Raw genomic sequence first — 72,089 nt, forward strand, 5'->3', positions numbered from 1 at the left:
ATTCCCATATTTTTGTGTGCTATCGCCCACGCCTTCCGAGTGGGTCGGGCCCCCCGGAGCCGGATCGCCTAAAAATTTTCTGGACTATCAAATACGACCTAAGGAACCATAGTCACCGCCCCGCCATGATCGTTCCTCATTTTTTGCATTTTTTGGCCAAAAAACTAGAATTCCGCCCGATTCCCATATTTTTGTGTGCTATCGCCCACGCCTTCCGAGTGGGTCAGGGCCCCCCGGAGCCAGATAGCCTAAAAATTTTCCGGACTATCAAATATGACCTAAGGAACCATAGTCACCGCCCTGCCATGATCGTTCCTAGTCTTTTGCATTATTCAGCCAAAAAACTAGAATTCCGCGCGATTTCCATATTTTCGTGTGCTTTAGCCCACGCCTTCCAAGGGGTCCCGGCAACCCCGATCGCCTAAAAATTTTCCGGGCCATCAAATACGACCTAAGGAACTAGAGTAAAAACCCCGCCATGATCGTTCCTCATTTTATGCATTTTTCGGCCAAACAACTAGAATTCCGCGCGATTCCCATATTTTTGTGTGCTATCGCCCACGCCTTATGAGTGGGTCAGGCCCCCCGGAGCCAGATAGCCTAAAAATTTTCCGGACTATCAAATACGACCTAAGGAACCATAGTCACCGCCCCGCCATGATCATTCCTAGTCTTTTGCATTATTCAGCCAAAAAACTAGAATTCCGCGCGATTTCCATATTTTCGTGTGCTTTAGCCCACGCCTTCCAAGGGGTCCCGGGTACCCTGATCGCCTAAAAATTTTTCGGGCCATCAAATACGACCTAAGGAACTATAGTAACCACCCCTCCATGATCGTTCCTCATTTTATGCATTTTTCGGCCAAACAACTAGAATTCCGCGCGATTCCCATATTTTTGTGTGTTATAGCCCACGCCTTACGAGTGGTCCCGGGACCTCCTGACCCCTATCGCCTAAAATTTTCCGGACTATCAAATATGACCTAAGGAACCATAGTATCTGCCCTGCCATGATCGTTCCTCATTTTTTGCGTTTTTCGGCCAAACAACTAGAATTCCGCGCGATTCCCATGTTTTTGTGTGTTATAGCCCACGCCTTCCGAGTGGTCCCGGGACCTCCGGACCCCTATCGCCTAATATTTTTTCGGACTATCAAATAAGACCAAAGGAACCATAGTCACCGCCCTGCCAAGATCTTTCCACATTTTTTCCATGTTACTGAAAAAGACCTAGAATTTCGCCCGATTCCCATATTTTCGTGTGCTATACCCACGCATTCCGAGTGGTCCCAAGAGCCGCGGACCGCGATCGCCTAAACTTTTTCCGGGAAATCAAATACGACCTAAGGAACCATAGTATCCGCCCCGCCATGATCGTTCCTTATTTTTTGCGTTTTTAGGCCAAACAACTAGAATTCCGCGCGATTCCCATATTTTTGTGTGTTATAGCCCACACCTTCCGAGTGGTCCCGGGACCTCCGGACCCCTATCGCCTAAAATTTTTTCGGACTATCAAATACGACCTAAGGAACCATAGTATCCGCCCCGCCATGATCATTCCTCATTTTTTGTGTTTTTCGGCCAAACAACTAGAATTCCGCGCGATCCCATATTTTTGTGTGTTATAGCCCACGCCTTCCGAGTGGTCCCGGGTCTCCAGAACCCTATCGCCTAATATTTTCCCGGACTATCAAATAAGACCAAAGGAACCATAGTCACCGCCCTGCCAAGATCTTTCCACATTTTTTGCATGTTACTAAAAAAGACCTAGAATTTCGCCCGATTCCCATATTTTCGTGTGCTATACCCACGCATTCCGAGTGGTCCCAAGAGCCGCGGACCCCGATCGCCTAAAATTTTTCCGGACTATCAAATAAGACCTAAGGAACCATAGTCACCGCCTAGCCATGATCGTTCCTAGTTTTTTCCGTTTTTCGGCCAAAAATCTAGAATTCCGCGCGATTCCCATATTTTTGTGTGTTATAGCCCACACCTTCCGAGTGGTCCCGGGACCTCCGGACCCCTATCGCCTAAAATTTTTCAAGACTATGAAATACGACCTAAGGAACCATAGTATCCGCCCAGCCATGATCGTTCCTAGTTTTTTCCGTTTTTCGTGCAAAAAACTAGAATTCCGCGCGATTCCCATATTTTTGTGTGTTATAGCCCACACCTTCCGAGTGGTCCCGGGACCTCCGGACCCCCATCGCCTAATATTTTTCCGGACTATCAAATAAGACCAAAGGAACCATAGTCAACTCCCAGCCATGATCTTTCCACATTTTTTGCGTTTTTCGGCCAAACAACTAGAATTCCGCGCGATCCCATATTTTTGTGTGTTATAGCCCACACCTTCCGAGTAGTCCCGGGTCTCCGGACCCCTATCGCCTAAAATTTTTCCGGACTATCAAATAAGACCTAAGGATCCATAGTCACCGCCCAGCCATGATCGTTCCTAGTTTTTTCCGTTTTTCGGCCAAAAAACTAGAATTCCGCGCGATTCCCATATTTTCGTGTCCTATAGCCCACGCCTTTCAAGTGAACCCGGGAACTCCGGACCCCTATCGCCTAAAAATTTCCGGACTATCAAATACGACCTAAGGAACCATAGTCACCGCCCAGCCATGATCGTTCCTCATTTTTTGCGTTTTTCGGCCAAACAACTAGAATTCCACGCGATTCCCATATTTTTGTGTGTTATAGCCCACGCCTTCCGAGTGGTCCCGGGACCTCCGGACCCCCATCGCCTAATATTTTTCCGGACAATCAAATAAGACCAGAGGAACCATAGTCACCGCCCTGCCAAGATCTTTTCACATTTTTTGCATGTTACTGAAAAAGACCTAGAATTTCGCCCGATTCACATATTTTCGTGTGCTATACCCACGCATTCCGAGTGGTCCCAAGAGCCGCGGACCCCGATTGCCTAAAATATTTTCGGGCAATCAAATATGACCTAAGGAACCATAGTATCCGCCCCGCCATGATCGTTCCTTATTTTTTGCGTTTTTCGGCCAAACAACTAGAATTCCGCGTGATTCCCATATTTTTGTGTGTTATAGCCCACACCTTCCGAGTGGTCCCGGGACCTCCGGACCCCTATCGCCTAAAATTTTTCCGGACTATGAAATACGACCAAAGGAACCATAGTATCCGCCCAGCCATGATCGTTCCTAGTTTTTTCCATTTTTCGGCCAAAAAACTAGAATTCCGCGCGATTCCCATATTTTCGTGTCCAATAGCCCACGCCTTCCAAGTGAACCCGGGAACTCCGGACCCCTGTCGCCTAAAATTTTTACGGACTATCAAATACGACCTAAGGAACCATAGTCACCGCCCAGCCATGATCATTCCTCATTTGTTGCATTTTTCGTCAAAAAAACTAGAATTCCGCCCGATTACAATATTTTTGTGTGCTATTGCCCACCCTTCCAAGTGGTTCCGGGACCCCCGGACCCCGATCGCCTAAAATTTTTCCGGACTATCAAATAAGACCTAAGGATCCATAGTCACCACCTAGCCATGATCGTTCCTAGTTTTTTTCGTTTTTCGGCCAAAAAACTAGAATTCCGCGCGATTCCCATATTTTTGTGTCCTATAGCCCACACCTTCCAAGTAAACCCGGGAACTCCAGACCCCTATCGCCTAAAAATTTCTGGACTATCAAATACGACCTAAGGAACCATAGTCACCGCCCAGCCATGATCGTTCCTCATTTTTTGCGTTTTTCGGCCAAACAACTAGAATTCCACGCGATTCTCATATTTTTGTGTGTTATAGCCCACGCCTTCCGAGTGGTCCCGGGACCTCCGGACCCCCATCGCCTAATATTTTTTCGGACAATCAAATAAGACCAAAGGAACCATAGTCACCGCCCTGCCAAGATCTTTCCACATTTTTTGCATGTTACTGAAACAGACCTAGAATTTCGCCTGATTCCCATATTTTCGTGTGCTATACCCACGCATTCCGAGTGGTCCCAAGAGCCGCGGACCCCGATCGCCTAAAATTTTTTTCGGGCAATCAAATAGGACCTAAGGAACCATAGTATCCGCCCCGCCATGATCGTTTCTTATTTTTTGCATTTTTCGGCCAAACAACTAGAATTCCGCGCGATTCCCATATTTTTGTGTGTCATAGCCCACACCTTCCGAGTGGTCCCGGGACCTCCGGACCCCTATCGCCTAAAATTTTTCCGGACTATGAAATACGACCTAAGGAACCATAGTATCCGCCCCGCCATGATCGTTCCTCATTTTTTGCATTTTTCGGCCAAACAACTAGAATTCCGCGCGATTCCCATATTTTTGTGTGTTATAGCCCACACCTTCCGAGTGATCCCGGGACCTCCGGACCCCTATTGCCTAAAATTTTTCCGGACTATCAAATACGACCTAAGGAACCATAGTATCCGCCCCGCCATGATCGTTCCTCATTTTTTGTGTTTTTCGGCCAAACAACTAGAATTTCGCGCGATCCCATATTTTTGTGTGTTATAGCCCACGCTTTCCGAGTGGTCCCGGGTCTCCGGACCCCTATCGCCTAAAATTTTTCTGGACTATCAAATAAGACCTAAGGAACCATAGTCACCGCCCAGCCATGATCGTTCCTAGTTTTTTCCGTTTTTCGGCCAAAAAACTAGAATTCCGCGCGATTCCCATATTTTCGTGTCCTATAGCCCACGCCTTCCAAGTGAACCCGGGAACTCCGGACCCCTATCGCGTAAAATTTTTCCGGACTATCAAATATGACCTAAGGAACCATAGTCACCGCCCAACCATGATCATTCCTCATTTGTTGCGTTTTTCGGCCAAAAAACTAGAATTCCGCCCGATTACAATATTTTTGTGTGCTATTGCCCACCCTTCCAAGTGGTTCCGGAACCCCCGGATCCCGATCGCCTAAAATTTTTCCGGGCCATCAAATACGACCTAAGGAACCATAGTAACAGCCCCGCGATCATCGTTTCTCATTTTTTGCATTTTTCGGCCAAAAAACTAGAATTCCGCGCGATTCCCATATTTTCGTGTCCTATAGCCCACGCCTTCCAAGTGAACCCGGGAACTCCAGACCCCTATCGCCTAAAATTTTCCGGACTATCAAATACGACCTAAGGAACCATAGTCACCGCCCAGCCATGATCGTTCCTCATTTTTTGCGTTTTTCGGCCAAACAACTAGAATTCCACGCGATTCCCATATTTTTGTGTGTTATAGCCCACGCCTTCCGAGTGGTCCCGGGACCTCCGGACCCCCATCACCTAATATTTTTCTGGACAATCAAATAAGACCAAAGGAGCCATAGTCACCGCCCTGCCAAGATCTTTCCACATTTTTTGCATGTTACTGAAAAAGATATAGAATTTTGCCCGATTCCCACATTTTCGTGTGCTATACCCACGTATTCCGAGTGGTCCCAAGAGCCGCGGACCCCGTTCGCCTAAAAATTTTCCGGGCAATCAAATACGACCTAAGGAACCATAGTATCCGCCCCGCCATGATCGTTCCTTATTTTTTTGCGTTTTTCAGCCAAAGAACTAGAATTCCGCGCGATCCCATATTTTTGTGTGTTATAGCCCACGCCTTTCGAGTGGTCCCGGGTCTCCAGACCCCTATTGCCTAAAATTTTTCCGGACTATCAAATAAGAACTAAGGAACCATAGTCACCGCCCAGCCATGATCGTTCCTAGTTTTTCCGTTTTTCGGCCAAAACACTAGAATTCCGCGCGATTCCCATATTTTCGTGTCCTATAGCCCACGCCTTCCAAGTGAACCCGGGAACTCCGGACCCCTATCGCCTAAAATTTTTACGGACTATCAAATACGACCTAAGGAACCATAGTCACCGCCCAGCCATGGTCATTCCTCATTTGTTGCGTTTTTCGGCAAAAAAACTAGAATTTCGCCCGATTACAATATTTTTGTGTGCTATTGCCCACCCTTCCAAGTGGTTCCGGGACCCCCGGACCCCGATCGCCTAAAATTTTTCCGGGCCATCAAATACGACCTAAGGAACCATAGTAACAGCCCTGCCATCATCGTTTCTCATTTTTTGTATTTTTCGGCATAAAAAACTAGAATTACGCCCGATTCCCATATTTTCGTGTGCTATACCCACGCCTTCCAAGTGGTCCGGGGAGCCGCGGACCCCGATCGCCTAAAAATGTTTTGGACTATCAAATACGACCTAAGGTACCATAGTCACCGCCCCACCATGATCGTACCAAATGCTTTGCATTTTTCGGCCAAAAAATTAGAACTCCGCGCGATTTGCATATTATACTGTGCTATAGCTTACGCCTTCCGAGTGGTCCCGGGAGCCGTGGACCCCGATCGCCTAAAATTTTCCGGGCCATCAAATACGACCTAAGGAACCATAGTCACCGCCCCGCCATGATCGTTCCTCATTTATTGCATTTTTTGGCCAAAAAACTAGAATTCCGCTCGATTACCATATTTTTGTGTGCTATTGCCCACGCCTTCCGAGTGGGCAGGGCCGCCGGACTCGGATCGCCTAAAAACATTTCGGGCCATCAATTAGGACCTAAGGAACCATAGTCACCACCTCGCCATGATCGTTCCTCATTTTTGCATTTTTGGCCAAAAAAATAGAATTCCGCTCGATTACCATATTTTTGTGTGCTATTGCCCACGCCTTCCGAGTGGGTCGGGCCGCCGGACTCGGATCGCCTAAAAAATTTTCGGCCAATCAATTAGGACCTAAGGAACCATAGTCACCGCCTCGCCATGATCGTTCCTCATTTTTTGCATTTTTTGGCCAAAAAACTAGAATTCTGCCCGATTCTCATATTTTTGTGTGCTATCGCCCACGCCTTCTGAGTGGGTCGGGCCCCCCGGAGCCGGATCGCCTAAAAATTTTCCGGACTATCAAATACGACCTAAAGAACCATAGTCACCGCCCCGCCATGATCGTTCCTAGTCTTTTGCGTTATTCAGCCAAAAAATTAGAATTCCGCGCGATTTCCATATTTTCGTGTGCTTTAGCCCACGCCTTCCAAGGGGTCCCGGGAACCCCGATCACCTAAAAATTTTCCGGGCCATCAAATACGACCTAAGGAACTATAGTAACCACCTCGCCAAGCTCGTTCCTCATTTTATGCATTTTTGGCCAAACAACTAGAATTCCGCGCAATTCCCATATTTTTGTGTGTTATAGCCCACGGCTTACGAGTGTTCCCGGGACCTCCTGACCCCTATCGCCTAAATTTTTTCCAGACTATCAAATATGACCTAAGGAACCATAGTATCTGCCCCGCCATGATCGTTCCTCATTATTTGCATTTTTCGGCCAAACAACTAGAATTCTGCGCGATTCCCATGTTTTGTGTGTTATAGCCCACGCCTTCCGAGTGGTCCCGGGACCTCCGGACCCCTATCGCCTAATATTTTTCCGGACTATCAAATAAGACCAAAGGAACCATAGTCACCGCCCAACCAAGATCTTTCCACATTTTTTGCATGTTACCGAAAAAGACCTAGAATTTCGCCCGATTCCCATATTTTTGTGTGCTATACCCACGCATTCCGAGTGGTCCCAAGAGCCGCGGACCCCGATCGCCTAAAATTTTCCTGGAAATCAAATATGACCTAAGGAACCATAGTATCCGCCCCGCCATGATCATTCCTTATTTTTTGCATTTTTCGGCCAAACAACTAGAATTTCGCGCGATTCCCTTATTTTTGTGTGTCATAGCCCACACCTTCCGAGTGGTCCCGGGACCTCCGGACACCTATCGCCTAAAATTTTTCCGGACTATCAAATACGACCTAAGGAACCATAGTATCCGTCCCGCCATGATCATTCCTCATTTTTTGCATTTTTCAGCCAAACGACTAGAATTCCGCGCGATCCCATATTTTTGTGTGTTATAGCCCACGCCTTCCGAGTGGTCCCGGGTCTTCGGACCCCTATCGCCTAAAATATTTCTGGACTATCAAATAAGACTTAAGGAACCATAGTCACCGCCCAGCCATGATCGTTCCTAGTTTTTTCCATTTTTCGGCCAAAAAACTAGAATTCCGCACGATTCCCATATTTTCGTGTACTATAGCCCACGCCTTCCAAGTGAACCCGGGAACTCCGGACCCCTATCGCCTAAAATTTTTCCGGACTATCAAATACGACCAGAGGAACCATAGTCACCGCACAGCCATGATCATTCCTCATTTGTAGCGTTTTTCGGCAAAAAAACTAGAATTTCGCCCGATTATAATATTTTTGTGTGCTATTACCCACCCTTCCAAGTGGTTCCCGGACCCCCGGACCCCGATCGCCTAAATTTTTTCCGGGCCATCAAATACGACCTATGGAACCAAAGTAACCGCCCCACCATCATCGTTTCTCATTTTTTGCATTTTTCGGCCAAAAAACTAGAATTACGCCCGATTCCCATATTTTCGTGTGCTATACCCGATCGCCTAAAATTTTTCCGAACTATCAAATACGACCTAAGGTACCATAGTCACCACCCCACCATGATCGTTCCAAATGCTTTGCATTTTTCGGCCAAAAAACTAGAACTCCGCGTGATTTGCATATTTTCGTGTGCTATAGCTTACGCCTTCCGAGTGGTCCCGGGAGCCGTGGACCCCGATCGCCTAAAATATTCCGGGCCATCAAATACGAGCTAAGAAATCATAGTCACCGCCCCGCCATGATCGTTCCTCATTTATTGCGTTTTTCGGCCAAAAAACTAGAATTCCGCTCGATTACCATATTTTTATGTGCTATTGCCCACGCCTTCCGAGTGGGCCGGGCCGCCGGACTCGAATCGCGTAAAAAAATTTCGGGCCTCCAATTAGGACCTAAGGAACCATAGTCACCGCCTCGCCATGATTGTTCCTCATTTTTTGCATTTTTTGGCCAAAAAACTAGAATTTCGCCTGATTCCCATATTTTTGTGTGCTATCGCCCACGCCTTCCGAGTGGGTCGGGCCCCCCGGAGCCGGATCGCCTAAAAATTTTCTGGACTATCAAATACGACCTAAGGAACCATAGTCACCGCCCCGCCATGATCATTCCTAGTCTTTTGCGTTTTTCAGCCAAAAAACTAGAATTCCGCGAGATTTCCATATTTTCGTGTGCTTTAGCCCACGCCTTCCAAGGGGTCCCGGGAACCCCGATCGCCTAAAAAATTTTCGGGCCATCAAATATGACCTAAGCAACCATAGTAACCACCCCGCCATGATTGTTCCTCATTTTTTGCGTTTTTCGGCCAAACAACTAGAATTCCGCGCGATTCCCATATTTTTGTGTGCCCACACCTTCCGAGTGGTCCCGGGACCTCCGGACCCCTATCGCCTAAAATTTTTCCGGACTATCAAATACGACCTAAGGAACCATAGTATCCGCCCCGCCATGATTGTTCCTCATTTTTTGCGTTTTTCGGCCAAACAACTAGAATTCCGCGCGATCCCATATTTTTGTGTGTTACCTTCCGAGTGGTCCCGGGTCTCCAGACCCCTATCGCCTAAAATTTTTCCGAACTATTAAATAAGACCTAAGGAACCATAGTCACCGCCCATCCATGATCGTTCCTAGTTTTTTCCGTTTTTCGGCCAAAAAACAAGAATTCCGCGCAATTCCCATATTTTCGTGTCCTATAGCCCACGCCTTCCAAGTGAACCCGGGAACTCCGGACCCCTATCGCCTAAAGTTTTTCCGGACTATCAAATACGACCTAAGGAATCATAGTCACCGCCCAGCCATGATTATTCCTCATTTGTTGCATTTTTCGGCCAAAAAACTAGAATTCCGCCCGATTACAATATTTTTGTGTGCTATTGCCCACCCTTCCAAGTGGTTCCGGGACCCCCGGACCCCGATCGCCTAAAATTTTTCCGGGCCGTCAAATACGACCTAAGGAACCATAGTAACAGCCCTGCCATCATCGTTTCTCATTTTTTGCATTTTTCGGCCAAAAAACTAGAATTACGCCCGATTCCCATATTTTCGTGTGCTATACCCACGCCTTCCAAGTGGTCCGGGGAGCCGCAGACCCCGATCGCCTAAAAATTTTCTGGACTATCAAATACGACCTAAGGTACCATAGTCACCGCCCCACCATGATCGTTCCAAATGCTTTGCATTTTTCGGCCAAAACACTAGAACTCCGCGCGATTTGCATATTTTCGTGTGCTATAGCTTACGCCTTCCGAGTGGTCCTGGGAACCGTGGACCCCGATCGCCTAAAATTTTCCGGGCCATCAAATACGAGCTAAGGAACCATAGTCACCGCCCCGCCATGATCGTTCCTCATTTATTGCGTTTTTCGGCCAAAAAACTAGAATTCCGCTCGATTACTATATTTTTGTGTGCTATTGCCCACGCAACCTGAGAACTCCGGACCCCTATCGCCTAAAATTTTTTCGGACTATCAAATTCGACCTAAGGAACCATAGTCACCGCCCAGCCATGATCATTCCTCATTTGTTGCGTTTTTCAGCCAAAAAACTAGAATTCCGCCCTCTTACAATATTTTTGTGTGTTATTGCCCACCCTTCCAAGTGGTTCCGGGACCCCCGAACCCCGATCGCCTAAATTTTTTCTGGGCCGTCAAATACGACCTAAGGAACCATAGTAACCGCCCCGCGATCATCGTTTCTCATGTTTTGCATTTTTCGGCCCAAAAACTAGAATTACGCCCGATTCCCATATTTTCGTGTGCTATACCCACGCCTTCCAAGTGGTCCGGGGAGCCGCGGACCCCGATCGCCTAAAATTTTCCGAGCCATCAAATACGACCTAAGGAACCATAGTCACCGCCCCGCCATGATCATTCCTCATTTATTGCGTTTTTCGGCGAAAAAGCTAGAATTTCGCTCGATTACCATATTTTTGTGTGCCCCACGCCTTCCGAGTGGGCCGGGCCGCCGGACTCGGATCGCCTAAAATATTTTCGGGCCATCAATTAGGACCTAAGGAACCATAGTCACCGCCTTGCCATGATCGTTCCTCATGTTTTGCATTTTTTGCATTTTTGGCCAAAAAACTAGAATTCTGCTCGATTACCATATTTTTGTGTGCTATTGCCCACGCCTTCCGAGTGGGCCGGGCCGCCGGACTCGGATCGCCTAAAAAATTTCGGGCCATCAATTAGGACCTAAGGAACCATAGTCACCGCCTCGCCATGATCGTTTCTCATTTTTTGCATTTTTGGCCAAAAAACTAGAATTCCGCCCGATTCCCATATTTTTGTGTGCTATCGCCCACGCCTTCCGAGTGGGTCGGGCCCCTAGGAGCCGGATCGCCTAAAATTTTTCCGGACTATCAAATATGACCTAACGAACCATAGTCACCGCCCCGCCATGATCATTCCTAGTCTTTTGCGTTTTACAGCCAAAAAACTAGAATTCCGCACGATTTCCATATCTTTGTGTGCTTTAGCCCACGCCTTCCAAGGGGTCCCGGGAACCCCGAACCCCGATCGCCTAAAAATTTTCCGGGCCATCAAATACGACCTAAGGAACCATAGTAACCACCCCGCCATGATCGTTCCTCATGTTTTGCTTTTTTCGGCCAAACAACTAGAATTCCGCGCTATTCCCATATTTTTGTGTGTTATAGCCCACGCCTTCCGAGTGGTCCCGGGACCTCCTGACCCCTATCGCCTAAAATGTTTCCGGACTATCAAATACGACCTAAGGAACCATAGTATCCGCCTCGCCATGATCGTTCCTCATTTTTTGCGTTTTTCGGCCAAACAACTAGAATTCCGCGCGATTCCCATATTTTTGTGTGTTATAGCCCACGCCTTCCGAGTGGTCCCAGGACCTCCGGACCCCTATCGCCTAATATTTTTCCGGACTATCAAATAAGACCAAAGGAACCATAGTCACCGCCCTGCCAAGATCTTTCCACATTTTTTGCATGTTACTGAAAAAGATTTAGAATTTCGCCCGATTCCCATATTTTCGTGTGCTATACCCACGTATTCTGAGTGGTCCTAAGAGCCGCGGACCCCGATCGCCTAAAAGTTTTCCGGGCAATCAAATACGACCTAAGGAACCATATTATCCGCCCTTCCATGATCGTTCCTTATTTTTTGCGTTTTTCGGCCAAACAACTAGAATTCCGCGCGATTCCCATATTTTTGTGTGTTATATAGCCCACGCCTTCCGAGGGGTCCCGGGACCTACGGACCCCGATCGCCTAAAAATTTTTCGGACTATCAAATACGACCTAAGGAACCAGAGTATCCGCCCCGCCATGATCGTTCCTCATTTTTTGCGTTTTTCGGCCAAACAACTAGAATTTCGCCCGATTCCCATATTTTTGTGCGCTATACCCACGCATTCCGAGTGGTCCCAAGAGATGCGGACCCCTATCGCCTAAAATTTTTTCGGACTATCAAATAAGACCTAAGGAACCATAGTCACCGCCCAGCCATGATCGTTTCTAGTTTTTTCCGTTTTTCGGCCAAAAAACTAGAATTCCGCACGATTCCCATATTTTCGTGTCCTATAGCCCACGCCTGCCAAGTAAACCCGGGAACTCCGGACCCCTATCGCCTAAAATTTTTCTGGGCTGTCAAATATGACCTAAGGAATCATAGTAACCGCCCCGCGATCATCGTTCATGTTTTGCATTTTTCGGCCAAAAAACTAGAATTACGCCCGATTCCCATATTTTCGTGTGGTATACCCACGCCTTCCAAGTGGTCCGGGGAGCCGCGGACCCCGATCGCCTAAAATTTTTCCGGACTATCAAATACGACCTAAGGTACCATAGTCACCGCCCCACCATGATCGTTCCAAATGCTTTGCATTTTTCGGCAAAAATTAGAACTTCGCGCGATTTGCATATTTTCGTGTGCTATAGCTTACGCCTTCCGAGTGGTCCCGGGAGCCGTCGACCATGATCGCCTAAAATTTTCTGGGCCATCAAATACGACCTAAGGAACCATAGTCACTGTCCCGCCATGATCATTCCTCATTTATTGCGTTTTTCGGCCAAAAAGCTAGAATTCCACTTGATTACCATATTTTTGTGTGCCCCACGCCTTCCGAGTGGGCCGGGCCGCCGGACTCGGATCGCCTAATATATTTTCTGGCCATAAATTAGGACCTAAGGAACCATAGTCACCGCCTCGCCATGATCGTTCCTCATGTTTTGCATTTTTGGCCAAAAAACTACAATTCTGCTCGATTACCATATTTTTCTGTGCTATTGCCCACGCCTTCCGACTGGGCCGGGCTGCCGGACTCGGATCGCTAAAAATTTTTCGGGCCATCAATTTGGACCTAAGGAACCATAGTCACCGCTCGTTTCTCATTTTTTGCATTTTTGGCCAAAAAACTTGAATTCCGCCCGATTCCCATATTTTTGTGTGCTATCGCCCACGCCTTCAGAGTGGGTCGGGCCCCCCCGGAGCTGGATCTCCTAAAAATTTTCCGGACTATCAAATACGACCTAAGGAACCATAGTCACCGCCCTGCCATAATCGTTCCTAGTCTTTTGCGTTTTCCAGCCAAAAAACTAGAATTCCGCGCGATTTCCATATTTTCGTGTGCTTCAGCCCACGCCTTCCAAGGGGTCCCGGGAACCCCGATCGCCTAAAAATTTTCCGGGCCATCAAATACGACCTAAGGAACCATAGTAACCACCCCGCCATGATCGTTCATCATTTTTTTCGTTTTTCGGCCAAACAACTAGAATTCTGCGCGATTCCCATATTTTTGTGCGTTATAGCCCACGCCTTCCGAGTGGTCCCGGGACCTCCTGACCCCTATTGCCTAAAATTTTTCCAAACTATCAAATACGACCTAAGGAACCATAGTATCCGCCCCGCCATGATCGTTCCTCATTTTTTGTGTTTTTCGGCCAGACAACTAGAATTCCGCGCGATTCCCATATTTTTGTGTGTTATAGCCCACGCCTTCCGAGTGGTCCCGGGACCTCCGGACCCCTATCGCCTAATATTTTTCCGGACTATCAAATAAGACCAAAGGAACCATAGTCACTGCCCTGCCAAGATCTTTCCACATTTTTTGCATGTTACTGAAAAAGACCTAGAATTTCGCCCGATTCCCATATTTTCGTGTGCTATACCCACGCATTCCGAGTGGTCCCAAGAGCCGCGGACCCCGATCGCCTAATATTTTTTCGGGCAATCAAATACGACCTAAGGAACCATATTATCTGCCCTGCCATGATCGATCCTTATTTTTTGCGTTTTTCGGCCAAAAAACTAGAATTTCGCGTGATTCCCATCTTTTTGTGTGTTATAGCCCACGCCTTACGAGGGGTCCCGGGAACTCCGGACCCCGATCGCCTAAAAATTTTCCGGACTATCAAATACGACCTAAGGAATCATAGTATCCGCCCCACCATGATCGTTCCTCATTTTTTGCATTTTTCGGCCAAACAACTAGAATTTCGCCCGATTCCCATATTTTCGTGCGCTATACCCACGCATTCCGAGTGGTCCCAAGAGACGCAGACCTCTATCGCCTAAAATTTTTCTGGACTATCAAATAAGACCTAAGGAACCATAGTCACTGCCCAGCCATGATCGTTCCTAGTTTTTTCCGTTTTTCGGCCAAAAAACTAGAATTCCGCGCGATTCCCATATTTTCGTATCCTATAGCCCACGCCTTCCAAGTGAACCCGGGAACTACGGACCCCTATCGCCTAAAATTTTTCCGGACTATCAAATACGACCTAAGGAACCATAATCACCGCCCAGCCATGATCATTCCTCATTTGTAGCATTTTTCGGCCAAAAAACTAGAATTCCGCCCGATTACAATATTTTTGTGTGCTATTGCCCACCCTTCCAAGTGGTTCCGGGACCCCCGAACCCCGATCGCCTAAATTTTTTCTGGGCCGTCAAATACGACCTAAGGAACCATAGTAACCGCCCCGCGATCATCGTTTCTCATGTTTTGCATTTTTCGGCCCAAAAACTAGAATTACGCCCGATTCCCATATTTTCGTGTGCTATACCCACGCCTTCCAAGTGGTCCGGGGAGCCGCGGACCCCGATCGCCTAAAATTTTTCCGGACTATCAAATATGACCTAAGGTACCATAGTCACCGCCCCACCATCATCGTTTCAAATGCTTTGCATTTTTCGGCCAAAAAACTAGAACTCCGCGCGATTTGCATATTTTCGTGTGCTATAGATTACGCCTTCCGAGTGGTCCCGGGAGCCGTGGACCTCGATCGCCTAAAATTTTCCGGGCCATCAAATACGACCTAAGGAACCATAGTCACCGCCCCGCCATGATCGTTCCTCATTTATTGTGTTTTTCGGCCAAAAAACTAGAATTCCGCTCGATTACCATATTTTTGTGTGCCCCACGCCTTCTGAGTGGGCCGAGCCGCCGGACTCGGATCGCATAAAAAATTTTCGGGCTATCAATTAGGACCTAAGGAACCATATTCACCGCCTCGCTATGATCGTTCCACATGTTTTGCATTTTTTGCATTTTTTAGCCAAAAACTAGAATTCTGCTCGATTACCATATTTTTGTGTGCTGTTGCCCACGCCTTTCGAGTGGGCCGGCCCGCCGGACTCGGATCGGCTAAAAAATTTTTGGGCCAGAAATTAGGACCTATGGAACCATAGTCACCGCCTCGCCCTGATCGTTTCTCATTTTTTGCATTTTTGGCCAAAAAACTAGAATTCCGCCCGATTCCCATATTTTTGTGTGCTATCGCCCACGCCTTCCGAGTGGGTCGGCCCCCCGGAGCCGGATCGCCTAAAAATTTTCCGGACTATCAAATACGACCTAAGGAACCATAGTCACCGCCCCACCATGATTGTTCCTTGTCTTTTGCGTTTTCCAGCCAAAAAACTAAAATTCCGCGCGATTTCCATATTTTTGTGTGCTTCCCACGCCTTCCAAGGGGTCCCGGGAACCCCGAACCCTGATCGCCTAAAAATTTTCCGGGCCATCAAATACGACCTAAGGAACCATAGTAACCACCCCGCCATGATTGTTCCTCATTTTTTGCATTTTTCGGCCAAACAACTAGAATTCCGCGCGATTCCCATATTTTTGTGTGTTATAGCCCACGCCTTCCGAGTGGTCCCGGGACCTCCTGACCCCTATCGCCTAAAACTTTTTCAGACTATCAAATACGACCTAAGGAACCATAGTATCCGCCCCGCCATGTTCGTTCCTCATTTTTTGTGTTTTTCGGCCAGACAACTAGAATTCCGCGCGATTCCCATATTTTTGTGTGTTATAGCCCACGCCTTACGAGTGGTCCCGGGACCTCCGGACCCCTATCGCCTAATATTTTTCCGGACTATCAAATAAGACCAAAGGAACCATAGTCACCGCCCTGCCAAGATCTTTCCACATTTTTTGCATGTTACTGAAAAAGACCTAGAATTTCGCCCGATTCCCATATTTTCGTGTGCTAAACCCACGCATTCCGAGTGGTCCCAAGAGCCGCGGACCCCGATCGCCTAAAATTTTTCCGGGCAATCAAATACGACCTAAGGAACCATATTATCCGCCCTGCCATGATCGTTCCTTATTTTTTGCGTTTTTCGGCCAAACAACTAGAATTCCGCGCGATTCCCATATTTTTGTAGCCCACGCCTTCCGAGTGGTCCCGGGACCTCCTGACCCCTATCGCCTAAAACTTTTCCGGACTATCAAATACGACCTAAGGAACCATAGTATCCGCCCCGCCATGTTCGTTCCTCATTTTTTGTGTTTTTCGGCCAGACAACTAGAATTCGGCGCGATTCCCATATTTTTGTGTGTTATAGCCCACGCCTTACGAGTGGTCCCGGGACCTCCGGACCCCTATCGCCTAATATTTTTCCGGACTATCAAATAAGACCAAAGGAACCATAGTCACCGCCCTGCCAAGATCTTTCCACATTTTTTGCATGTTACTGAAAAAGACCTAGAATTTCGCCCGATTCCGATATTTTCGTGTGCTATACCCACGCATTCCGAGTGGTCCCAAGAGCCACGGACCCCGATCGCCTAAAATTTTTCCGGGCAATCAAATACGACCTAAGGAACCATATTATCTGCCCTACCATGATCGTTCCTTATTTTTTGCGTTTTTCGGCCAAACAACTAGAATTCCGCGCGATTCCCATATTTTTGTGTGTTATAGACCACGCCTTCCGAGGGTTCCCGGGACCTCCGGATCAAGATCGCCTAAAAATTTTCCGGACTATCAAATACGACCTAAGGAACCATAGTATCCGCCCCGCCATGATCGTTCCTCATTTTTTGCGTTTTTCGGCCAAACAACTAGAATTTCGCCCGATTCCCATATTTTCGTGTGCTAGACCCACGCATTCCGAGTGGTCCCAAGAGACGCGGACCCCTATCGCCTAAAATTTTTTCGCACAATCAAATAAGACCTAAGGAACCATAGTCACCGCCCAGCCATGATCGTTCCTAGTTTTTTCCGTTTTTCGGCCAAAAAACTAGAATTCCGCGCGATTCCCATATTTTCGTGTCCTATAGCCCACGCCTTCCAAGTCAACCCGGGAACTCCGGACCCCTATCGCCTAAAATTTTTCCTGACTATCAAATACGACCTAAGGAACCATAGTCACCGCCCAGCCATGATCATTCCTCATTTGTTGCATTTTTCGGCCAAAAAACTAGAATTTCGCCCGATTACAATATTTTTGTGTGCTATTGCCCACCCTTCAAAGTGGTTCCGGGACCCCCGGACCCCGATCGCCTAAAATTTTTCCGGGCCGTCAAATACGACCTAAGGAACCATAGAAACCGCCCCGCGATCATTGTTTCTCATTTTTTGCATTTTTCGGCCAAAAAACTAGAATTACGCCCGATTCCCATATTTTCGTGTGCTATACCCACGCCTTCCAAGTGGTCCGTGGGGTCGCGGACCCCGATCGCCTAAAATATTTCCGGACTATCAAATACGACCTAAGGTACCATAGTCACCGCCCCACCATGATCGTTCCAAATGCTTTATATTTTTCGGCCAAAAAATTAGAACTCCGGGCGATTTGCATATTTTCGTGTGCTATTGCTTACGCCTTCCGAGTGGTCCCGGGAGCCGTGGACCCCGATCGTCTAAAATTTTCCGGGCCATCAAATATGACCTAAGGAACCATAGTCACCGCCCCGCCATGATCGTTCCTCAATAAGTGCATTTTCCGGCCAAAAATCTAGAATTCCGCTCGATTACCATATTTTTGTGTGCTATTGCCCACGCCTTCCGAGTGGGCCAGGCCGCCGGACTCGGATCGCCAAAAAAATTTTCGGGCCATCAATTACGACCTAAGGAACCATAGTCACCATCTCGCCATGATCGTTCCTCATGTTTTGCATTTTTGGCCAAAAAACTAGAATTCCGCTCGATTACCATATTTTTGTGTGCTATTGCCCACGCCTTCCGAGTGGTCCCGGGACCTCCGGACCCCTATCGCCTAATATTTTTCCGGACTATCAAATAAGACCAAAGGAACCATAGTCACCGCCCGGCCAAGATCTTTCCACAGTTTTTGCATGTTACTGAAAAAGACCTAGAATTTTGCCAGATTCCCATATTTTCGTGTGCTATACCCACGCATTCCGAGTGGTCCCAAGAGCCGCGGACCCCGATCGCCTAAAATTTTTCCGGGCAATCAAATACGACCTAAGGAACCATATTATCCGCCCTGCCATGATCGTTCCTTATTTTTTGCGTTTTTCGGCCAAACAACTAGAATTCCGCACGATTCCCATATTTTTGTGTGTTATAGCCCACGCCTTCCGAGGGTTCCCGGGACCTCCGGACCCCGATCGCCTAAAAATTTTCCGGACTATCAAATACGACCTAAGGAACCATAGTATCTGCCCCGCCATGATCGTTCCTCATTTTTTGCGTTTTTCGGCCAAACAACTAGAATTTCGCCCGATTCCCATATTTTCGTGCGCTATACCCACACATTCCGAGTGGTCCCAAGAGACGCGGACCCCGATCGCCAAAAATTTTTCCGGACTATCAAATAAGACCTAAGGAACCATAGTCACCGCCCAGCCATGATCGTTCCTAGTTTTTTCCCTTTTTCGGCCAAAAAACTAGAATTCCGCGCGATTCCCATATTTTCGTGTCCTATAGCCCACGCCTTCCAAGTCAACCCGGGAACTCCGGACCCCTATCGCCTAAAATTTTTCCGGACTATCAAATACGACCTAAGGAACCATAGTCACCGCCCAGCCATGATCAATCCTCATTTATTGCGTTTTTCGGCCAAAAAGCTAGAATTCCACTCGATTACCATATTTTTGTGTGCCCCACGCCTTCCGAGTGGGCCGGGCCGCCGGACTCGGATTGCCTAATAAATTTTCTGGCCATCAATTAGGACCTAAGGAACCATAGTCACCGCCCAGCCATGATCGTTCCTTGTTTTTTCCATTTTTCGGCCAAAAAACTAGAATTCCGCGCGATTCCCATATTTTCGTGTCCTATAGCCTACGCCTTCCAAGTGAACCCGGGAACTCCGGACCCCGATCGCCTAAAATCTTTCCGGGCTATCAAATAGGACCTAAGGAACCATAGTCACCGCCCAGCCATGATCAATCCTCATTTATTGCGTTTTTCGGCCAAAAAGCTAGAATTCCACTCGATTACCATATTTTTGTGTGCCCCACACCTTCCGAGTGGGCCGGGCCGCCGGACTCGGATCGCCTAATAAATTTTCTGGCCATCAATTACGACCTAAGGAACCATAGTCACCGCCTCGCCATGATCGTTCCTCATGTTTTGCATTTTTGGCCAAAAAACTAGAATTCTACTCGATTACCATATTTTTATGTGCTATTGCCCACGCCTTCCGACTGGGCCGGGCCGCCGGACTCGGATCGCTAAAAATTTTTCGGGCCATCAATTAGGACCTAAGGAACCATAGTCACCGCCTCGCCATGATCGTTTCTCATTTTTTGCATTTTTGGCCAAAAAACTAGAATTCCGCCCGATTCCCATATTTTTGTGTGCTATCGCCCACGCCTTCAGAGTGGGTCGGGCCCTCCCGGAGCCGGATCTCCTAAAAATTTTCCGGACTATCAAATACGACCTATGGAACCATAGTCACCGCCCCGCCATAATCGTTCCTAGTCTTTTGCGTTTTTCAGCCAAAAAACTAGAATTCCGCGCGATTTCCATATTTTCGTGTGCTTCAGCCCACGCCTTCCAAGGGGTCCCGGGAACCCCGATCGCCTAAAAATTTTCCGGGCCATCAAATACGACCTAAGGAACCATAGTAACCACCCCGCCATGATCGTTCATCATTTTTTTCGTTTTTCGGCCAAACAACTAGAATTCTGCGCGATTCCCATATTTTTGTGCGTTATAGCCCACGCCTTCCGAGTGGTCCCGGGACCTCCTGACCCCTATCGCCTAAAATTTTTCCAGACTATCAAATATGACCTAAGGAACCATAGTATCCGCCCCGCCATGATCGTTCCTCATTTTTTGTGTTTTTCGGCCAGACAACTAGAATTCCGCGCGATTCCCATATTTTTGTGTGTTATAGCCCATGCCTTCTGAGTGGTCCCGGGACCTCCGGACCCCTATTGCCTAATATTTTTCCGGACTATCAAATAAGACCAAAGGAACCATAGTCACCGCCCTGCCAAGATCTTTCCACATTTTTTGCATGTTACTGAAAAAGACCTAGAATTTCGCCCGATTCCCATATTTTCGTGTGCTATACCCACGCATTTCGAGTGGTCCAAAGAGCCGCGGACCCCGATCGCCTAATATTTTTCCGGGCAATCAAATACGACCTAAGGAACCATATTATCCGCCCTGCCATGATCGATCCTTATTTTTTGCGTTTTTCGGCCAAAAAAGTAGAATTCCGCGCGATTCCCATCTTTTTGTGTGTTATAGCCCACGCCTTCCGAGGGGTCCCGGGAACTCCGGACCCCGATCGCCTAAAAATTTTCCGGACTATCAAATACGACCTAAGGAACCATAGTATCCGCCCCACCATGATCGTTCCTCTTTTTTTGCATTTTTCGGCCAAACAACTAGAATTACGCCCGATTCCCATATTTTCGTGCGCTATACCCACGCATTCCGAGTGGTCCCAAGAGACGCGGACCTCTATCGCCTAAAATTTTTCCGGACTATCAAATAAGACCTAAGGAACCATAGTCACCGCCCAGCCATGATCGTTCCTAGTTTTTTCCGTTTTTCGGCCAAAAAACTAGAATTCCGCGCGATTCCCATATTTTCGTATCCTATAGCCCACGCCTTCCAAGTGAACCCGGGAACTACGGACCCCTATCGCCTAAAATTTTTCCGGACTATCAAATACGACCTAAGGAACCATAGTCACCGCCCAGCCATGATCATTCCTCATTTGTAGCATTTTTCGGCCAAAAAACTAGAATTCCGCCCGATTACAATATTTTTGTGTGCTATTGCCCACCCTTCCAAGTGGTTCCGGGACCCTCGGACCCCGATCGCCTAAAATTTTTTCGGGCGGTCAAATATGACCTAAGGAACCATAGTAACCGCCCCGCGATCATCGTTTCTCATTTTTTGCACTTTTCGGCCAAAAAACTAGAATTACGCCCGATTCCCATATTTTCGTGTGCTATACCCACGCCTTCCAAGTGGTCCGGGGAGCCGCGGACCCCGATCGCCTAAAATTTTTCCGGACTATCAATTACGACCTAAGGTACCATAGTCACCGCCCCACCATCATCGTTTCAAATGCTTTGCATTTTTCGGCCAAAAAACTAGAACTCCGCGCGATTTGCATATTTTCGTGTGCTATAGCTTACGCCTTCCGAGTGGTCCTGGGAGCCGTAGACCCCGATCGCCTAAAATTTTCCGGGCCATCAAATACGACCTAAGGAACCATAGTCACCGCCCCGCCATGATCGTTCCTCATTTATTGCATTTTTCGGCCAAAAAACTAGAATTCCGCTCGATTATCATATTTTTGTGTGCCCTACACCTTCTGAGTGGGTCGAGCCGCCGTACTCGGATCGCATAAAAAATTTTCGGGCTATCAATTAGGACCTAAGGAACCATAGTCACCGCCACGCCATGATCGTTCCACATGTTTTGCATTTTTTGCATTTTTTAGCCAAAAACTAGAATTCTGCTCGATTACCATATTTTTGTGTGCTATTGCCCATGCCTTCCGAGTGGGCCGGGCCGCCGGACTCGGATCGGCTAAAAATATTTTGGGCCAGAAATTAGGACCTATGGAACCATAGTCACCGCCTCGCCCTGATCGTTTCTCATTTTTTGCATTTTTGGCCAAAAAACTAGAATTCCGCCCGATTCCCATATTTTTGTGTGCTATCGCCAACGCCTTCCGAGTGGGTCGGCCCCCCCGGAGCCGGATCGCCTAAAAATTTTCCGGACTATCAAATACGACCTAAGGAACCATAGTCACCGCCCCACCATGATTGTTCTTAGTCTTTTGCGTTTTCCAGCCAAAAAACTAGAATTCCGCGCGATTTCCATATTTTCGTGTGCTTTAGCCCACGCCTTCCAAGGGGTCCCGGGAACCCCGAACCCTGATCGCCTAAAAATTTTCCGGGCCATCAAATACGACCTAAGGAACCATAGTAACCACCCCGCCATGATTGTTCCTCATTTTTTGCATTTTTCGGCCAAACAACTAGAATTCTGCGCGATTCCCATATTTTTGTGTGTTATAGCCCACGCCTTCCGAGTGGTCCCGGGACCTCCTGACCCGTATCGCCTAAAACTTTTTCAGACTATCAAATACGACCTAAGGAACCATAGTATCCGCCCCGCCATGTTCGTTCCTCATTTTTTGTGTTTTTCGGCCAGACAACTAGAATTCCGCGCGATTCCCATATTTTTGTGTGTTATAGCCCACGCCTTACGAGTGGTCCCGGGACCTCCGGACCCCTATCGCCTAATATTTTTCCGGACTATCAAATAAGACCAAGGGAACCATAGTCACCGCCCTGCCAAGATCTTTCCACATTTTTTGCATGTTACTGAAAAAGACCTAGAATTTCGCCCGATTCCCATATTTTCGTGTGCTATACCCACGCATTCCGAGTGGTCCCAAGAGCCGCGGACCCCGATCGCCTAAAATTTTTCCGGGCAATCAAATATGACCTAAGGAACCATATTATCCGCCCTGCCATGATCGTTCCTTATTGTTTGCGTTTTTCGGCCAAACAACTAGAATTCTGCGCGATTCCCATATTTTTGTAGCCCACGCCTTCCGAGTGGTCCCGGGACCGCCTGACCCCTATCGCCTAAAACTTTTCCGGACTATCAAATACGACCTAAGGAACCATAGTATCCGCCCCGCCATGTTCGTTCCTCATTTTTTATGTTTTTCGGCCAGATAACTAGAATTCGGCGCGATTCCCATATTTTTGTGTGTTATAGCCCACGCCTTACGAGTGGTCCCGGGACTCCGGACCCCTATCGCCTAATATTTTTTCGGACTCTCAAATAAGACCAAAGGAACCATAGTCACCGCCCTGCCAAGATCTTTCCACATTTTTTGCATGTTACTGAAAAATACCTAGAATTTCGCCCGATTCCCATATTTTCGTGTGCTATACCCACGCATTCCGAGTGGTCCCAAGAGCCGCGGACCCCGATCGCCTAAAATTTTTTCGGGCAATCAAATACGACCTACGGAACCATATTATCTGCCCTGCCATGATCGTTCCATATTTTTTGCGTTTTTCGGCCAAACAACTAGAATTCCGCACGATTCCCATATTTTTCTGTGTTATAGCCCACGCCTTCCGAGGGTTCCCGGGACCTCCGGACCCCGATCGCCTAAAAATTTTCCGGACTATCAAATACGACCTAAGGAACCATAGTATCCGCCCCGCCATGATCGTTCCTCATATTTTGCGTTTTTCGGCCAAACAACTAGAATTTCGCCCGATTCCCATATTTTCGTATGCTATACCCACGCATTCCGAGTGGTCCCAAGAGACGCAGACCCCTATCGCCTAAAATTTTTCCGGACTATCAAATAAGTCCTAAGGAACCATAGTCACCGCCCAGCCATGATCGTTCCTAGTTTTTTCCGTTTTTCGGCCAAAAAACTAGAATTCCGCGCGATTCCCATATTTTCGTGTCCTATAGCCCACGCCTTCCAAGTCAACCCGGGAACTCCGGACCCCTATCCCCTAAAATTTTTCCGGACTATCAAATACGACCTAAGGAACCATAGTCACCACCCAGCCATGATCATTCCTCATTTGTTGCATTTTTCGGCCAAAAAACTAGAATTCCGCCCGATTACAATATTTTTGTGTGCTATTGCCCACCCTTCCAAGTGGTTCCGGGACCCCCGGACCCCGATCGCCTAAAATTTTTCGGGCCGTCAAATACGACCTAAGGAACCATAGTAACCGCCCCGCGATCATCGTTTCTCATTTTTTGCATTTTTCGGCCAAAAAACTAGAATTACGCCCGATTCCCATATTTTCGTGTGCTATACCCACGCCTTCCAAGTGGTCCGTGGGGTCGCGGACCCCGATCGCCTAAAATATTTTCGGACTATCAAATACGACCTAAGGTACCATAGTCACCGCCCCACCATGATCGTTCCAAATGCTTTATATTTTTCGGCCAAAAAACTAGAACTCCGGGCGATTTGCATATTTTCGTGTGCTATTGCTTACGCCTTCCGAGTGGTCCCGGGAGCCGTGGACCCCGATCGTCTAAAATTTTTCGGGCCATCAAATACGACCTAAGGAACCATAGTCACCGCCCCGCCATGATCGTTCCTCAATAAGTGCATTTTCCGGCCAAAAAACTAGAATTCCGCTCGATTACCATATTTTTGTGTGCTATTGCCCACGCCTTCCGAGTGGGCCAGGCCGCCGGACTCGGATCGCCAAAAAAATTTCGGGCCATCAATTACGACCTAAGGAACATAGTCACCATCTCGCCATGATCGTTCCTCATGTTTTGCATTTTTGGCCAAAAAACTAGAATTCCGCTCGATTATCATATTTTTGTGTGCTATTGCCCACGCCTTCCGAGTGGTCCCGGGACCTCCGGACCCCTATCGCCTAATATTTTTCCGGACTATCAAATAAGACCAAAGGAACCATAGTCACCGCCGTGCCAAGATCTTTCCACAGTTTTTGCATGTTACTGAAAAAGACCTAGAATTTTGCCCGATTCCCATATTTTCGTGTGCTATACCCACGCATTCCGAGTGGTCCCAAGAGCCGCGGACCCCGATCGCTTAAAATTTTTCCGGGAAATCAAATACGACCTAAGGAACCATATTATCTGCCCTGCCATGATCATTCCTTATTTTTTGCGTTTTTCGGCCAAACAACTAGAATTCCGCGCGATTCCCATATTTTTGTGTGTTATAGCCCACGCCTTCCGAGGGTTCCCGGGACCTCCGGACCCCGATCGCCTAAAAATTTTCTAGACTATCAAATACGACCTAAGGAACCATAGTATCCGCCCCGCCATGATCGTTCCTCATTTTTTGCGTTTTTCGGCCAAACAACTAGAATTTCGCCCGATTCCCATATTTTCGTGCGCTATACCCACGCATTCCGAGTGGTCCCAAGAGACGCGGACCTCTATCGCCTAAAATTTTTCTGGACTATCAAATAAGACCTAAGGAACCATAGTCACCGCCCAGCCATGTTCGTTCCTACTTTGTTCCGTTTTTCGGCCAAAAAACTAGAATTCCGTGCGATTCCCATATTTTCGTGTCCTATAGCCCACGCCTTCCAAGTCAACCCGGGAACTCCGGACCCCTATCGCCTAAAATTTTTCCGGACTATCAAATACGACCTAAGGAACCATAGTCACCGCCCAACCATGATCAATCCTCATTTCTTGCGTTTTTCGGCCAAACAACTAGAATTCCACGCGATTCCCATATTTTTGTGTGTTATAGCCCACGCCTTCCGAGTGGTCCCGGGACCTCCTGACCCCTATCGCCTAAAACTTTTCCGGACTATCAAATACGACCTAAGGAACCATAGTATCCGCCCCGCCATGATCGTTCCTCATTTTTTGCGTTTTTCGGCCAAATAACTTAAATTCCGCGCGATTCCCATATTTTTGTGTGTTATAGCCCACGCCTTCCGAGTGGTCCCGGGACCTCCGGACCCCTATCGCCTAATATTTTTCCGGACTATCAAATAAGACCAAAGGAACCATAGTCACCGCCCTGCCAAGATCTTTCCACAGTTTTTGCATGTTACTGAAAAAGACCTAGAATTTTGCCCGATTCCCATATTTTCGTGTGCTATACCCACGCATTCCGAGTGGTCCCAAGAGCCGCGGACCCCGATCGCCTAAAATTTTTCCGGGCAATCAAATACGACCTAAGGAACCATATTATCCGCCCTGCCATGATCGTTCCTTATTTTTTGCGTTTTTCGGCGAAACAACTAGAATTCTGCGCGATTCCCATATTTTTGTGTGTTATAGCCCACGCCTTCCGAGGGTTCCCGGGACCTCCGGACCCCGATCGCCTAAAAATTTTCCAGACTATCAAATAAGACCAAAGGAACCACAGTCACCGCCCTGCCAAGATCTTTCCACATTTTTTGCATGTTACTGAAAAAGACCTAGATTTTCTCCTGATTCCCATATTTTAGTGTGCTATACCCACGCATTCCGAATGGTCCCAAGAGACGCGGACCCCTATCGCCTAAAATTTTTCCGGACTATCAAAGAAGACCTAAGGAACCATAGTCACCGTCCAGCCATGATCGTTCCTAGTGTTTTCCGTTTTTCAGCCAAAAAACTAGAATTCCGCGCGATTTCCATATTTTCGTGTCCTATAGCCCACGCCGTCCAAGTGAACCCGGGAACTCCGGACCCCTATCGCCTAAAATTTTTCCGGGCCATCAAATACGACTTAAAGAACCATAGTAACCGCCCCGTGATCATCGTTTCGCATTTTTTGCATTTTTCGGCCAAAAAACTAGAATTACGCCCGATTCCCATATTTTCGTGTGCTATACCCACGCCTTCCAAGTGGTCCGGGGAGCCGCGGACCCCGATCGCCTAAAATTTTTCCGGGCCATCAAATACAACCTAAGGAACCATAGTTACCGCCTCGCCATGATCGTTCCTCATTTATTGCGTTTTTCAGCCAAAAAGCTAGAATTCTGCTCGATTACCATATTTTTGTGTGCCCCACGCCTTCCGAGTGGGCCGGGCCGCCAGACTCGGATCGCCTAAAAAATTTTCGGGCCATCAATTAGGACCTAAGGAACCATAGTCACCGCCTTGCCATGATCATTTCTCGTATTTTGCATTTTTGGCCAAAAAACTAGAATTCCGCCCGATTCCCATATTTTTGTGTGCTATCGCCCACGCCTTCCGAGTGGGTCGGGCCCCCCGGAGCAGGATCGCCTAAAATTTTTTCGGACTATCAAATATGACCTAAGGAACCATAGTCACTGCCCCGCCATGATCGTTCCTAGTCTTTTGCGTTTTTTAGCCAAAAAACTAGAATTCCGCGCGATTTCCATATTTTTGTGTGCTTTAGCCCACCCCTTCCAAGGGGTCCCGGGACCTCCTGACCCCTATCGCCTAAAAATTTTCCGGACTATCAAATACGACCTAAGGAACCATAGTATCCGACCCGCCATGATCGTTCCTCATTTTTTGCGTTTTTCGGCCAAACAACTAGAATTCAGCGCGATTCCCATATTTTTGTGTGTTATAGCCCACGCCTTCCGAGTGGTCCCGGGACCTCCGGACCCCTATCGCCTAATATTTTTCCGGACTATCAAATAAGACCAAAGGAACCATAGTCACCGCTCTGCCAAGATGTTTCCACATCTTTTGCATGTTACTGAAAAAGACCTAGAATTTCGCCCGATTCCCATATTTTCGTGTGCTATACCCACGCCTTCCAAGTGAACCCGGGAACTCCGGACTCCTATAGCCTAAAATTTTTCCGGACTATCAAATACGACCTGAGGAACCATAGTCACCACCCAGCCATGATCATTCCTCATTTGTTGCGTTTTTCGGCCAAAAAACTAGAATTCCGCCCGATTACAATATTTTTGTGTGCTATTGCCCACGCCTTCTGAGTGGGCCAGGCCGCCGGACTCGGATCGCCTAAAAAATTTTCGGGCCATCAATTAGGACCTAAGGAACCATAGTCACCACCTCGCCATGATCGTTTCTCATTTTTTGCATTTTTTGGACAAAAAACTAGAATTCCGCCTGATTCCCATATTTTTGTGTGCTATCGCCCACTCCTTCCGAGTGGCTCGGGTCCTCCGAAGCGGGATCGCCTAAAAATTTTCCGGACTATCAAATACGACCTAAGGTACCATAGTCACCGCCCCGCCATGATCGTTCCTAGTCTTTTGTGTTTTTCAGCCAAAAAACTAGAATTCCACGCGATTTCCATATTTTCGTGTGCTTTAGCCCACTCCTTCCAAGGGGTCCCGGGAACCCCGAACCCCGATCGCCTAAAAATTTTCCGGGCAATCAAATACGACCTAAGGAACCATAGTAACCACCCCGCCATGATCGTTCCTCATTTTTTGCGTTTTTCGGCCAAACAACTAGAATTCCGCGCGATTCCCATATTTTTGTGTGTTATAACCCGCGCCTTCCGAGTGGTCCCGGGACCTCTGGGCCCCTATCGCCTAATATTTTTCCGGACTATCAAATAAGACCAAAGTAACCATAGTCACCGCCCTGCCAAGATCTTTCCACATTTTTGGCATGTTACTGAAAAAGACCTAGAATTTTGCCCGATTCCCATATTTTTGTGTGCTATACCCACGCATTCTGAGTGGTCCCGAGAGCCGCGAAACCCGATCGCCTAAAATTTTTCCGGGCAATCAAATACGACCTAAGGAACCATATTTTTCGGCCAAACAACTAGAATTCCGCGCGATTCCCATATATTTGTGTGTTATAGCCCACGCCTTCCGAGGGGTCCCGGGACCCCCTGACCCCTATCGCCTAAAATTTTTTCGGACTATCAAATACGACCTAAGGAACCATAGTATCCGCCCCGCCATGATCGTTCCTCATTTTTTGCGTTTTTCGGCCAAACAACTAGAATTTCGCCCGATTCCCATATTTTCGTGTGCTATACCCACGCATTCCGAGTGGTCCCAAGAGACGCGGACCCCTATCGCCTAAAATTTTTCCGGACTATCAAATAAGACCTAAGGAACCATAGTCACCGCCCAGCCATGATCGTTCCTAGTTTTTTTCGTTTTTCGGCCAAAATACTAGAATTCCGCGCGATTCCCATATTTTCGTGTCCTATAGCCCACGCCGTCCAAGTGAACCCGGGAACTCCGGACCCCTATCGCCTAAAATTTTTTCGGACTATCAAATACGACCTAAGGAACCATAGTCACCGCCCAGCCATGATCATTCCTCATTTGTTGCGTTTTTCGGCCAAAAAAACTAGAATTCCGCCCGATTAAAATATTTTTGTGTGCTATTGCCCACCCTTCCAAGTGGTTCCGGGACCCCCGGACCCCGATCGCCTAAAATTTTTCCGGGCCGTCAAATACAACCTAAGGAACTATAGTAACCGCCCCGCGATCATCGTTTCGCATTTTTTGCATTTTTCGGCCAAAAAACTAGAATTACGCCCGATTCCCATATTTTCTTGTGCTATACCCACGCCTTCCAAGTGGTCCGGGGAGCCGCGGACCCCGATCGCCTAAAATTTTTCCGGACTATCAAATACGACCTAAGGTACCATAGTCACCGCTCTACCATGATCGTTCCAAATGCTTTGCATTTTTCGGCCAAAAAACTAGAACTCCGAGCGATTTGCATATTTTCGTGTGCTATAGCTTACGCCTTCCGAGTGGTCCCGGGAGCCGTGGACCCCGATCACCTAAAATTTTTCGGGCCATCAAATATGACCGAAGGAACCATAGTCACCGCCCTGCCAAGATCATTCCTCATTTATTGCATTTTTCGGCCAAAAATCTAGAATTCCGCTCGATTACCATATTTTTGTGTGCCCCCACGCCTTCTGAGTGGGCCGGGCCGCCGGACTTGGATCGCCTAAAAAAATTTCGGGCTATCAATTAGGACCTAAGGAACCATAGTCACCGCCTCGCCATGATCGTTCCTCATTTTTTGCATTTTTGGGCCAAAAAACTAGAATTCCGCCCGATTCCCATATTTTTTGTCCTATCGCCCATGCCTTCCGAGTGGGTCGGGCCCCCCGGAGCCGGATCGCCTAAAAATTTTCCGGATTATCAAATACGACCTAAGGAACCATAGTCACCGCCCCGCCATGATCGTTCCTAGTCTTTTGCATTTTTCAGCTAAAAAACTAGAATTCCGCGCGATTTCCATATTTTCGTGTGCTTTAGCCACGCCTTCAAAGGGGTCCCGGGAACCCCGAACCCGATCGTCTAAAAATTTTCCGGGCCATCAAATACGACCTAAGGAACCATAGTAACCACCCCGCCATGATCGTTCCTCATTTTTTGCATTTTTCGGCCAAACAACTAGAATTTCGCCCAATTCCCATATTTTCGTGTGCTATACCCACGCATTTCGAGTAGTCCCAAGAGCCGCGGACCCCGATCGCCTAAAAGTTTTCCGGACTATCAAATAAGACCTAAGGAACCAAAGTCACCACCCAGCCATGATCGTTCCTAGTTTATTCCATTTTTCGGCCAAATAACTAGAATTCCGCGCGATTCCCATATTGTCGTTTCCTATAGCCCACGCCTTCCAAGTGAACCCGGGAACTCCGGACCCCTATCGCCTAAAAATTTTCCGGACTATCAAATATGACGTAAGGAACCATAGTCACCGCCCAGCCATGATCATTCCTCATTTGTTGCGTTTTTCGGCCAAAAAACTAGAATTCCGCCCGATTACAATATTTTTGTGTGCTATTGCCCACACCTTCCGAGTGGGCCGGGCCGCCGGACTCGGATCGCCTAAAAAATTTTCGGGCCATCAATTAGGACCTAAGGAACCATAGTCACCGCCTCGCCATGATCGTTCCTCATTCTTTTGCATTTTTTGGCCAAAAAACTAGAATTCCGCCCGATTCCCATATTTTTTTGTACTATCGCCCATGCCTTCCGAGTGGGTCGGGCCCCCCGGAGCCGGATCGCCTAAAATTTTTCCGGACTATCAAATACGACCTAAGGTACCATAGTCACCGCCCCACCATGATCGTTCCAAATGCTTTGCATTTTTCGGCCAAAAAACTAGAACTCCACGCGATTTGCATATTTTCGTGTGCTATAGCTTACGCCTTCCGAGTGGTCCCGGGAACCATGGACCCCGATCGCCTAAAATTTTCCGGGCCATCAAATACGACCTAAGGAACCATAGTCACCGCCCCTCCATGATCGTTCCTCATTTATTGCGATTTTCGGCCTAAAAGCTAGAATTCCGCTCGATTACCATATTTTTGTGTGCCCCGCGCCTTCCGAGTGGGCCGGGCCGCCGGACTCGGATCGCCTAAAAAAATTTCGGGCCATCAATTAGGACCTAAGGAACCATAGTCACCGCCTCTCCATGATCGTTCCTCATTTTTTGCATTTTTGGCCAAAAACTACTAGAATTCCACCCGATTTCCATATTTTTGTGTGCTATTCGCCCACGCCTTCCGAGTGGGTCGGGCCCCCCGGAGCCGGATCGCCTAAAAGTTTTTCGGACTATCAAATATGACCTAAGGAACCATAGTCACCGCCCCGCCATGATCGTTCCTAGTCTTTTGCGTTTTTCAGCCAAAAAACTAGAATTCCGCGCGATTTCCATATTTTCGTGTGCTTTAGCCCACCCCTTCAAAGGTGTCCCGGGAACCCCGAACCCCGAACCCCGATCGTCTAAAATTTTTTCGGGCAATCAAATACGACCTAAGGAACCATAATAACCACCCCGCCATAATCGTTCCTCATTTTTTGCATTTTTCGGCCAAACAACTAGAATTCCGCGCGATTCCCATATTTTTGTGTGTTATAGCCCACGCCTTCCGAGTGGTCCCGGGACCTCCTGACCCCTATCGCCTAAAATTTTTCTGGACTATCAAATACGACCTAAGGAACCAATAGTATCAGCCCCGCCATGATCGTTCCTCATTTTTTGCATTTTTCGGCCAAACAACAAGAATTCCGCGCGATTCCCATATTTTTGTGTGTTATAGCCCACGCCTTCCGAGTGGTCCCGGGACCTCCGGACCCCTATCGCTTAATATTTTTCCGGACTATCAAATAAGACCAAAGGAACCATAGTCACCGCCCTGCCAAGATCTTTCCACATCTTTTGCATGTTACTGAAAAAGAACTAGAATTTCGCCCGATTCCCATATTTTCGTGTGCTATACCCACGCCTTCCAAGTGAACCCGGGAACTCCGGACCCCTATCGCCTAAAATTTTTCCGGACTATCAAATACGACCTAAGGAACCATAGTCACCTCCCAACCATGATCATTCCTCATTTGTTGCGTTTTTCGGCCAAAAAACTAGAATTCCGCCCGATTACAATATTTTTGTGTGATATTGCCCACGCCTTCTGAGTGGGCCGGGCCGCCTGACTCGGATCGCCTAAAAAATTTTCGGGCCATCAATTAGGACCTAAGGAACCATAGTCACCGCCTCGCCATGATCGTTCCTCATTTTTTGCATTTTTGGGCCAAAAAACTAGAATTCCGCCCGATTCCCATATTTTTGTGTCCTATCGCCCACGCCTTCCGAGTGGGTCGGGCCCCCCGGAGCCGGATCGCCTAAAAATTTTCCGGATTATCAAATACGACCTAAGGAACCATAGTCACCGCCCCGCCATGATCGTTCCTAGTCTTTTGCGTTTTTCAGCTAAAAAACTAGAATTCCGCGCGATTTCCATATTTTCGTGTGCTTTAGCCACGCCTTCAAAGGGGTCCCGGGAACCCCGAACCCGATCGTCTAAAAATTTTCCGGGCCATCAAATACGACCTAAGGAACCATAGTAACCACCCCGCCATGATCGTTCCTCATTTTTTGCATTTTTCGGCCAAACAACTAGAATTTCGCCCAATTCCCATATTTTCGTGTGCTATACCCACGCATTTCGAGTAGTCCCAAGAGCCGCGGACCCCGATCGCCTAAAAGTTTTCCGGACTATCAAATAAGACCTAAGGAACCAAAGTCACCACCCAGCCATGATCGTTCCTAGTTTATTCCATTTTTCGGCCAAATAACTAGAATTCCGCACGATTCCCATATTGTCGTTTCCTATAGCCCACGCCTTCCAAGTGAACCCGGGAACTCCGGACCCCTATCGCCTAAAATTTTTCCGGACTATCAAATATGACGTAAGGAACCATAGTCACCGCCCAGCCATGATCATTCCTCATTTGTTGCGTTTTTCGGCCAAAAAACTAGAATTCCGCCCGATTACAATATTTTTGTGTGCTATTGCCCACACCTTCCGAGTGGGCCGGGCCGCCGGACTCGGATCGCCTAAAAAATTTTCGGGCCATCAATTAGGACCTAAGGAACCATAGTCACCGCCTCGCCATGATCGTTCCTCATTCTTTTGCATTTTTTGGCCAAAAAACTAGAATTCCGCCCGATTCCCATATTTTTTTGTACTATCGCCCATGCCTTCCGAGTGGGTCGGGCCCCCCGGAGCCGGATCGCCTAAAATTTTTCCGGACTATCAAATACGACCTAAGGTACCATAGTCACCGCCCCACCATGATCGTTCCAAATGCTTTGCATTTTTCGGCCAAAAAACTAGAACTCCACGCGATTTGCATATTTTCGTGTGCTATAGCTTACGCCTTCCGAGTGGTCCCGGGAACCATGGACCCCGATCGCCTAAAATTTTCCGGGCCATCAAATACGACCTAAGGAACCATAGTCACCGCCCCTCCATGATCGTTCCTCATTTATTGCGATTTTCGGCCTAAAAGCTAGAATTCCGCTCGATTACCATATTTTTGTGTGCCCCGCGCCTTCCGAGTGGGCCGGGCCGCCGGACTCGGATCGCCTAAAAAAATTTCGGGCCATCAATTAGGACCTAAGGAACCATAGTCACCGCCTCTCCATGATCGTTCCTCATTTTTTGCATTTTTGGCCAAAAACTACTAGAATTCCACCCGATTTCCATATTTTTGTGTGCTATTCGCCCACGCCTTCCGAGTGGGTCGGGCCCCCCGGAGCCGGATCGCCTAAAAGTTTTTCGGACTATCAAATATGACCTAAGGAACCATAGTCACCGCCCCGCCATGATCGTTCCTAGTCTTTTGCGTTTTTCAGCCAAAAAACTAGAATTCCGCGCGATTTCCATATTTTCGTGTGCTTTAGCCCACCCCTTCAAAGGTGTCCCGGGAACCCCGAACCCCGAACCCCGATCGTCTAAAATTTTTTCGGGCAATCAAATACGACCTAAGGAACCATAATAACCACCCCGCCATAATCGTTCCTCATTTTTTGCATTTTTCGGCCAAACAACTAGAATTCCGCGCGATTCCCATATTTTTGTGTGTTATAGCCCACGCCTTCCGAGTGGTCCCGGGACCTCCTGACCCCTATCGCCTAAAATTTTTCTGGACTATCAAATACGACCTAAGGAACCATAGTATCAGCCCCGCCATGATCGTTCCTCATTTTTTGCATTTTTCGGCCAAACAACAAGAATTCCGCGCGATTCCCATATTTTTGTGTGTTATAGCCCACGCCTTCCGAGTGGTCCCGGGACCTCCGGACCCCTATCGCCTAATATTTTTCCGGACTATCAAATAAGACCAAAGGAACCATAGTCACCGCCCTGCCAAGATCTTTCCACATCTTTTGCATGTTACTGAAAAAGAACTAGAATTTCGCCCGATTCCCATATTTTCGTGTGCTATACCCACGCCTTCCAAGTGAACCCGGGAACTCCGGACCCCTATCGCCTAAAATTTTTCCGGACTATCAAATACGACCTAAGGAACCATAGTCACCTCCCAACCATGATCATTCCTCATTTGTTGCGTTTTTCGGCCAAAAAACTAGAATTCCGCCCGATTACAATATTTTTGTGTGATATTGCCCACGCCTTCTGAGTGGGCCGGGCCGCCTGACTCGGATCGCCTAAAAAATTTTCGGGCCATCAATTAGGACCTAAGGAACCATAGTCACCGCCTCGCCATGATCGTTCCTCATTTTTTGCATTTTTGGGCCAAAAAACTAGAATTCCGCCCGATTCCCATATTTTTGTGTCCTATCGCCCACGCCTTCCGAGTGGGTCGGGCCCCCCGGAGCCGGATCGCCTAAAAATTTTCCGGATTATCAAATACGACCTAAGGAACCATAGTCACCGCCCCGCCATGATCGTTCCTAGTCTTTTGCGTTTTTCAGCTAAAAAACTAGAATTCCGCGCGATTTCCATATTTTCGTGTGCTTTAGCCACGCCTTCAAAGGGGTCCCGGGAACCCCGAACCCGATCGTCTAAAAATTTTCCGGGCCATCAAATACGACCTAAGGAACCATAGTAACCACCCCGCCATGATCGTTCCTCATTTTTTGCTTTTTTCGGCCAAACAACTAGAATTTCGCCCAATTCCCATATTTTCCTGTGCTATACCCACGCATTTCGAGTAGTCCCAAGAGCCGCGGACCCCGATCGCCTAAAAGTTTTCCGGACTATCAAATAAGACCTAAGGAACCAAAGTCACCACCCAGCCATGATCGTTCCTAGTTTATTCCATTTTTCGGCCAAATAACTAGAATTCCGCGCGATTCCCATATTGTCGTTTCCTATAGCCCACGCCTTCCAAGTGAACCCGGGAACTCCGGACCCCTATCGCCTAAAATTTTTCCGGACTATCAAATATGACGTAAGGAACCATAGTCACCGCCCAGCCATGATCATTCCTCATTTGTTGCATTTTTCGGCCAAAAAACTAGAATTCCGCCCGATTACAATATTTTTGTGTGCTATTGCCCACACCTTCCGAGTGGGCCAGGCCGCCAGACTCGGATCGCCTAAAAAATTTTCCGGCCATCAATTAGGACCTAAGGAACCATAGTCACCGCCTCGCCATGATTGTTCCTCATTCTTTTGCATTTTTTGGCCAAAAAACTAGAATTCCGCCCGATTCCCATATTTTTTTGTACTAGCGCCCATGCCTTCCGAGTGGGTCGGGCCCCCCGGAGCCGGATCGCCTAAAATTTTTCCGGACTATCAAATACGACCTAAGTACCATAGTCACCACCCCACCATGATCGTTCCAAATGCTTTGCATTTTTCGGCCAAAAAACTAGAACTCCATGCGATTTGCATATTTTCGTGTGCTATAGCTTACGCCTTCCGAGTGGTCCCGGGAACCGTGGACCCCGATCGCCTAAAATTTTCCGGGCCATCAAATACGACCTAAGGAACCATAGTCACCGCCCCTCCATGATCGTTCCTCATTTATTGCGGTTTTTGGCCTAAAAGCTAGAATTCCGCTCGATTACCATATTTTTGTGTGCCCCGCGCCTTCCGAGTGGGCCGGGCCGCCGGACTCGGATCGCCTAAAAAAATTTCGGGCCATCAATTAGGACCTAAGGAACCATAGTCACCGCCTCTCCATGATCGTTCCTCATTTTTTGCATTTTTGGCCAAAAACTACTAGAATTCCACCCGATTTCCATATTTTTGTGTGCTATTCGCCCACGCCTTCCGAGTGGGTCGGGCCCCCCGGAGCCGGATCGCCTAAAAGTTTTTCGGACTATCAAATATGACCTAAGGAACCATAGTCACCGCCCCGCCATGATCATTCCTAGTCTTTTGCGTTTTTCAGCCAAAAACTAGAATTCCGCGCGATTTCCATATTTTCGTGTGCTTTAGCCCACCCCTTCAAAGGTGTCCCGGGAACCCCGAACCCCGAACCCCGATCGTCTAAAATTTTTTCGGGCAATCAAATACGACCTAAGGAACCATAATAACCACCCCGCCATAATCGTTCCTCATTTTTTGCATTTTTCGGCCAAACAACTAGAATTCCGCGCGATTCCCATATTTTTGTGTGTTATAGCCCACGCCTTCCGAGTGGTCCCGGGACCTCCTGACCCCTATCGCTTAAAATTTTTCTGGACTATCAAATACGACCTAAGGAACCATAGTATCAGCCCCGCCATGATCGTTCCTCATTTTTTGCATTTTTCGGCCAAACAACAAGAATTCCGCGCGATTCCCATATTTTTGTGTGTTATAGCCCACGCCTTCCGAGTGGTCCCGGGACCTCCGGACCCCTATCGCCTAATATTTTTCCGGACTATCAAATAAGACCAAAGGAACCATAGTCACCGCCCTGCCAAGATCTTTCCACATCTTTTGCATGTTACTGAAAAAGAACTAGAATTTCGCCCGATTCCCATATTTTCGTGTGCTATACCCACGCCTTCCAAGTGAACCCGGGAACTCCGGACCCCTATCGCCTAAAATTTTTTCGGACTATCAAATACGACCTAAGGAACCATAGTCACCTCCCAACCATGATCATTCCTCATTTGTTGCGTTTTTCGGCCAAAAAACTAGAATTCCGCCCGATTACAATATTTTTGTGTGATATTGCCCACGCCTTCCGAGTGGGCCGGGCCGCCTGACTCGGATCGCCTAAAAAATTTTCGGGCCATCAATTAGGACCTAAGGAACCATAGTCACCGCCTCGCCATGATCGTTTATCATTTTTTGCATTTTTTGGCCAAAAAACTAGAATTCCTCCCGATTCCCATATTTTTGTGTGCTATCGCCCACGCCTTCCGAGTGGGTCGGGCCCCCCGGAGCCGGATCGCCTAAAAATTTTCTGGATTATCAAATACGACCTAAGGAACCATAGTCACCGCCCCGCCATGATCGTTCCTAGTCTTTTGCGTTTTTCAGCTAAAAAACTAGAATTCCGCGCGATTTCCATATTTTCGTGTGCTTTAGCCACGCCTTCAAAGGGGTCCCGGGAACCCCGAACCCGATCGTCTAAAAATTTTCTGGGCTATCAAATACGACCTAAGGAACCATAGTAACCACCCCGCCATGATCGTTCCTCATTTTTTGCATTTTTCGGCCAAACAACTAGAATTTCGCCCAATTCCCATATTTTCGTGTGCTATACCCACGCATTTCGAGTAGTCCCAAGAGCCGCGGACCCCGATCGCCTAAAAGTTTTCCGGACTATCAAATAAGACCTAAGGAACCAAAGTCACCACCCAGCCATGATCGTTCCTAGTTTATTCCATTTTTCGGCCAAATAACTAGAATTCCGCGCGATTCCCATATTGTCATTTTCTATAGCCCACGCCTTCCAAGTGAACCCGGGAACTCCAGACCCCTATCGCCTAAAATTTTTCCGGACTATCAAATATGACGTAAGGAACCATAGTCACCGCCCAGCCATGATCATTCCTCATTTGTTGCGTTTTTCGGCCAAAAAACTAGAATTCCGCCCGATTACAATATTTTTGTGTGCTATTGCCCACACCTTCCGAGTGGGCCGGGCCGCCGGACTCGGATCGCCTAAAAAATTTTCGGGCCATCAATTAGGACCTAAGGAACCATAGTCACCGCCTCGCCATGATCGTTCCTCATTCTTTTGCATTTTTTGGCCAAAAAACTAGAATTCTGCCCGATTCCCATATTTGTTTGTACTATCGCCCATGCCTTCCGAGTGGGTCGGGCCCCCCGGAGCCGGATCGCCTAAAATTTTTCCGGACTATCAAATACGACCTAAGGTACCATAGTCACCGCCCCACCATGATCGTTCCAAATGCTTTGCATTTTTCGGCCAAAAAACTAGAACTCCACGTGATTTGCATATTTTCGTGTGCTATAGCATACGCCTTCCGAGTGGTCCCGGGAACCGTGGACCCCGATCGCCTAAAATTTTTCGGGCCATCAAATAGGACCTAAGGAACCATAGTCACCGCCCCTCCATGATCGTTCCTCATTTATTGCGGTTTTCGGCCTAAAAGCTAGAATTCCGCTCGATTACCATATTTTTGTGTGCCCCGCGCCTTCCGAGTGGGCCGGGCCGCCGGACTCGGATCGCCTAAAAATATTTCGGGCCATCAATTAGGACCTAAGGAACCATAGTCACCGCCTCTCCATGATCGTTCCTCATTTTTTGCATTTTTGGCCAAAAACTACTAGAATTCCACCCGATTTCCATATTTTTGTGTGCTATTCGCCCACGCCTTCCGAGTGGGTCGGGCCCCCCGGAGCCGGATCGCCTAAAAGTTTTTCGGACTATCAAATATGACCTAAGGAACCATAGTCACTGCCCCGCCATGATCGTTCCTAGTCTTTTGCGTTTTTCAGCCAAAAAACTAGAATTCCGCGCGATTTCCATATTTTCGTGTGCTTTAGCCCACCCCTTCAAAGGTGTCCCGGGAACCCCGAACCCCGATCGTCTAAAATTTTTTCGGGCAATCAAATACGACCTAAGGAACCATAATAACCACCCCGCCATAATCGTTCCTCATTTTTTGCATTTTTCGGCCAAACAACTAGAATTCCGCGCGATTCCCATATTTTTGTGTGTTATAGCCCACGCCTTCCGAGTGGTCCCGGGACCTCCTGACCCCTATCGCCTAAAATTTTTCCGGACTATCAAATATGACCTAAGGAACCATAGTATCAGCCCCGCCATGATCGTTCCTCATTTTTTGCATTTTTCGGCCAAACAACAAGAATTCCGCGCGATTCCCATATTTTTGTGTGTTATAGCCCACGCCTTCCGAGTGGTCCCGGGACCTCCGGACCCCTATCGCCTAATATTTTTCCGGACTATCAAATAAGACCAAAGGAACCATAGTCACCGCCCTGCCAAGATCTTTCCACATCTTTTGCATGTTACTGAAAAAGAACTAGAATTTCGCCCGATTCCCATATTTTCGTGTGCTATACCCACGCCTTCCAAGTGAACCCGGGAACTCCGGACCCCTATCGCCTAAAATTTTTCCGGACTATCAAATACGACCTAAGGAACCATAGTCACCTCCCAACCATGATCATTCCTCATTTGTTGCGTTTTTCGGCCAAAAAACTAGAATTCCGCCCGATTACAATATTTTTGTGTGATATTGCCCACGCCTTCCGAGTGGGCCGGGCCGCCTGACTCGGATCGCCTAAAAAATTTTCGGGCCATCAATTAGGACCTAAGGAACCATAGTCACCGCCTCGCCATGATCGTTTATCATTTTTTGCATTTTTTGGCCAAAAAACTAGAATTCCTCCCGATTCCCATATTTTTGTGTGCTATCGCCCACGCCTTCCGAGTGGGTCGGGCCCCCGGAGTCGGATCGCCTAAAAATTTTCCGGACTATCAAATACGACCTAAGGTACCATAGTCACCGCCCCGCCATGATCGTTCCAAATGCTTTGCATTTTTTGGCCAAAAAACTAGAACTCCGCGCGATTTGCATATTTTCGTGTGCTATAGCTTACGCCTTCCGAGTGGTCCCGGGAGCCGTGGACCCCGATCGCCTAAAATTTCCGAGCCATCAAATACGACCTAAGGAACCATAGTCACCGCCCCGCCATGATCGTTCCTCATTTATAGCGTTTTTCGGCCAAAAACTAGAATTCCGCTTGATTACCATATTTTTGTGTGCCCCATGCCTTCCGAGTGGGCCGGGCCGCCGGATTCCGATCGCCTAAAAAATTTTCGGGCCATCAATTAGGACCTAAGGAACCATAGTCACCGCCTCGCCATGATCGTTCCTCATTCTTTTGCATTTTTTGGCCAAAAAACTAGAATTCCGCCCGATTCCCATATTTTTGTGTGCAATCGCCCACGCTTTCCGAGTGGGTCGGGCCCCACGGAGCCGGATCGCCTAAAAATTTTCCGGACTATCAAATACGACCTAAGGAACCATAGTCACCGCCCCGCCATGATACTTCCTAGTCTTTTGCATTTTTCAGCCAAAAAACTAGAATTCCGCGCGATTTCTATATTTTCGTGTGCTTTAGCCCACGCCTTCCAAGGGGTCCCGGGAACCCCGAACCCCGATCGCTTAAAAATTTTCCGGGCCATCAAATATGACCTAAGGAACCATAGTAACCACCCCACCATGATCGTTCCTTATTTTTTGCATTTTTCGGCCAAACAACTAGAATTCCGCGCGATTCCCATATTTTTGTGTGTTATAGCCCACGCCTTCCAAGGTCTCCCGGGAACCCCGAACCCCGATCGCCTAAAAAATTTTTGGGCCATCAAATACGACCTAAGGAACCATAGTAACCACCCCGCCATGATCGTTCCTCATATTCTGCGTTTTTCGGCGAAACAACTAGAATTCCGCGCGATTCCCATATTTTTGTGTGTTATAGCCCACGCCTTCCGAGTGGTCCCAGGAACTCCGGACCCCTATCACCTAAATTTTTTCCGGACTATCAAATACGACCTATGGAACCATAGTATCCGACCCGCCATGATCGTTCTTCATTTTTTGCGTTTTTCGGCCAAACAACTAGAATTCCGCGCGATTCCCATATTTTTGTGTGTTATAGCCCACGCCTTCCGTGTGGTTCCGGGACCTCCGGACCCCTATCGCCTAATATATTTACGGACTATCAAATAAGTCCAAAGGAACCATAGTCACCGCCCAGCCATGATCATTCCTCATTTGTTGCGTTTTTCGGCCAAAAAACTAGAATTCCGCCCGATTACAATATTTTTGTGTGCTATTGCCCACCCTTCCAAGTGGTTCCGGGGCCCCCGGACCCCGATCGCCTAAAACTTTTCCGGGCCATCAAATACGACCTAAGGAACCATAGTAACCGCCCCGCCATCATCGTTTCTCATTTTTTGCATTTTTCGGCCAAAAAACTAGAATTACGCCCGATTCCCATATTTTCGTGTGCTACGCCTTCCAAGTGGTCCGAGGAGCCGCGGACCCCGATCGCCTAAAACTTTTCCGGACTATCAAATAAGACCAAAGGAACCATAGTCACCGCCCTGCCATGATGATTCCTCATTTGTTGCATTTTTCGGCCAAAAAACTAGAATTCCGCCCGATTACAATATTTTTGTGTGCTATTGCCCACCCTTCCAAGTGGTTCCGGGACCCCCGGACCCCGATCGCCTAAAATTTTTTCGGGCCGTCAAATACGAACTAAGGAACCATAGTAACCTCCCCGCCATCATCGTTTCTCATTTTTTGCGTTTTTCGGCCAAACAACTAGAATTCCGCGCGATTCCCATATTTTTTTGTGTTATAGCCCACGCCTTCCGAGTGGTCCCGGGACCTCCGGACCCCTATCGCCTAATATTTTTCCAGATTATCAAATAAGACCAAAGGAACCATATTCACCGCCCTGCCAAGATCTTTCCACATTTTTTGCATGTTACTGAAAAAGACCTAGAATTTTGCCCGACTCCCATATTTTCGTGTGCTATACCCACGCATTCCGAGTGATCCCAAGAGCCGCGTACCCCGATCGCCTAAAATTTTTCCGGGCAATCAAATACGACCTAAGGAACCATAGTATCCGCCCTGCCATGATCGTTTCTTATTTTTTTGCGTTTTACGGCCAAACAACTAGAATTCCGCGCGATTCCCATATTTTGGTGTGTTATAGCCCACACCTTCCGAGTGGTCCCGGGACCTCCGGACCCCTATCGCCTAAAATTTTTTCGGACTATCAAATACGACCTAAGGAACCATAGTATCCGCCCCGCCATGATCGTTCCTCATTTTTTGCATTTTTCGGCCAAACAACAAGGATTCCGCGCCATCCCATATTTTTGTGTGTTATAGCCCACTCCTTCCGAGTGGTCCCGGGTCTCCGGACCCCTATCGCCTAAATTTTTCCGGACTATCAAATAAGACCTAAGGAACCATAGTCACCACCCAGCCTTGATCGTTCCTAGTTTTTTCTATTTTTCGGCCAAAAAACTAGAATTCCGCGCGATTCCCATATTTTCATGTCCCATAGCCCACGCCTTCCAAGTGAACCCGGGAACTCCGGACCCCTATCGCCTAAAATTTTTCCGTATTATCAAATACAACCTAAGGAACCATAGTCGCCGTCCAGCCATGATCATTCCTCATTTGTTGCGTTTTTCGGCCAAAAAACCAGAATTTCGCCCGATTACAATATTTTTGTGTGCTATTGCCCACCCTTCCAAGTGGTTCCGGGACCCCCGGACCCCGATCGCCTAAAAATTTTTTGGGCCATCAAATACGACCTAAGGAACCATAGTAACCGCCCCGCCATCATCGTTTCTCATTTTTTGCATTTTTCGGCCAAAAAACTAGAATTCCGCCCGATTCCCATATTTTTTGTACTATCGCCCATGCCTTCCGAGTGGGTCGGGCCCCCCGGAGCCGGATCGCCTAAAATTTTTCCGGACTATCAAATACGACCTAAGGTACCATAGTCACCGCCCCACCATGATCGTTCCAAATGCTTTGCATTTTTCGGCCAAAAAACTAGAACTCCACGCGATTTGCATATTTTCGTGTGCTATAGCTTACGCCTTCCGAGTGGTCCCGGGAACCGTGGACCCCGATCGCCTAAAATTTTCCGGGCCATCAAATACGACCTAAGGAACCATAGTCACCGCCCCTCCATGATCGTTCCTCATTTATTGCGGTTTTCGGCCTAAAAGCTAGAATTCCGCTCGATTACCATATTTTTGTGTGCCCCGCGCCTTCCGAGTGGGCCGGGCCGCCGGACTCGGATCGCCTAAAAATATTTCGGGCCATCAATTAGGACCTAAGGAACCATAGTCACCGCCTCTCCATGATCGTTCCTCATTTTTTGCATTTTTGGCCAAAAACTACTAGAATTCCACCCGATTTCCATATTTTTGTGTGCTATTCGCCCACGCCTTCCGAGTGGGTCGGGCCCCCCGGAGCCGGATCGCCTAAAAGTTTTTCGGACTATCAAATATGACCTAAGGAACCATAGTCACCGCCCCGCCATGATCGTTCCTAGTCTTTTGCGTTTTTCAGCCAAAAAACTAGAATTCCGCGCGATTTCCATATTTTCGTGTGCTTTAGCCCACCCCTTCAAAGGTGTCCCGGGAACCCCGAACCCCGAACCCCGATCGTCTAAAATTTTTTCGGGCAATCAAATACGACCTAAGGAACCATAATAACCACCCCGCCATAATCGTTCCTCATTTTTTGCATTTTTCGGCCAAACAACTAGAATTCCGCGCGATTCCCATATTTTTGTGTGTTATAGCCCACGCCTTCCGAGTGGTCCCGGGACCTCCTGACCCCTATCGCCTAAAATTTTTCCGGACTATCAAATACGACCTAAGGAACCATAGTATCAGCCCCGCCATGATCGTTCCTCATTTTTTGCATTTTTCGGCCAAACAACAAGAATTCCGCGCGATTCCCATATTTTTGTGTGTTATAGCCCACGCCTTCCGAGTGGTCCCGGGACCTCCGGACCCCTATCGCCTAATATTTTTCCGGACTATCAAATAAGACCAAAGGAACCATAGTCACCGCCCTGCCAAGATCTTTCCACATCTTTTGCATGTTACTGAAAAAGAACTAGAATTTCGCCCGATTCCCATATTTTCGTGTGCTATACCCACGCCTTCCAAGTGAACCCGGGAACTCCGGACCCCTATCGCCTAAAATTTTTCCGGACTATCAAATACGACCTAAGGAACCATAGTCACCTCCCAACCATGATCATTCCTCATTTGTTGCGTTTTTCGGCCAAAAAACTAGAATTCCGCCCGATTACAATATTTTTGTGTGATATTGCCCACGCCTTCCGAGTGGGCCGGGCCGCCTGACTCGGATCGCCTAAAAAATTTTCGGGCCATCAATTAGGACCTAAGGAACCATAGTCACCGCTTCGCCATGATCGTTTATCTTTTTTTGCATTTTTTGGCCAAAAAACTAGAATTCCTCCCGATTCCCATATTTTTGTGTGCTATCGCCCACGCCTTCCGAGTGGGTCGGGCCCCCGGAGCCGGATCGCCTAAAAATTTTCCGGACTATCAAATACGACCTAAGGTACCATAGTCACCGCCCCGCCATGATCGTTCCAAATGCTTTGCATTTTTTGGCCAAAAAACTAGAACTCCGCGCGATTTGCATATTTTCGTGTGCTATAGCTTACGCCTTCCGAGTGGTCCCGGGAGCCGTGGACCCCGATCGCCTAAAATTTCCGAGCCATCCAATACGACCTAAGGAACCATAATCACCACCCCGCCATGATCGTTCCTCATTTATAGCGTTTTTCGGCCAAAAACTAGAATTCCGCTTGATTAACATATTTTTGTGTGCCCCATGCCTTCCGAGTGGGCCGGGCCGCCGGATTCCGATCGCCTAAAAAATTTTCGGGCCATCAATTAGGACCTAAGGAACCATAGTCACCGCCTCGCCATGATCGTTCCTCATTCTTTTGCATTTTTTGGCCAAAAAACTAGAATTCCGCCCGATTCCCATATTTTTGTGTGCAATCGCCCACGCTTTCCGAGTGGGTCGGGCCCCACGGAGCCGGATCGCCTAAAAATTTTCCGGACTATCAAATACGACCTAAGGAACCATAGTCACCGCCCCGCCATGATACTTCCTAGTCTTTTGCATTTTTCAGCCAAAAAACTAGAATTCCGCGCGATTTCTATATTTTCGTGTGCTTTAGCCCACGCCTTCCAAGGGGTCCCGGGAACCCCGAACCCCGATCGCCTAAAAATTTACCGGGCCATCAAATACGACCTAAGGAACCATAGTAACCACCCCGCCATGATCGTTCCTCATTTTTTGCATTTTTCGGCCAAACAACTAGAATTCCGCGCGATTCCCATATTTTTGTGTGTTATAGCCCACGCCTTCCAAGGTCTCCCGGGAACCCCGAACCCCGATCGCCTAAAAAATTTTTGGGCCATCAAATACGACCTAAGGAACCATAGTAACCACCCCGCCATGATCGTTCCTCATATTCTGCGTTTTTCGGCGAAACAACTAGAATTCCGCGCGATTCCCATATTTTTGTGTGTTATAGCCCACGCCTTCCGAGTGGTCCCAGGACCTCCGGACCCCTATCACCTAAAATTTTTCCGGACTATCAAATACGACCTAAGGAACCATAGTATCCGACCCGCCATGATCGTTCTTCATTTTTTGCGTTTTTCAGCCAAACAACTAGAATTCCGCGCGATTCCCATATTTTTATGTGTTATAGCCCACGCCTTCCGTGTGGTTCCGGGACCTCCAGACCCCTATCGCCTAATATATTTACGGACTATCAAATAAGACCAAAGGAACCATAGTCACCGCCCAGCCATGATCATTCCTCATTTGTTGCGTTTTTCGGCCAAAAAACTAGAATTCCGCCCGATTATAATATTTTTGTGTGCTATTGCCCACCCTTCCAAGTGGTTCCGGGGCCCCCGGACCCCGATCGCCTAAAACTTTTCCGGGCCATCAAATACGACCTAAGGAACCATAGTAACCGCCCCGCCATCATCGTTTCTCATTTTTTGCATTTTTCGGCCAAAAAACTAGAATTACGCCCGATTCCCATATTTTCGTGTGCTGCGCCATCCAAGTGGTCCGAGGAGCCGCGGACCCCGATCGCCTAAAACTTTTCCGGACTATCAAATAAGACCAAAGGAACCATAGTCACCGCCCTGCCATGCTGATTCCTCATTTGTTGCATTTTTCGGCCAAAAAACTAGAATTCCGCCCGATTACAATATTTTTGTGTGCTATTGCCCACCCTTCCAAGTGGTTCCGGGACCCCCGGACCCCGATCGCCTAAAATTTTTTCGGGCCGTCAAATACGAACTAAGGAACCACAGTAACCTCCCCGCCATCATCGTTTCTCATTTTTTGCATTTTTCGGCCAAACAACTAGAATTCCGCGCGATTCCCATATTTTTTTGTGTTATAGCCCACGCCTTCCGAGTGGTCCCGGGACCTCCGGACCCCTATCGCCTAATATTTTTCCAGATTATCAAATAAGACCAAAGGAACCATATTCACCGCCCTGCCAAGATCTTTCCACATTTTTTGCATGTTACTGAAAAAGACCTAGAATTTTGCCCGACTCCCATATTTTCGTGTGCTATACCCACGCATTCCGAGTGATCCCAAGAGCCGCGTACCCCGATCGCCTAAAATTTTTCCGGGCAATCAAATACGACCTAAGGAACCATAGTATCCGCCCCGCCATGATCGTTTCTTATTTTTTGCGTTTTACGGCCAAACAACTAGAATTCCGCGCGATTCCCATATTTTGGTGTGTTATAGCCCACACCTTCCTAGTGGTCCCGGGACCTCCGGACCCCTATCGCCTAAAATTTTTCCGGACTATCAAATACGACCTAAGGAACCATAGTATCCGCCCCGCCATGATCGTTCCTCATTTTTTGCGTTTTTCGGCCAAACAACTAGGATTCCGCGCCATCCCATATTTTTGTGTGTTATAGCCCACGCCTTTCGAGTGGTCCCGGGTCTCCGGACCCCTATCGCCTAAAATTTTTCTGGACTATCTAATAAGACCTAAGGAACCATAGACACTGCCCAGCCATGATCGTTCCTAGTTTTTTCCATTTTTCGGCCAAAAAACTAGAATTCCGCTCGATTCCCATATTTTCATGTCCTATAGCCCACGCCTTCCAAGTGAACCCGAGAACTCCGAACCCCTATCGCCTAAAAATTTTCTGGACTATCAAATACGAACTAAGGAACCATAGTCACCACCCAGCCATGATCATTCCTCATTTGTTGCATTTTTCGGCCAAAAAACTAGAATTCCGCCCGATTACAATATTTTTGTGTGCTATTGCCCACCCTTCCAAGTGGTTCCGGGACCCCCGGACCCCGATCGCCTAAAATTTTTCCGGGCCGTCAAATTCGACCTAAGGAACCATAGTAACCGCCACGCCATCATCGTTTCTCATTTTTTTGCATTTTTCGGCCAAAAAACTAGAATTATGCCCGATTCCCATATTTTCGTGTGCTATACCCACGCCTTCCAAGTGGTCCGGGGAGCCGCGGACCCCGATCGCCTAAAATTTTTCTGGACTATCAAATACGACCTAAGGTACCATAGTCACCGCCCCACCATGATCGTTCCAAATGCTTTGCATTTTTCGGCCAAAAAACTAGAACTCCGCGCGATTTGCATATTTTCGTGTGCTATAGCTTACGCCTTCCGAGTGGTCCTGGGAGTCGTGGACCCCGATCGCCTAAAATTTTTCGAGCCATCAAATACGACCTAAGGAACCATAGTCACCGCCCCGCCATGATCGTTCCTCATTTATTGCATTTTTCGGCCAAAAAACTAGAATTCCGCTCGATTACCATATTTTTGTGTGCCCCACGCCTTTCGAGTGGGCTGGGCCGCCGGACTCGGATCGCCTAAAAATTTTTAGGGCCATCAATTACGACCTAAGGAACCATAGTCACCGCCTCGCCAAGATCGTTCCTCATTTTTTTGCATTGTTTGGCCAAAAAACTAGAATTCCGCCCGATTCCCATATTTTTGTGTGCATCCCCCACGCCTTCCGAGTGGGTCGGGCCCCCGGAGCCGGATCGCCTAAAAATTTTCCGGACTATCAAATACGACCTACTGAACCATAGTCACCGCCCCTCCATGATCCTTCCTAGTCTTTTGCATTTTTCAGCCAAAAAACTAGAATTCCGCGTGATTTCCATATTTTCGTGTGCTTTAGCCCATGCCTTCCAAGGGGTCCCGGGAACCTCGAACCCCGATCGCCTAAAAATTTTTCGGGCCATCAAATACGACCTAAGGAACCATAGTAACCACCCCGCCATGATCGTTCCTCATTTTTTGCGTTTTTCGGCCAAACAACTAGAATTCCGCGCGATTCCCATATTTTTGTATGTTATAGCCCATGCCTTCCAAGGGCTTCCGGGAACCCCGAACCCCGATCGCCTAAAACATTTCCGGGCCATCAAATACGAACTAAGGAACCATAGTAACCACCCCGCCATGATCGTTCCTCATTTTTTGCATTTTTCGGCCAAACAACTAGAATTCCGCGCCATTCCTATATTTTTGTGTGTTATAGCTTACGCCTTCCGAGTGGTCCCGGGAGCCGTGGACCCTGATCGCCTAAAATTTTCCGGGCCATCAAATACGACCTAAGGAACCATAGTCACCGCCCAGCCATGATCGTTCCTCATTTATTGCGTTTTTCGGCCAAAAAACTAGAATTCCGCTCGATTACCATATTTTTGTGTGCCCCACGCCTTCCGAGTGGGCCGGGCCGCCGGACTCGGATCGCCTAAAAAATTTTCGGGCCATCAATTAGGACCTAAGGAACCATAGTCACTGCCTCGCCAAGATCGTTACTCATTTTTTTGCATTTTTTGGCCAAAAAACTAGAATTCCGCCCGATTTCCATATTTTTGTGTGCTATCCCCCACGCCTTCCGAGTGGGTCGGGCCCCCCGGAGCCGGATCTCCTAAAAATTTTCCGGACTATCAAATACGACCTAAGGCACCATAGTCACTGCCCCGCCATGATCCTTCTTAGTCTTTTGCGTTTTTCAGCCAAAAAACTAGAATTCCGCACGATTTCCATATTTTCGTGTGCTTTAGCCCATGCCCTCCAAGGGGTCCCGGGAACCCCGAACCCCGATCGCCTAAAAAATTTCCGGGCCATTAAATACGACCTAAGGAACCATAGTAACCACCCCGCCATGATCGTTCCTCATTTTTTGCATTTTTCGGCCAAACAACTAGAATTCCGCGCGATTCCCATATTTTTGTGTGTTATAGCCCACGCCTTCAGAGTGGTCCCGGGACCTCCGGACCCCTATCGCCTAATATTTTTCCGGACTATCAAATAAGACCAAAGGAACCATAGCCACCGCCCAGCCATGATCATTCCTCATTTGTTGCATGTTTCGGCTAAAAAACTAGAATTTCGCCAGATTACAATATTTTTGTGTGCTATTTGCCCACCCTTCCAAGTGGTTCCGGGACCCCCGGACGCCGATCGCCTAAAATTTTTCCGGGCCATCAAATACGACCTAAGGAACCATAGTAACCGCCCCGCCATCATCGTTTCTCATTTTTTGCATTTTTCGGCCAAAAAACTAGAATTACGCCCGATTCCCATATTTTCGTGTGCTACGCCTTCCAAGTGGTCCGAGGAGCCGCGGACCCCTATCGCCTAAAATTTTTCCGGACTATCAAATAAGACCAAAGGAACCATAGTCACCGCCCAACCATGATCATTCCTCATTTGTTGCATTTTTCGGCCAAAAAACTAGAATTCCGCCCGATTACAATATTTTTGTGTGCTATTGCCCACCCTTCCAAGTGGTTCCGGGACCCCCGGACCCCGATCGCCTAAAATTTTTCCGGGCCGTCAAATACGACCTAAGGAACCATAGTAACCGCCCCGCCATCATCGTTTCTCATTTTTTGCGTTTTTCGACCAAACAACTAGAATTCCGCGCGATTCCCATATTTTTGTGTGTTATAGCCCACGCCTTCCGAGTGGTCCCGGGTCCTCCGGACCCCTATCGCCTAATATTTTTTCGGACTATCAAATAAGACCAAAGGAACCATAGTCACCGCCCTACCAAGATGTTTCCACATTTTTTGCATGTTACTGAAAAAGACCTAGAATTTTGCCCGATTCCCATATTTTCGTGTGCTATACCCACGCATTCCGAGTGGTCCCAAGAGCCGCGGACCCCGATCGCCTAACATTTTTCCGGGTAATCAAATACGACCTAAGGAAACATAGTATCCGCCCCGCCATGATCGTTCCTTATTTTTTGCGTTTTTCGGCCAAACAACTAGAATTCCGCGCGATTCCCATATTTTTGTGTGTTATAGCCCACACCTTCCGAGTGGTACCGGGACCTCCGGACCCCTATCGCCTAAAATTTTTCCGGACTATCAAATACGACCTAAGGAACCATAGTATCCGCCCCGCCATGATCGTTCCTCATTTTTTACGTTTTTCGGCCAAACAACTAGAATTCCGCGCAATTCCCATATTTTCGTGTCCTATAGCCTACGCCTTCCAAGTGAACCCGGGAAATCCGGACACCTATCGCCTAAAATTTTTCCGGGCTATCAAATATGACCTAAGGAACCATAGTCAACCCCCAGCCACGATCATTCCTCATTTATTGCGTTTTTCGGCCAAAAAACTAGAATTTCGCCCGATTCCCATATTTTCGTGTGCTATACGCACTCCTTCCAAGTGGTCCGGGGAGCCACGGACCCCGATCGCCTAAAATTTTTCCGGACTATCAAATACGACCTAAGGTACCATAGTCACCGCCCCACCATGATCGTTCCAAATGCTTTGCATTTTTCGGCGAAAAAACTAGAACTCCGCGCGATTTGCATATTTTCGTGTGCTATAGCTTACGCCTTCCGAGTGGTCGCGGGAGCCGTGGACCCCGATCGCCTAAAATTTTCCGGGCCATCAAATACGACCTAAGGAACCAATATCACCGCCCCGCCATGATCGTTCCTCATTTATTGCGTTTTTGGGCCAAAAAACTAGAATTCCGCTCGATTACCATATTTTTGTGTGCCCCACGCCTTCCGAGTGGGCCGGGCCGCCGGACGCGGATCGCCTAAAAATTTTTCGGGCCATCAATTAGGACCTAAGGAACCATAGTCACCACCTCGCCAAGATCGTTCCTCATTTTTTTGCATTTTTTGGCCAAAAAACTAGAATTCCGCCCGATTCCCATATTTTTGTGTGCTATCCCCCACGCCTTCCGAGTGGGTCGGGCACCCCGGAGCCGGATCGCCTAAAAATTTTACGAACTATCAAATACGACCTAAGGAACCATAGTCACCGCCCCGCCATGATCCTTCCTAGTCTTTTGCGTTTTTCAGCCAAAAAACTAGAATTCCGCGCGATTTCCATATTTTCGTGTGCTTTAGCTCATGCCTTCCAAGGGGTCCCGGGAACCCCGAACCCCGATCGCCTAAATATTTTCCGGGCCATCAAATACGACATAAGGAACCATAGTAACCACCCCGCCATGATCGTTCCTCATTTTTTGCGTTTTTCGGCCAAACAACTAGAATTCCTCGCTATTCCCATATTTTTGTGTGTTATAGCCCACCCCTTCCAAGGGCTTCCGGGAACCCCGAACCCCGATCGCCTAAAAATTTTCCGGGCCATCAAATACGACCTAAGGAACCATAGTAACTACCCTGCCATGATCGTTCCTCATTTTTTGCATTTTTCGGCCAAACAACTAGAATTCCGCGCATTTTCCATATTTTTGTGTGTTATAGCCCACGCCTTCCGAGTGGTCCCGGGACCTCCAGACCCCTATCGCCTAATATTTTTCCGGACTATCAAATAAGACCAAAGGAACCATAGCCACCGCCCAGCCATGATCAATCCTCATTTTTTTCGTTTTTCGGCCAAATAACTAGAATTCCGCCCTTCCAAGTGGTTCCGTGACCCCCGGACGCCGATCGCCTAAAATTTTTCCGGGCCGTCAAATACGACCTAAGGAACCATACTAACCACCCCGCCATCATCGTTTCTCATTTTTTGCATTTTTCGGCCAAAAAACTAGAATTACGCCCGATTCCCATATTTTCGTGTGCTACGCCTTCCAAGTGGTCCGAGGAGCCGCGGACCCCTATCGCCTAAAATATTTCCGGACTATCAAATAAGACCAAAGGAACCATAGTCACCACCCAGCCATGATCATTCCTCATTTGTTGCATTTTTCGGCCAAAAACCTAGAATTCCGCCCGATTACAATATTTTTGTGTGCTATTGCCCACCCTTCCAAGTGGTTCCGGGACCGCCGGACCCCGATCGCCTAAAATTTTTCCGGGCCGTCAAATACGACCTAAGGAACCATAGTAACCGCCCTGCCATCATCGTTTCTCATTTTTTGCATTTTTCGGCCAAACAACTAGAATTCCGCGCGATTCCCATATTTTTGTGTGTTATAGCCCACGCCTTCCGAGTGGTCCCGGGTCCTCCGGACCCCTATCGCCTAATATTTTTCCGGACTATCAAATAAGACCAAAGGAACTATAGTCACCGCCCTGCCAAGATTTTTCCACATTTTTTGCATGTTACTGAAAAAGACCTAGAATTTTGCCCGATTCCCATATTTTCGTGTGCTATACCCACGCATTCCGAGTGGTCCCAAGAGCCGCGGACCCCGATCGCCTAACATTTTTCCGGGCCATCAAATACGATATAAGGAACCATAGTAACCACCCCGCCATGATCGTTCCTCATTTTTTACGTTTTTCGGTCAAACAACTAGAATTCCGCGCGATTCCCATATTTTTGTGTGTTATAGCCCACGCCTTGCAAGTGAACCCGGGAAATCCGGACACTTATCGCCTAAAATTTTTCCGGACTATCAAATACGACCTAAGGAACCATAGTCACCGCCCAGCCATTATCATTCCTCATTTGTTGCGTTTTTCGGCCAAAAAACTAGAATTCCGCCCGATTACAATATATTTGTGTGCTATTGCCCACGCCTTTCGAGTGGTCCAGGGACCTACGGACCCCTATCGCCTAAATTTTTTCCGGACTATCAAATACGACCTAAGGAACCATAGTATCCGTCCCACCATGATCGTTCCTCATTTTTTGCATTTTTCGGCCAAACAACAAGGATTCCGCGCCATCCCATATTTTTGTGTGTTATAGCCCACTCCTTCCGAGTGGTCCCGGGTCTCCGGACCCCTATCGCCTAAAATTTTTCCGGACTATCAAATAAGACCTAAGGAACCATAGTCACCACCCAGCCTTGATCGTTCCTAGTTTTTTCTATTTTTCGGCCAAAAAACTAGAATTCCGCGCGATTCCCATATTTTCATGTCCCATAGCCCACGCCTTCCAAGTGAACCCGGGAACTCCGGACCCCTATCGCCTAAAATTTTTCCGTATTATCAAATACAACCTAAGGAACCATAGTCGCCGTCCAGCCATGATCATTCCTCATTTGTTGCGTTTTTCGGCCAAAAAACCAGAATTTCGCCCGATTACAATATTTTTGTGTGCTATTGCCCACCCTTCCAAGTGGTTCCGGGACCCCCGGACCCCGATCGCCTAAAAATTTTTTGGGCCATCAAATACGACCTAAGGAACCATAGTAACCGCCCCGCCATCATCGTTTCTCATTTTTTGCATTTTTCGGCCAAAAAACTAGAATTACGCCCGATTCCTATATTTTCGTGTGCTATACCCTCGCCTTCCAAGTGGTCCGGGGAGCAGCAAACCCCGATCGCCTAAAATTTTTCCGGACTATCAAATAAGACCAAAGGAACCATAGTCACCGCCTATCCATGATCATTCCTCATTTGTTGCATTTTTCGGCCAATAAACTAGAATTCCGCCCGATTACAATATTTTTGTGTGCTATTGCCCACCCTTCCAAATGGTTCCGGGACCCTCGGACCCCGATCGCCTAAAATTTTCCGGGCCGTCAAATACGACCTAAGGAACCATAGTAACCGCCCCGCCATCATCGTTTCTCATATTTTGCTTTTTTCGGCCAAACAACTAGAATTCCGCGCGATTCCCATAATTTTGTGTGTTATAGCCCATGCCTTCCGAGTGGTCCCGGGACCTCCGGACCCCTATCGCCTAATATTTTTCCGGACTATCAAATAAGACCAAAGGAATCATAGTCACCTCCCTGCCAAGATGTTTCCACATTCTTTGCATGTTACTGAAAAAGACCTAGAATTTTGCCCGATTCCCATATTTTCGTGTGCTATACCCACGCATTCCGAGTGGTCCCAAGAGCCGCGGACCCCGATCGCCTAAAATTTTTCCGGGCAATCAAATAAGAACTAAGGAACCATAGTATCCGCCCTGCCATGATCGTTCCTTATTTTTTGCGTTTTTCGGCCAAACAACTAGAATTCCGCGCGATTCCCATATTTTGGTGTGTTATAGCCCACACCTTCCGAGTGGTCTCGGGACCTCCGGACCCCTATCGCCTAAAATTTTTCCGGACTATCAAATACGACCTAAGGAACCATAGTATCCGCCCCACCATGATCGTTCCTCATTTTTTGCGTTTTTCGGCCAAAAAACTAGAATTCAGCCAGATTACAATATTTTTGTGTGCTATTGCCCACCCTTCTAAGTGGTTCCGGGACCCCCAGACCCCGATCGCCTAAAGTTTTTCCGGGCTGTCAAATACGACCTAAGGAACCATAGTAACCGCCCCGCCATCATCGTTTCTCATTTTTTGCATTTTTCGGCCAAAAAACTAGAATTACGCCCGATTCCCATATTTTCGTGTGCTATACCCACTCCTTCCAAGTGGTCCGGGGAGCCACGGACCCCGATCGCCTAAAATTTTTCCGGACTATCAAATACAACCTAAGGTACCATAGTCACCGCCCCACCATGATCGTTCCAAATGCTTTGCATTTTTCGGCCAAAAACCTAGAACTCCGCGCGATTTGCATATTTTCGTGTGCTATAGCTTACGCCTTCCGAGTGGTCCCGGGAGCCGTGGACCCTGATCGCCTAAAATTTTCCGGGCCATCCAACACGACCTAAGGAACCATAGTCACTACCCCGCCATGATCGTTCCTCATTTATTGCGTTTTTCGGCCAATAAACTAGAATTCCGCGCGATTTCCATATTTTCGTGTGCTTTAGCCCATGCCTTCCAAGGGGTCCTGGGAACCCCGAACCCCGATCGCCTAAAAATTTTCCGGGCCATCAAATACGACATAAGGAACCATAGTAACCACCCCGCCATGATCGTTCCTCATTTTTTGCGTTTTTCGGCCAAACAACTAGAATTCCGCGCGATTCCCATATTTTTGTGTGTTATAGCCCACGCCTTCCAAGGGCTTCCGGGAACCCCGAACCCCGATCGCCTAAAAATTTTCCGGGCCATCAAATACGACCTAAGGAACCATAGTAACTACCCTGCCATGATCGTTCCTCATTTTTTGCATTTTTCGGCCAAACAACTAGAATTCCGCGATCGGGGTCTAGTTGGTGGCCTGGAAAATTTTAGGCGATCGGGGTCCTCGGCTCCCGGGACCACTCGGAAGGCGTAAGCTATAGAACACTAAAATATGCAAATCGCGCTGAGTTCTACTTTTTGGGCCGAAAAATGCAAAGCATTTGGAATGATCATGGTGGGGCGGTGACTATGGTACCTTAGGTCGTATTTGATAGTCCGAAAAAATTTTAGGCGATCGGGGTCTGCGGCTCCCCGGACCACTTGGAAGGCGTGGGTATAGCACACGAAAATATGGGAATCGGGCGTAATTCTAGTTTTTTGGCCGAAAAATGAGAAATCATGATGGCGGGGCAGTTGCTGTGGTTACTTAGGTCGTATTTGACGGCCCGAAAAAATTTTAGGCGATCGGGGTCCGGGGGTCCCGGAACCACTTGGAAGGGTGGGCAATAGCACACAAAAAAATTGTAATCGGGCGGAATTCTAGATTTTTGGCCGAAAAATGCAACAAATGAGGAATGATCATGGCTGGGCGGTGACTATGGTTCCTTAATTCATATTTGATAGTCCGAAAAAATTTTAGGCGATAGGGGTCCGGAGGTCCCGGAACCACTCGGAAGGCATGGGCTATAACACACAAAAATATGGGAATCGCGCGGAATTCTAGTTGTTTGGCCGAAAAACGGAAAAAATGAGGAACGATCATGGCGGGGCGGATACTATGGTTCCTTAGGTCGTATTTGATAGTCCGGAAAATTTTTAGGCGATAGGGGTCAGGAGGTCCCGGGACCACTCGGAAGGCGTGGGCTATAACACACAAAAATATGGGAATCGCGAGGAATTCTAGTTGTTTGGCCGAAAAATGCAAAACATGAGGAACGATCATGGCGGGGTGGTTACTATGATTCCTTAGGTCGTATTTGATGGCCCGAAAAAATTTTAGGCGATCGGGGTTCGGGGTTCTCGGGACCCCTTGGAAGTCGTGGGCTAAAGCACACGAAAATATGGAAATCGCGCGGAATTCTAGAATTTTGGCTGAAAAATGCAAAAGACTAGGAACGATCATGGCGGGGCGGTGACTATGGTTCCTTAGGTCGTATTTGATAGTCCAGAAAATTTTTAGGCGATCCAGCTCCGTGGGGCCCGACCCACTCGGAAGGCGTGGGCGAGTACACAAAAATATGAGAATCGTCCAGAATTCTAGTTTTTTGGCCAAAAAATGCAAAAAATGACGAACGATCATGGCGAGGCGGTGACTATGGTTCCTTAGGTCATATTTGATGGCTCGAAAAATTTTAGGCGATCGGGGTCCACGGCTCCCGGGACCACTCGGAAGGCGTAAGGTATAGCACACGAAAATATGCAAATCGCGCGGAGTTCAAGTTTTTTGGCCGAAAAATGCAAAGCATTTGGAACGATCATGGTGGGGCCGTGACTATGGTACCTTAGGTCGTATTTGATAGTCCGGAAAAATTTTAGGAGATCGGGGTCCGCGGCTCACCGGACCACTTGGAAGGCGTGGGTATAGCACCCGAAAATATGGGAATCGGGCGTAATTCTAGTTTTTTGGCCGAAAAATGCAGAAAATGAGAAACGATGATGGCGGGGCGGATACTATGGTTCCTTAGGTCGTATTTGACGGCCCGAAAAAATTTTAGGCGATCGGGGTCCGGGGGTCCCGGGACCACTCGGAAGGCGTGGGCTATAACACACAAAAATATGGGAATCGCGCGGAATTCTAGTTGTTTGGCTGAAAAACACAAAAAATGAGGAACGATCATGGCGGGGTGGTTACTATGGTTCCTTAGGTCGTATTTGATGGCCCGGAAAAATTTTAGGCGATCGGGGTTCGGGGTTCCCGTGACCCCTTGGAAGGCGTGGGCTAAAGCACACGAAAATATGAAAATCGTGCGAAATTCTAGTTTTTTGGCTGAAAAACGCAAAAGACTAGGAACGATCATAGTGGGGCGGTGACTATGGTTCCTTAGGTCGTATTTGATACTCCGGAAAATTTTTAGGCGATCCGGCTCCGGGGGGCCCGACCCACTCGGAAGGCGTGGGCGATAGCACACAAAAATATGAGAATCGTGCGGAATTCTAGTTTTTTGGCCAAAAAATGCAAAAAATGATGAACGGTCATGGCGAGGCGGTGACTATGGTTCCTTAGGTCGTATTTGGTGGCCTGGAAAATTTTAGGCGATCGGGGTCCACGGCTCCCGGGACCACTCGGAAGGCGTAAGCTATAGCACACTAAAATATGCAAATCGCGCGGAGTTCTACTTTTTGGCCGAAAAATGCAAAGCATTTGGAACGATCATGGTGGGGCGGTGACTATGGTACCTTAGGTCGTATTTGATAGTCCGGAAAAATTTTAGGCGATCGGGGTCCGCGGCTCCCCGGACCACTTGGAAGGCGTGGGTATAGCACACGAAAATATGGAAATCGGGCGTAATTCTAGTTTTTTGGCCGAAAATGAGAAATCATGATGGCGGGGCGGTTACTATGGTTCCTTAGGTCATATTTGACGGCCCGAAAAAATTTTAGGCGATCGGGGTCCGGGGGACCCGGAACCACTTGGAAGGGTGGGCAATAGCACACAAAAATATTGTAATCGGGCGGAATTCTAGATTTTTGGCCAAAAAATGCAACAAATGAGGAATGATCATGGCTGGGCGGTGACTATGGTTCCTTTGGTCATATTTGATAGTCCGAAAAAATTTTAGGCGATAGGGGTCCGGAGGTCCCGGGACCACTCGGAAGGCATGGGCTAACACACAAAAATATGGGAATCGCGCGGAATTCTAGTTGTTTGGCCGAAAAACGCAAATAATGAGGAACGATCATGGCGGGATGGATACTATGGTTCCTTAGGTCGTATTTGATAGTCCGGAAAATTTTTAGGCGATAGGGGTCAGGAGGTCCCGGGACCACTCGGAAGGCATGGGCTATAACACACAAAAATATGGGAATCGCGCGGAATTCTAGTTGTTTGGTCGAAAAACTCAAAAAATGAGGAACGATCATGGCGGGGTGGTTACTATGGTTCCTTAGGTCGTATTTGATGGCCCGGAAAAATTTTAGGCGATCGGGGTTCGGGGTTCCCGGGACCCCTTGGAAGGCGTGGGCTAAAGCACACGAAAATATGGAAATCGCGCGGAATTCAAGTTTTTTGGGTGAAAAACGCAAAAGACTAGGAACGATCATGGCGGGGCGGTGACTATGGTTCCTTAGATCGTATTTGATAGTCCAGAAAATTTTTAGGCGATCCGGCTCCGGGTGACCCTACCCACTCGGAAGGCGTGGGCGAGCACACAAAAATATGAGAATCGTGCAGCATTCTAGTTTTTTGGCCAAAAAATGCAAAAAATGACGAACGATCATGGCAAGGCGGTGACTATGGTTCCTTAGGTCGTATTTGATGGCCCGGAAAATTTTAGGCGATCGGTGTCCACGGCTCCCGGGACCACTCGGAAGGCGTAAGCTATAGTATACGAAAATATGCAAATCGCGAGGAGTTCTAGTTTTTTGGCCGAAAAATGCAAAGCATTTGGAACGATCATGGTGGGGCAGTAACTATGGTAACTTAGGTCGTATTTGATAGTCTGTAAAATTTTTAGGCGATCGGGGTCCGCGGCTCCCCGGACCACTTGGAAGGCGTGGGTATAGGACCCGAAAATATGGGAATCGGGCGTAATTCTAGTTTTTTGACCGAATAATGCAGAAAATGAGAAACGATGATGGCGGGGTGGTTACTATGGTTCCTTAGGTCGTATTTGACGGCCCGGAAAAATTTTAGGCGATCGAGGTCCGGGGGTCCCGGAACCACTTGGAAGGGTGGGCAATAGCACACAAAAATATTGTAATCGGGCGGAATTCTAGTTTTTTGGCCGAAAAACGCAACAAATGAGGAATGATCATGGCTGGGCGGTGACTATGGTTCCTTAGGTCGTATTTGATAGTCCGGAAAAATTTTAGGCGATAGGGGTCCGGAGGTCCCTGGACCACTCGGAAGGTGTGGGCTATAACACACAAAAATATGGGAATCGAACGGAATTCTAGTTGTTTGGCCGAAAAACGCAAAAAATGAGGAACGATCATGGCGGGGCAGATACTATGGTACCTTAGGTCGTATTTGATTGCCCGGAAAAATTTTAGGCGATCGGGGTCTGCGGCTCTTGGGACCACTCAGAATGCGTGGGTATAGCACACGAAAATATGGGAATCGGACGAAATTCTAGGTCTTTTTCAGTAACATGCAAAAAATGTGGAAAGATCTTGGCAGGGCGGTGACTATGGTTCCTTTGGTATTATTTGATAGTCTGGAAAAATATTAGGCGATAGGGGTCCAGAGGTCCCGGGACCACTCGGAAGGCATGGGCTATAACACATAAAAATATGGGAATCGCGCGGAATTCTAGTTGTTTGGCCAAAAAACACAAAAAATGAGGAACGATCATGGCGGGGCGTATACTATGGTTCCTTAGGTCATATTTGATAGTCGGAAAAATTTTAGGTGATAAGGGTCAGGAGGTCCCGGGACCACTCGGAAGGCGTGGGCTATAACACATAAAAATATGGGAATCGCGCGGAATTCTAGTTGTTTGGCCGAAAAACGCAAAAAATGAGGAACGATCATGGCGGGGTGGTTACTATGGTTCCTTAGGTCGTATTTGATGGCCCGAAAAATTTTTAGGCGATCGGGGTTCGGGGTTCCCGGGACCCCTTGGAAGGCGTGGGCTAAAGCACACGAAAATATGAAAATCGCGCGGAATTCTAGTTTTTTGCCTGAAAAACGCAAAAGACTAGGAACGATTATGGCGGGGCGGTGACTATGGTTCCTTAGGTCGTATTTGATAGTCCAGAAAATTTTTAGGCGATCCGGCTCCGGGGGGGCCTGGCCCACTCGGAAGGGGTGGGCAATAGCACACAAAAATATGGTAATCGAGCGGAATTCTAGTTTTTTGGCCAAAAAATGCAATAAATGAGGAAGGATCATGGCGGGGCGGTGACTATGGTTCCTTAGGTCGTATTTGATGGCCCGGAAAATTTTAGGCGATCGGGGTCCACGGCTCCCGGGACCACTCGGAAGGCGTAAGCTATAGCACACTAAAATATGCAAATCGCGCGGAGTTCTAGTTTTTTGGCCGAAAAATGCAAAGCATTTGGAACGATCATGGTGGGGCGGTGACTATGGCTCCTTAGGTCCTAATTGATGGCCCGAAATATTTTGTGGCGATTCGAGTCCGGCGGCCCTGCCCACTCGGAAGGCGTGGGCAATAGCACACAAAAATATGGTAATCAAGCGGAATTCTAGTTTTTTGGCCGAAAAACGCAATAAATGAGGAACGATCATGGCGGGGCGGTGACTATGGTTCTTTAGGTCGTATTTGATGGCCCGGAAAATTTTAGGCGATCGGGGTCCACGGCTCCCGGGACCACTCGAAAGGCGTAAGCTATAGCACACTAAAATATGCAAATCGCGCAGAGTCCTAGTTTTTTGGCCGAAAAATGCAAAGCATTTGGAACGATCATGGTGGGGCAGTGACTATAGTACCTTAGGTCGTATTTGATAGTCCGGAAAATTTTTAGGCGATCGGGGTCCGCGGCTCCCCGGACCACTTGGAAGGCGTGGGTATAGCACACGAAAATGTGGGAATCGGGCGTAATTCTAGGCGAGGCGGTGACTATGGCTCCTTAGGTCCTAATTGATGGCCCGAAAATATTTTAGGGGATTCGAGTCCGGCGGCCCTGCCCACTCGGAAGGCGTGGGCAATAGCACACAAAAATATGGTAATCGAGCGAAATTCTAGTTTTTTGGCCGAAAAACGCAATAAATGAGGAACGATCATGGCGGGGTGGTTACTATGGTTGCTTAGGTCGTATTTGATGGCCCGGAAAATTTTTAGGCGATCGGGTTTCGGGGTTCCCGGGACCCCTTGGAAGGCGTGGGCTAAAGCACACGAAAATATGGAAATTGCGCGGAATTCTAGTTTTTTGGCTGAAAAACGCAAAAGACTAGGAACGATCATGGCAGGGCGGTTACTATGGTTCCTTAGGTCGTATTTGAGGGCCCGAAAAATTTTTAGGCGATCGAGGTTCGGGGTTCCTGCGACCCCTTGGAAGGCGTGGGCTAAAGCACACGAAAATATGGAAATCATGCGGAATTCTAGTTTTTTGGCTGAAAAACGCAAAAGACTATGAACGATCATGGCGGGGTGGTTACTATGGTTCCTTAGGTCGTATTTGATGGCCCAGAAAATTTTTAGGCGATCGGGGTTCGGGGTTCCCGGGACCACTCGGAAGGCGTGGGCTAAAGCCCACGAAAATATGGAAATCGCGCGGAATTCTAGTTTTTTGGCTGAAAAATGCAAAAGACTAGGAACGATCATGGCGGGGCGGTGACTATGGTTCCTTATGTCGTATTTGATAGTCCGGAAAATTTTTAGGCGATCCGGCTCCGGCGGCCCGGCCCACTCGGAAGGCATGGGCAATAGCACACAAAAATATGGTAATCGAGTGGAATTCTAGTTTTTTGGCCTAAAAACGCAATAAATGAGTAACAATCATGGCAGGGTGGTGACTATGGTTCTTTAGGTCGAATTTGATGGCCCGGAAAATTTTAGGCGATCGGGGTCCACGGCTCCCGGGACCACTCGGAAGGCGTAAGCTATAGCACACGAAAATATGCAAATCGCGTGGAGTTCTAGTTTTTGGCCGAAAAATGCAAAGCATTTTGAACGATCATGGTGGGGCGGTGACTATGGTACCTTAGGTCGTATTTGATAGTCCGGAAAAATTTTAGGCGATCGGGGTCCGCGGCTCCCCGGACCACTTGGAAGGCGTGGGTATAGCACACGAAAATATGGGAATCGGGCGTAATTCTAGGCGAGGCGGTGACTATGGCTCCTTAGATCCTAATTGATGGCCCGAAAATATTTTAGGGGATTCGAGTCCGGCGGCCCTGCCCACTCGGAAGGCGTGGGCAATAGCACACAAAAATATGGTAATCGAGCGAAATTCTAGTTTTTTGGCCGAAAAACGCAAGAAATGAGGAACGATCATGGTGGGGTGGTTACTATGGTTCCTTAGGTCGTATTTGATGGCCCGGAAAATTTTTAGGCGATCGGGGTTCGGGGTTCCCGGGACCCCTTGGAAGGCGTGGGCTAAAGCACACGAAAATATGGAAATCGCGCGGAATTCTAGTTTTTTGGCTGAAAAACGCAAAAGACTAGGAACGATCATGGCAGGGCGGTTACTATGGTTCCTTAGGTCGTATTTGAGGGCCCGGAAAATTTTTAGGCGATCGAGGTTCGGGGTTCCTGCGACCCCTTGGAAGGCGTGGGCTAAAGCACACGAAAATATGGAAATCGCGCGGAATTCTAGTTTTTTGGCTGAAAAACGCAAAAGACTACGAACGATCATGGCGGGGTGGTTACTATGGTTCCTTAGGTCGTATTTGATGGCCCGGAAAATTTTTAGGCGATCGGGGTTCGGGGTTCCCGGGACCACTCGGAAGGCGTGGGCTAAAGCCCACGAAAATATGGAAATCGCGCGGAATTCTAGTTTTTTGGCTGAAAAACGCAAAAGACTAGGAACGATCATGGCGGGGCGGTGACTATGGTTCCTTAGGTCGTATTTGATAGTCCGGAAAATTTTTAGGCGATCCGGCTCCGGCGGCCCGGCCCACTCGGAAGGCATGGGCAATAGCACACAAAAATATGGTAATCGAGCGGAATTCTAGTTTTTTGGCCTAAAAACGCAATAAATGAGTAACGATCATGGCGGGGTGGTGACTATGGTTCTTTAGGTCGTATTTGATGGCCCAGAAAATTTTAGGCGATCGGGGTCCACGGCTCCCGGGACCACTCGGAAGGCGTAAGCTATTGCACACGAAAATATGCAAATCGCGCGGAGTTCTAGTTTTTTGGCCAAAAAATGCAAAGAATTTGGAACGATCATGGTGGGGCGGTGACTATGGTACCTTAGGTCGTATTTGATAGTCCGGAAAAATTTTAGGCGATCGTGGTCCGGAGACCCGGGACCACTCGGAAGGCGTGGGTTATAACACACAAAAATATGGGATCGCGCGGAAATCTAGTTGTTTGGCCGAAAAATGCAAAAAATGAGGAACAATCATGGCGGGGCGGATACTATGGTTCCTTAGGTCGTATTTGTTAGTCCGGAAAAATTTTAGGCGATAGGGGTCAGGAGGTCCCGGGACCACTCGGAAGGCGTGGGCTATAACACACAAAAATATGGGAATCGCGCGGAATTCTAGTTGTTTGGCCGAAAAACGCAAAAAATGAGGAACGATCATGGCAGGGTGGTTACTATGGTTCCTTAGGTCGTATTTGATGGCCCGGAAAATTTTTTTAGGCGATCGGGGTTCGGGGTTCCCGGGACCCCTTGGAAGGCGTGGGCTAAAGCACACGAAAATATGGAAATCGTGCGGAATTCTAGTTTTTTGGCTGAAAAACACAAAAGACTAGGAACGATCATGGCGGGGCGGTGACTATGGTTCCTTAGGTCGTATTTGATAGTCCGGAAAATTTTTAGGCGATCCAGCTCCTGGGGGCCCGACCCACTCGGAAGGCGTGGGCGATCGGGCGGAATTCTAGTTTTTTGGCCAAAAAATGCAAAAAATGAGGAACGATCATGGCGAGGCGGTGACTATGGTTCCTTAGGTCCCAATTGATGGCACGGAAAATTTTAGGCGATCGGGGTCCACGGCTCCCGGGACCACTCGGAAGGCGTAAGCTATAGCACACTAAAATATGCAAATCGTGCGGAGTTCTAGTTTTTTGGCCGAAAAATGCAAAGCATTTGGATCGATCATGGTGGGGAGGTGAATATGGTACCTTAGGTCGTATTTGATAGTCCGGATAAATTTTAGGCGATCGGGGTCCGCGGCTCCCCGGACCACTTGGAAGGCATGGGTATAGCACACGAAAAAATGGGAATCGGGCGTAATTCTAGTTTTTTGGGCGAAAAATGCAAAAAATGAGAAACGATGATGGCAGGGCGGTTACTATGGTTCCTTAGGTCGTATTTGACGGCCCAGAAAAATTTTAGGCGATCGGGGTCCGGGGGTCCCGGAACCACTTGGAAGGGTGGGCAATAGCACACAAAAATATTGTAATCGGGCGGAATTCTAATTTTTTGGCCGAAAAACGCAACAAATGAGGAATGATCATGGCTGGGCGGTGACGATGGTTCTGTAGGTCATAATTGATAGTCCGGAAAAATTTTAGACGATAGGGGTCCGGAGTTCCCGGGTTCACTTGGAAGGCGTGGGTTATATGACACGAAAATATGGGAATCGCGCGGAATTTTAGTTTTTTGGCCGAAACACGGAAAAAACTAGGAACGATCATGGCTGGGCAGTGACTATGGTTCCTTAGGTCTTATTTGATAGTCCGGAAAAAATTTAGGCGATAGAGGTCCGGAGGTCTCGGGACCACTCGGAAGGTGTGGGCTATATATAACACACAAAAATATGGGAATTGCGCGGAATTCTAGTTGTTTGGCCGAAAAATGCAAAAAATAAGGAACGATCATGGCGGGGTGGTTACTATGGTTCATTAGGTCGTATTTGATGGCCCGAAAAATTCTTAGGCGATCGGGGTTCGGGGTTCCCGGGACCCCTTGGAAGGCGTGGGCTAAAGCACACGAAAACATGGAAATCGCGCGGAATTCTAGTTTTTTGGATGAAAAACGCAAAAGACTAGGAACGATCATGGCGGGGCGGTGACTATGGTTCCTTAGGTCGTATTTTATAGTCCGGAAAAATTTTAGGCGATCGGGGTCCGGGGGTCCCGGAACCACTTGGAAAGGTGGGCAATAGCACACAAAAATATTGTAATCGGGTGGAATTCTAGTTTTTTGGCCGAAAAATGCAACAAATGAGGAATGATTATGGCTGGGCGGTGACTATGGTTCCTTAGGTCGTATTTGATAGTCCGGAAAAATTTTAGGTGATAGGGGTCCGGAGGTCCCGGGACCACTCGGAAGGTGTGGGCTATAACACACAAAAATATGGGAATCGCGCGGAATTCTAGTTGTTTGGCCGAAAAATGCAAAAAATAAGGAACGATCATGGCGGGGTGGTTACTATGGTTCCTTAGGTCGTATTTGATGGCCCGGAAAATTTTTAGGCGATCGGGGTTCGGGGTTCCCGGGACCCCTTGGAAGGCGTGGGCTAAAGCACACAAAAATATTATAATCGGGCGGAATTCTAGTTTTTTGGTCGAAAAACACATCAAATGAGGAATGATCATTGCTGGGCGGTGACTATGGTTCCTTAGGTCGTATTTGATAGTCCGGAAAAATTTTAGGCGATAGGGGTCCGGAGTTCCCGGGTTCACTTCGAAGGCGTGGGCTATAGGACACGAAAATATGGGAATCGCGCGGAATTCTAGTTTTTTGGCCGAAAAACGGAAAAAACTAGGAACGATCATGGCTGGGCGGTGACTATGGTTCCTTAGGTCTTATTTGATAGTCCGGAAAAATTTTAGGCGATAGGGGTCCGGAGACCCGGGACCACTCGGAAGGCGTGGGCTAATAAAAATATGGGATAGCGCGGAATTCTAGTTGTTTGGCCGAAAAACGCAAAAAATGAGGAACGATCATGGCGGGGCAGATGCTATGGTTCCTTAGGTCGAATTTGATAGTCCGGAAAAATTTTAGGCGATAGGGGTCCGGAGGTCCCGGGACCACTCGGAAGGTGTGGGCTATAACACACAAAAATATGGGAATCGCGCGGAATTCTAGTTGTTTGGCCGAAAAACGCAAAAAATGAGGAACGATCATGGCGGGGCGGATACTATGGTTCCTTAGGTCGTATTTGATAGTCCGAAAAAATATTAGGCGATAGGGGTCAGGAGGTCCCGGGACCACTCGGAAGGCGTGGGCTATAACACACAAAAATATGGAAATCGCGCGGAATTCTAGATGTTCGGCCGAAAAACGCAAAAAATGAGGAACGATCATGGCGGGGTGGTTACTATGGTTCCTTAGGTCGTATTTGATGGCCCGAAATTTTTTTAGGCCATCGGGGTTCGGGGTTCCCGGGACCCCTTGGAAGGCGAGGGCTAAAGCACACGAAAATATGGAAATCGCGCGGAATTCTAGTTTTTTGGCTGAAAAACGCAAAAGACTAGGAACGATCATGGAGGGGCGGTGACTATGGTTCCTTAGGTCATATTTGATAGTCCGGAAAATTTTTAGGCGATCCGGCTCCGGGAGGCCCGACCCACTCGGAAGGCGTGGGCGATAGCACACAAAAATATGGGAATCGGGCGAAATTCTAGTTTTTTGGCCAAAAAATACAAAAAATGAGGAACGATCATGGCGAGGCGGTTACTATGGTTCCTTAGGTCCTAATTGATGGCCCAAAATTTTTTTAGGCGATCCGAGTCCGGCGGCCCGGCCCACTCGGAAAGCGTGGGCAATAGCACACAAAAATATGGTAATCGAGCGGAATTCTAGTTTTTTGGTCGATAAACGCAATAAATGAGGAACGATCATGGCGGGGCGGTGACTATGGTTCTTTAGGTCGTATTTGATGGCCCGAAAAATTTTAGGCGATCGGGGTCCACGGATCCCGGGACCACTCGGAAGGCGTAAGCTATTGCACACGAAAATATGCAAATCGCGCGGAGTTCTATTTTTTTGGCCGAAAAATGCAAAGCATTTGGAACGATCATGGTGGGGCGGTGACTATGGTGCCTTAGGTCGTATTTGATAGTCCGGAAAAATTTTAGGCGATCGGGGTCCGCGGCTCCCCTGACCATTTGGAAGGCGTGGTATAACACACGAAAATATGGGAATCGGGCGTAATTCTAGTTTTTTGGCCGAAAAATGCAAAAAATGAGAAACGATGATGGCGGGCGGTTACTATGGTTCCTTAGGTCGTATTTGACGGCCCGAAAATATTTTAGGCGATTGGGGACCGGTGGTCCCGGAACCACTTGTAAGGGTGGGCAATAGCACACAAAAATATTGTAATCGGGCGGAATTAGTTTTATGGCCGAAAAACGCAACAAATGAGGAATGATCATGGCTGGGCGGTGACTATGGTTCCTTAGGTCATATTTGATAGTCCGGAAAATTTTTAGGCGATAGGGGTCCGGAGTTCCCGGGTTCACTTCGAAGGCTTGGGCTATAGGACACGAAAATATGGGAATCGCACGGAATTCTAGTTTTTTGGCCGAAAAACGGAAAAAATGAGGAACGATCATGGCTGGGCGGTAACTATGGTTCCTTAGGTCTTATTTGATAGTCCGAAAAAATTTTAGGCGATAGGGGTCCGGAGACCCGGGACCACTCGGAAGGCGTGGGCTATAACACACAAAAATATGGAAATCGCGCGGAATTCTAGATGTTCGGCCGAAAAATGCAAAAAATGAGGAACGATCATGGCGGGGTGGTTACTATGGTTCCTTAGGTCGTATTTGATGGCCCGGAAAAGTTTTAGGTGATCGGGGTTCGGGGTTCCCGAGACCCCTTGGAAGGCGTGGGCTAAAGCACACGAAAATATGGAAATCGCGCGGAATTCTAGTTTTTTGCCTGAAAAACGCAAAAGACTAGGAACGATCATGGAGGGGCGGTGACTATGGTTCCTTAGGTCGTATTTGATAGTCCAGAAAATATTTTAGGTGATTGGCGTCCGGTGGTCCCGGAACCACTTGGAAGGGTGGGCAATAGCACACAAAAATATTGTAATCGGGCGGAATTAGTTTTTTGGCCGAAAAACGCAACAAATGAGGAATGATCATGGCTGGGCGGTGACTATGGTTCCTTAGGTCATATTTGATAGTCCGCAAAATTTTTAGGCGATAGGGGTCCGGAGTTCCCGGGTTCACTTCGAAGGCTTGGGCTATAGGACACGAAAATATGGGAATCGCACGGAATTCTAGTTTTTTGGCCGAAAAACGGAAAAAACGAGGAACGATCATGGCTGGGCGGTAACTATGGTTCCTTAGGTCTTATTTGATAGCCCGGAAAAATTTTAGGCGATAGGGGTCCGGAGACCCGGGACCACTCGGAAGGCGTGGGCTATAACACACAAAGAAGTTGGGATAGCGCGGAATTCTAGTTGTTTGGCCGAAAAACGCAAAAAATGAGGAACGATCATGGCGGGGCGGATACTATGGTTCCTTAGGTCGTATTTGATAGTCCGGAAAAATTTTAGGCGATAGGGGTCCGGAGGTCCCGGGACCACTCGGAAGGCGTGGGCTATAACACACAAAAATATGGGAATCGCGCGGAATTCTAGTTGTTTGGCCGAAAAACGCAAAAAATAAGGAACGATCATGGCGGGGCGGATACAATGGTTCCTTAGGTCGTATTTGATAGTCCGAAAAATTTTTAGGCGATAGGGGTCAGGAGGTCCCGGGACCACTCGGAAGGTGGGGGCTATAACACACAAAAATATGGAAATTGCGCGAAATTCTAGATGTTCGGCCGAAAAATGCAAAAAATGAGGAACGATCATGGCGGGGTGGTTACTATGGTTCCTTAGGTCGTATTTGATGGCCCGGAAAAGTTTTAGGCGATCGGGGTTCCGGGGACCCCTTGGAAGGCGTGGGCTAAAGCACACGAAAATATGGAAATCGCGCGGAATTCTAGTTTTTTGGCTGAAAAACGCAAAAGACAAGGAACGATCATGGAGGGGTGGTGACTATGGTTCCTTAGGTCGTATTTGATAGTCCAGAAAATATTTTAGGCGATTGGGGTCCGGTGGTCCCGGAACCACTTGGAAGGGTGGGCAATAGCACACAAAAATATTGTAATCGGGCGGAATTAGTTTTATGGCCGAAAAACGCAACAAATGAGGAATGATCATGGCTGGGCGGTGACTATGGTTCCTTAGGTCGTATTTGATAGTCCGGAAAATTTTTAGGCGATAGGGGTCCGGAGTTCCCGGGTTCACTTCGAAGGCTTGGGCTATAGGACACGAAAATATGGGAATCGCACGGAATTCTAGTTTTTTGGTCGAAAAACGGAAAAAACGAGGAACGATCATGGCTGGGTGGTAACTATGGTTCCTTAGGTCTTATTTGATAGTCCGAAAAAATTTTAGGGGATAGGGGTCCGGAGACCCGAGACCACTCGGAAGGCGTGGGCTATAACACACAAAAATATGGAAATCGCGCGGAATTCTAGATGTTCGGCCGAAAAATGCAAAAAATGAGGAACGATCATGGCGGGGTGGTTACTATGGTTCCTTAGGTCGTATTTGATGGCCCGGAAAAGTTTTAGGTGATCGGGGTTCGGGGTTCCCGGGACCCCTTGGAAGGCGTGGGCTAAAGCACACGAAAATATGGAAATCGCGCGGAATTCTAGTTTTTTGGCTGAAAAACACAAAAGACTAGGAACGATCATGGAGGGGCGGTGACTATGGTTCCTTAGGTCGTATTTGATAGTCCAGAAAATATTTTAGGCGATTGGCGTCTGGTGGTCCCGGAACCACTTGGAAGGGTGGGCAATAGCACACAAAAATATTGTAATCGGGCGGAATTAGTTTTTTGGCCGAAAAACGCAACAAATGAGGAATGATCATGGCTGGGCGGTGACTATGGTTCCTTAGGTCATATTTGATAGTCCGCAAAATTTTTAGGCGATAGGGGTCCGGAGTTCCCGGGTTCACTTCGAAGGCTTGGGCTATAGGACACGAAAATATGGGAATCGCACGGAATTCTAGTTTTTTGGCCGAAAAATGGAAAAAACGAGGAACGATCATGGCTGGGCGGTAACTATGGTTCCTTAGGTCTTATTTGATAGCCCGGAAAAATTTTAGGCGATAGGGGTCCGGAGACCCGGGACCACTCGGAAGGCGTGGGCTATAACACACAAAGAAGTTGGGATAGCGCGGAATTCTAGTTGTTTGGCCGAAAAACGCAAAAAATGAGGAACGATCATGGCGGGGCGGATACTATGGTTCCTTAGGTCGTATTTGATAGTCCGGAAAAATTTTAGGCGATAGGGGTCCGGAGGTCCCGGGACCACTCGGAAGGCGTGGGCTATAACACACAAAAATATGGGAATCGCGCGGAATTCTAGTTGTTTGGCCGAAAAACGCAAAAAATAAGGAACGATCATGGCGGGGCGGATACTATGGTTCCTTAGGTCGTATTTGATAGTCCGAAAAATTTTTAGGCGATAGGGGTCAGGAGGTCCCGGGACCACTCGGAAGGTGGGGGCTATAACACACAAAAATATGGAAATTGCGCGGAATTCTAGATGTTCGGCCGAAAAATGCAAAAAATGAGAAACGATCATGGCGGGGTGGTTACTATGGTTCCTTAGGTCGTATTTGATGGCCCGGAAAAGTTTTAGGCGATCGGGGTTCCCGGGACCCCTTGGAAGGCGTGGGCTAAAGCACACGAAAATATGGAAATCGCGCGGAATTCTAGTTTTTTGGCTGAAAAACGCAAAAGACAAGGAACGATCATGGAGGGGTGGTGACTATGGTTCCTTAGGTCGTATTTGATAGTCCAGAAAATATTTAAGGCGATTGGGGTCCGGTGGTCCCGGAACCACTTGGAAGGGTGGGCAATAGCACACAAAAATATTGTAATCGGGCGGAATTAGTTTTTTGGCCGAAAAACGCAACAAATGGGGAATGATCATGGCTGGGCGGTGAATATGTTCCTTAGGTTGTATTTGATAGTCCGGAAAATTTTTAGGCGATAGGGGTCCGGAGTTCCCGGGTTCACTTCGAAGGCTTGTGCTATAAGACACGAAAATATGGGAATCGCACGGAATTCTAGTTTTTTGGCCGAAAAATGGAAAAAACGAGGAACGATCATGGCTGGGCGGTAACTATGGTTCCTTAGGTCTTATTTTATAGTCCGGAAAAATTTTAGGCGATAGGGGTCCGGAGACCCGGGACCACTCGGAAGGCGTGGGCTATAACACACAAAAATGTGGGATATCGCGGAATTCTAGTTGTTTGGCCGAAAAACGCAAAAAATGAGGAACGATCATGGCGGGGCGGATACTATGGTTCCTTAGGTCGTATTTGATAGTCCAGAAAAATTTTAGGCGATAGGGGTCCGGAGGTCCCGGGACCACTCGGAAGGCGTGGGCTATAACACACAAAAATATGGGAATCGCGCGGAATTCTAGTTGTTTGGCCGAAAAACACAAAAAATAAGGAACGATCATGGCGTGGCAGATACTATGGTTCCTTAGGTCATATTTGATTGTCCGAAAAATTTTTAGGCGATAGGGGTCAGGAGGTCCCGGGACCACTCGGAAGACGTGGGCTATAACACACAAAA

This window comes from Nicotiana tabacum, unplaced genomic scaffold (assembly GCF_000715075.1).
Source record: "Nicotiana tabacum cultivar K326 unplaced genomic scaffold, ASM71507v2 Un00016, whole genome shotgun sequence".
Classification (NCBI taxonomy): Eukaryota; Viridiplantae; Streptophyta; class Magnoliopsida; order Solanales; family Solanaceae; genus Nicotiana; species Nicotiana tabacum.